Source organism: Sabethes cyaneus, chromosome 3 (assembly GCF_943734655.1).
Source record: "Sabethes cyaneus chromosome 3, idSabCyanKW18_F2, whole genome shotgun sequence".
Taxonomy (NCBI): Eukaryota; Metazoa; Arthropoda; class Insecta; order Diptera; family Culicidae; genus Sabethes; species Sabethes cyaneus.
In genome coordinates, this window is record NC_071355.1 from 82243731 (window position 1) to 82304678 (window position 60948).

General features: G+C 39.7%; 2 protein-coding genes across 2 annotated transcripts; both read left to right on the top strand.

Moving 5' to 3' along the window:
* The first annotated feature begins 30268 nt into the window (after positions 1-30268).
* On the top strand, positions 30269-47615 carry LOC128742790 (odorant receptor coreceptor). Its single transcript, XM_053839246.1, has 8 exons — positions 30269-30707; positions 30914-31074; positions 31339-31437; positions 31593-31710; positions 33019-33226; positions 46972-47176; positions 47348-47503; positions 47565-47615. Exons 1-8 carry the CDS (start codon positions 30269-30271, stop codon positions 47613-47615), a joined length of 1437 nt encoding a protein of 478 aa, XP_053695221.1.
* A 3913-nt stretch (positions 47616-51528) lies between these two features.
* LOC128739786 (odorant receptor coreceptor-like) lies at positions 51529-59018 on the top strand. Its single transcript, XM_053835288.1, has 4 exons — positions 51529-51884; positions 58375-58579; positions 58751-58906; positions 58968-59018. The coding sequence occupies exons 1-4, from the start codon at positions 51529-51531 to the stop codon at positions 59016-59018; spliced, it is 768 nt and encodes a 255-aa protein (XP_053691263.1).
* The last annotated feature ends 1930 nt before the right edge of the window (positions 59019-60948 follow it).

The window sequence follows — 60948 nt, forward strand, 5'->3', positions numbered from 1 at the left end:
CGATTATTAAGCACCGGTTGAAATAACGAACGAGACGATCACCATCTTCTGCGACGCGTTCGCCGATGCGCTTGAGGTCGACGCAACGGAACGATCAATCGGCTAGGTGGCGCGCGGGATGCGCTACACTATATAGGACTCGATGCAGCACGGAATCTAGGCGACCGAGGCTCGTTGGTGCACGTGGCGGCGAGCAAGACCCGCAGTTAGCACGTGGCGGCGGTGTACGGCAGAACCTCGTAATACGAATAGTGCAGCGAAGGTCTTACGAGCGGAAGTTTGGCCACACGGACGCGTGTGCGACAAGAAACGGCAGACCTAACATCGATAGAGTGAGAAATTAGAGTAAGCTATAAATCGCATGTCATCAGTACGTAAGATAAAGTAAACCACGTGATTAGGTCAGGTCAGAATATCCCGGGAAAAAACTGCATGTAAATACGAAAAGTCTTGCTATGTATCTCTGAACCGTGCCAACCCTGAGACTTTAATAGGCCTTTTGGTTTATCGAAGAGCATTGCTCACCTGGCTGACAAAACAGTCGGTAGCAAACGCCTCCATGACACGCTTGTCATTCTGGTCACTTATATAACATCCATTCTGACCGCATTTCTCCTTTCGTTCGATGCTCAGAGTTTCGTAGCAACGCTTAACCACACGACTCACAGTTGAGTGCACGATTCCGAGTTGTTTTCCAATGTCCCGATGAGATAGTTGAGGATTTTCCAGGTGCTTGCGCAAAATCAATTCGCGACGTTCCTTTTCGGGTCACGCCATTTTTTCCAATTTTCAAAAAACTGACAGCGATAAAAATAAAGTGTAAACAATACACTCTAAATTGCTGCTACCCAAATTTTCAAGAGAAAATACCCAATGGGTAATTTTCTACAGCGTTTCTTCCGTGGTGTAATTTGACGTGCGAAACCCTTTAGAAAATATCACGGCCAATCTGTATCATATGCGGATAGAGAAGAGAGCAGATTATTTTTATTATGAACTAGATGTACCACACGGTGGAGAGTTACCCTCTCAAGGAGATAATTCTGAAGGTAAACTAAGAATTACTACGAGCGATGCATACTCTGGAGTATAAGAAGAGCCCGAGGACTATTACTATAAAAGTGTCATCTATCCTGCTTGGAACCGTGGCTACTTTGGTCAAGCACTTATCCGTCGTAGTAACACAGACCTCGGTGGTGGTCAAGGAGGAGGTGGTGACTCAGATGGAGACGATGATGATAATCCTGATGATGGCGAAGGGGATGAATGTGGCGCACCCGATGTGGATACAGCTTTAAGAACAACTTGCGACCAAGTAGATGTAATAATACTGTCAATAAATATATTCGGGAATAAAACTGGGCTCTTCAGCGAGACGAGCTGATCTCGACATCCCCGGAAGACTATTCGCAGAAATTAGTAGTGACGTTGATATCACTTTTCATGTTGATTGACTACTTAATAATATATCAAAAGCATCTGACATTCACTCAATAGTTCTCAACCATATAATATTTAAACTGCCATTTAACTGTTTAACTACCTATTTGTTTAATAAATCGGATCTCTGCTTACACCAATGCAATGCAATCATTGTCAGCATCTAACTCGGCTACTTAATTCCCATTTTGTAATGAGTAAAAACTATTCAATACGACCAGGTTTTGAAGACACGGCGTAGATTCAGAACGAACCATTTTCTAGTATTAAATAAAATCAATGTTTTAAATTAAAACGACCTATACACCTTAGTAGACCGATGTCAAAAACATCCCATCAAGAAGACTGGCAACTCTGCCAAAAGTCGAACGACAGTAACAGCAATGCTATCTGCCGAACTAAAGTTGAACTTTCGCATACTAGTGTGTGTATATTAGAATATGGATGTACACAAACACGTATGCAATGCATTGCCACGCTCGCACACATCTTTTCCCACCAATACATGTACAGACAGCTTCAACTTTTGTCGGGAGGGGTGCGCTGTTGCTTCTGTTGCTCGTCATTTGTATGGGCGCTAGGAAGAGATGCCAGTCTTCTCGATGTAATGTTTTTGCCGATGTAGACCGATGCAAGAAACAAAGCATTTTTGGAGAAACAAGCTCCTCTTTATTTCGCAGCCGAACAATTTCAATTTTCAACTGACAATTTCAGGAGAACTGTTATCACAATTTTCCGTAAAAACTGCCTTTATGCGAAGACCCTATTACTAACAAGACTGGCATCTCTGTTATTTTTCCATATAAACTTCATGCGTCACCGTCAGTGACGCTGCTTTTAGCGAAGGTGGTAAATTTTGTATGAGTATTAGTAAGCGCTCCCAAATTCTGTATTGGTATTTGTTTTCGACTATGCTGGCATGGCGGTATAAATATTAGCGTTTACTCCCACAGATGTTGGCCGGCAGGGCGAGCTACCATCAGTGTCTTCTGAATATTGTCAGAGCTGCCGGTCTTCTTGCTACAGGAGTCTTCGCTTTATGTCTATTGGTTTGAAGTCTTGTCGGAATAAAATTACGTACGGGGTTTGATGTACAGACTATCGTGCATCTTTTTCCGTGAGGAATTGAATTCGGCTTGACGTAGTTCCACGATCCCTTTTACATCCATGAACTTTTCGTATCGCGTATTAGTGCAAATCTATGCAATTTTATTTCTGTTTTTTGCACTCTTTAGCAAATTTCTATCCTTGCTTCACGCAAACTTTTAGAGGTGGATCACGGATTGAGACGCATAAAAGTAATTCCACAGACTAACAGACGTAACACTGAAGCCTCATTCCATCGCCAATAGAAACGATCATTTCAAATTTTCACTTAAGCCAAGACTCAAACAACAGTAGCTTCGCGAGAACGCCGTTCGTTTGCGCTGGCGCTGTTATCAGATAACGTACAAGTAACTTTATAGCATTGCTCAATTTATAGCAACCTGCTCTGCGTAGCGCGAATACAACACTAGGGGATGCTAGTGTTTTTTCCAAGTTTTGAGGGTGTCATTGAAACGATGTTTTGTTAGAGAATTTGTTCGAAGTTTTACGCATGTTAGTCTGTGGTAATTCTCTAAATTATGTTAATGTAGGTACACTGTGTTTTTCACAAGTGATGAATTTTTTAATGTTAGAATTTTTCCATGAAATTTTTGTTAAAGTTTGGCCATGCGCTACTTAGCGTGAGAAAAATTATCTCGGCGGCGCGCTGACTTTAAATTATCGGTGGCAACGGGGTGTGCAAAATTTCTATCGGGTCTGATGTGAATATTTCTTTTAATATAATATCAAATTACCAGTATGCTAGTAGCATTCTACTGTGTGTACTGCTGGTTAGGTATATTGTCATTGTTACTTCGCTCGCATTTACTCATTGCACTAAAGGAAACGTAAGGTTGAAAGCATTTAGTGGCAGCGAAACAAATTTAAAGAAACACTTCTATCGCTTTATAGATTACTTAATGAACAGCTAATAATTCTTTACCTAATATTTGTTCGTGTTCGTATTTGAATTTTCGATTTAGAATATTTGGCGAATTTTTATCCACAATGCATTGCAAAGGTTGCACACTTGTTTAAAGTCGCATAAATACATACCTTAATGTTTACCCATTTTGAACAGCACATCATTGTAGTTTTCCTAACTGTTCTCTTGCACAACATGTTCTATTCATAGATGCAGGATTCGGTTTACGTCATAATTTTTAGTAAATGATTTCTCAACGTTCAAGTTTATAATACATAGAGTAAGTCAAATAATTTTAAATATATCCAACGTTTTGTTCATAGTACTAAGTATAGTATACAGCTTATGTTTATAAATAGGTTAGCAATCTAAACTCCCAATCGATATAGTGGGTATACTAGCATCTACAATCAACTGCATATTTCATCTAAAATGCATTTCAATGATTACTCTAGTTGAGTGGTCCTTGAAACGTCAATATGCAGCCTGTTATGTAGACTAACTGCAATGTTGTAAAAGCATTGCAGCCGTCATCGTGCTGGTATAGATTTCAAATTAAGCAAATGGATGGAGTCCATCGAATGCCGGATGTGCTCTCTCTCTACATGTAGTAACCCATTGGCCAGTATACCTTCAGTGCGGATTTTACCATTTTCTAAGTATCCTTTCCACTTTCAATTTCACCCCACCACTAACTTGTAGCAGAATATAATAATATATCTTCATTTCATCCAAAAGGCGGTACAAGAGAAACACACAAAACTGTAAACGAAAAACCCAGCATGATTGCATAACAGTCCGCCTATGTCTTTTCTCCTTCTAGTCCCGGCATGGCCAGCGGCATAACTCGAGCACACACTTTCCACCAACCTACGAAATCCGTTCTCATTTTATGTTCAGCGAACCGCCGAGCACTCCGGGTCGAACAACATCAAGCTAACTCCACCCCGCGCGGCACTGTTTTATCGTGCAGCACATATTCTTTGACAGTTTTCCGACGGCAGATATTAAAATCCAATATTGCAAATCGCTCAGGATGAGACGAGAAAAGACTAGCAACGAGCGGGAAAATTGAATTCGTCCCCTTTAACCCACTTGCTGTTCACGCCCAAAACCCCTTTTACACCGAGCGCACGGTTTCCACTGACAAGCACTTTATCTAACGCTTGGTTGCCCATTTTTCCTTCGAGACCCCAATAGCAGTTCTCCAAAGCCAACCACCACCTTTTTTTAGCACGTATATTTACTTCTCTAGCTATTTTCCCACGTCGGGGGTCTTGAAACATCTCACTCCGCAATATTATTCACACCAAAATAACCGATTCACAATCATTATTCCTGTGGGAATTTCCCGCTTTCCTCTCGCTGCCGCAGTACGTAGTGCACTTAAAGCATCAAGTCTAGTGAAATTTTCTTCGATTTGTTGTGACAGAAAAGAAACAATGATTTGAAGGTTGTAGATTGTACTCTTCCAATAAATGCTTTCGCAAAGCCAACGCCACCGCAGGGCCAGTCGAGCTAGCAGCAAGCGAACCAAACGCGAGAAAATCTCAACCTAAACTACTTTCAGCAAACGGTTGCAGCCGAAATCCGAAGTGCTTAGCGTCACGCAGCATCCCGTTCGTATCCGCTGCTACCGGGGAAGAACGGGAGCAGACTGGCCGGAAACGCGTCTCACCACCAGCAGCGGAGAGAATGTTCTGCTGTGAGATCCGGCTCATCGTTGCCAGTTTTGCTTTTTAATCAAGGAAAACGCGTGGCATCATTCTATCTGGAACTGAAAAATGGCGCTTTTATGTATAATTTGTCATACTTGATGTCAGATATCGGTAGGTGAACAAAAACATCATTGGATTTTTTATTATAACGGGAATTTATCCCAAGTAACAATTTGGGTTTTATTACACTCTTATGATGGCATTTAAGTCTAAAATTGGTCATGAAAACCGCCATAAGAGTACAATAAAACGCACATTGTTGCACTACTTAAAATTGAGTTTAAGCATATAAATTCGCTTGACCGCCAAACCCTGTAAAATCAACAGTCCTGTTACGGCATCGCAGCAAGGACAGGTTTTAGTAAATAATAATCCAATCATTAATAATTTAGTACGGATAGTATCGAGTTACGGCGAAGAACAAAAAAAGGTTTGACTGCATGTCGATAAACAAACAATATCAGTTCTTCTTATGAGGGAGTAAATGGTTTTGTACGAACGAATGAACGAGTTCGTTCTTCACGAAAAAACATATTTACTCCCTCAAAAAAAGTACAAAATAACTTGACCAGAATGATTCGATATCTAAATAATAATAATTTGTAATGTATTAGTTGCAGAAAAAATATCCAGCGAAGCTTCCCGTTGACCGTGTACGAGTTATCAGGCTCTTCATTTATCCTTTGCCATCAGAGTCTGTACAGCCAGCTTCTCCACATGTTTTGCCACGGATCATCAGTTTGTCCCGCTTCCAAAAACTTTTTAGGTCTTCTTCAAGTTCCGTGACAATGGTCGATTTTTTCTCAATTCAACGAAGCTCTGGTATGTTAGGACCTGGCTTGGCATACACTTTTCGCTTTGATTTTGCTCTTGTGATTACTGCTCCTCAGCCAAGCAGAATTTGAAAAAGTGGTATATGGGGCATTTGCAGAGCTAGTAATAATCTATAATATTGCTGAAGAAAGAGAAGTTTTATCTTTAGTCTTTACGACGCTGTATACGGCAGCAATGCCGTTGGTAGCAAAAAGAGCGCTCTTTTTGCTACCAAGAGGGTAGCAGCCTTATAGCGCCATAAATACAAAATGCACAGTAATGCTTACTTCAGCAATATTGTAGACAATAACAAATTCTGCAAACGCCCCATACATGAGCCCCATACGCTAAGATGCAGTAATCAAAAGAGTAAAATCGAAGCGAAAAGTGTATGCCAAGCCATACCAGAGCTCCGTTCAATTGAGAAAAATTTGTCAAGCGGAACTTGAAGAAGACCTAAAAAGTTTTTGGAAGCGAGGCAAACTGACGTTCTGTGGCAAAACATGTGGAGCAGTTGGCTGTACAGACTCTGATGGCATAGGATAAACGAAAAGCCTGGGCTTCAAATGGTGAGTTGACAACCTGGAAGGAGCGTCAAACACAGCTCTGGTCCTCACAAGCTCCCGCCTCACGAGTCATATGATACCAAATGCGGCGTAGCCTGGGCAATGTTGTCAATCTGACAATAGTGAAGTGAGGAGCTGCGACGCGAATACTGGCGCGGTAACCATAGCATGGCGGTAGAGGAAATGCTTCGTCAAATACGAGGGTCTGTTCACCAAGGGGGTGCGGCTCAAACAGCGTCGGTTCTGCATGTTAGGTGCGGCTGATTATTATACTCGTCCTCGTGCCAGCGGGGACTCTAAACAATGCTGTGCTCGATGGTCCTCCGGCGAGACAGGGGGTTAGGGGCAGGCCCAACAAGCCGCCCAGGAAAACAAAAAGTTACCAACAACGACAAGAAAATAGGGATCGGAGCAATCGGCGTCGACCTACGCGACGAAATAAGGACTACGATTGGAAACTCGGGACATTGAATTGCAAATCGTTAGCGTTAGGATAATCTATGATGAACTACATCCCTGGAACTTCGAAGTCGTAGCACTGCAGGAACTTTGCTGGACAGGACAGAAGGTATGGAAAAGCGAGCATTGAGCGGCTACTTGCTACCAGAGCTGTGGTACCACCAACGAGCTGGGAACCGGCTTTATAGTACTCGGAAAGATGCGCCAGCGTGTGATTGGTTGGCAACCTATCAACGCAACGATGTGCAAGTTGAGGATTACGGGCCGTTTCTTCAATTACAGTATCATCATTGTGCACTGCTCTCACGAAGGGAGACCCGATGACGAGAAGGAGGCGCTGACATGAACGCGCAGGTACGACGGGAAGCTCCATATAAACCGGTAATCGGGCCAAAAAGCCTGCATGCCGCAACGAACGACAACGGCCAACGATGCGGAAATTTTGCAGCTTTTCGCGGTATGTTAGTCCGAAGTACCTTCTTCCCTCGTAAAGATATCCACAAGGCCACCTGCAGATCAACAGACCAACGAATAGAAAACCAACTTGACCATACTCTAAACGACGGTAAATTCTTCTCTGATGTTATAAACGTTCGCACCTACCGCAGTGCGAATATAGATTCGGACCATTTCCTATCTGCAGTCTGCATGCGCTCAAAACTCTCGACGGTGTATAACGCGTCGAAGTCGTACGCCGCGACCCAACATCGAGCAGCTACGAGACACCGGTGTTGCCCAAGAATACGCGCGGCAGCTGAAAGCAGCGCTACCAACGGAAGAGCAACTTGGCGCAGCAACTCTTGAAGATGGTTGGAAAGGCAATAAGACCGCCATCGGTAGTACTGCTCTAGCGGCACTAGATACAATGAATCCGAACCGAAAAAACGATTGGTTCGACGGTGAATGCGAGCAATTAGTGCAGGAAAAGAATCAAGCATGTGCGAGAATGCTGCAACACCGTACGCGGGCAAATGTGGAGCAATATACAAGCACGGAACAAGCAAAACTCAGTCTTCCGGAGGAAAACGCGCTAACAGGAAGAACGAAATCGCGAGGCGATGGAAGAACTGTACCGTGCTAACGATAAACGAGAGTTCTACGAGAAGTAAAACCGTTCGCGCAAAGGCTATGTGCTGCAGACCGATATGTGTCGGGACTCAGACGGTAATCTTCTCACGAACGAACGTGAGGCGATCGAGAGGTGGGAGCAGTATTATGACGAGCACCTTAACAGCGATGTAGCTGAACATGAAGGTGACGATATGGCAATAGATCTTGAAGCACGTGCAGAAGACGACAGAATACCAGCCCCCGACCTCCAGGAGGTAGCAGAAGAGATCGGTCGACTGAAGAACAATAAAGCGGCTGGGGCTGATCAGCTACCCGGCGAGCTGCTGAAATACGGTGGTGACGCACTGGCTAGAGCGCTGTACTGGGTCATTGTCAAGGTTTGGGAGGAGGAGCTACTACCGGAGGAGTGGATGGAAGGCATCGTGTGTCCGATCTACAAAAAGGGCGACAAGTTGGATTGTTGCAATTACCGCGCAATCACACTCTTGAACGTCACCTACAAGGTACTCTCCCAACTTTTATGTCGTCGATTATCACCATTTGCAAAGGAGTTCGTGGGCAATATCACCACGGATCAGATTTTCGCGCTTCGGCAAGTGTTGCAGAAATGTCGCGAATACAACGTGCCCACGCATCATTTATTCATCGACTTCAAATCGGCGTATGACACGATCGATCGAGATCAGCTACGGCAGATTACGCACTACTACGGATTTCCGGATAAACTAACGCGATTGGTCAAGACGACGATGGATCGAGTAATGTGTGTTGTTCGAGTATCAGGGGCAGAGTCGAGTCTGTTTGAATCTCGAAGAGGGTTACGGCAAGGTGATGGGCTTTCATGTTTGCTGTTCAACATCGCTTTGGAGGGTGTGATAAGAAGAGCGGGGATAGACACGAGTGGCACGATATTCACGAAGTCCGTCCAGCTTCTTGGTTTCACTAACGACGTTGACATCATTACACGTATCTTTGAGAGGATGGCGGAAACGTACATCGGACTGAAAGCTGAAGCCAAACGGATTGGACTTGTCATTAATGTATCGAAAACAAAATACATCAAAGGAAGAGGTTCTAGAGAAGTGAATGCTGACCTCCCTCCCCGGATTCATTTAGACGGTGATGAAATCGAGGTGGTACAAGAGTTCATGTATCTGGGCTCACTGGTTACCGCAGACAACGACACCAGCAGAGAAATATGAAGATGCATTATGGCAGGAAATCGTGCCTACTTTGGACTCCGTAGGACGCTGCGGTCGAACAAAATTCGCCACCGCACGAAGTTAACAATCTAGAAGACGCTGATTAGACCGGTAGTCCTTTACGGTCATGAGGCATGGACTATGCTCCGAAAGGACTAACGCGCCCTTAGTGTTTTCGAACGAAAGGTGTTGCGCACCATCTACGGCGAAGTGCAGATGGAAGACGGAACGTGGAGGAGGCGAACGAACCATGAATTGCATCAGCTGCTTAGGGAACTACCCATCGCTCACACCGCAAAAATCGGTCGCCTGTTAGTTGCTTACTAAGCTCGCTAAGTAGCTAAACTAAGCAGCAAAAGCTTCATTACTTCACGCTCGATGAATCAGCATACTTAAATCAGAGAGTATCTACAGAAACGACGACTGGCTTTTATTTAATAGCACGTTATGTTCAGTGTGATTTTTCTCTGATAGTTATTCTTTAGCAGATTGTAGAAAATAATTTATTTGGGAACCCTCCCAGTGATACCCGCTCAAGCGCAACATTTCCCGTCGCGAGAAGATGCGAGTTCACGTGAGCACTTGAGAGCATGCTTCCTCCCGAACATGGCTACTCACTTGAGTCCCGATTGCTTTCCGAAAATAAAAACCGATTGTCAGTTTTGTGTACAAACAAAATGTGCGGTCAAACAGCTGGGAAACTGCGCTACAACCGACTGCGTCGGCTTCGGTTCGGATCACGTATCAACATCCTTAGCTGCCTGGACAGAGCATCGGGTGGACGCGTCGGTTCCAATAATGCTAAACCAGTCACCACCAGGACCGGTCTGCACGTCACGGATGGACATTAAATCACCCCGATGTACTGAGAAGCTGGTCCCTTTCGGAAAAAGCTCACTGAACTTGGAACGTGTAAAGCCGGGTGGGTTTGCTCTTTGCCATACGTGCACACAACTGTATAGGTATACTATGCTTCCATGCTTCGATTCCTCTAAAGACCGGAAAATAGAAATAATTCGTCAGTCCGACTGACTGCAAAGCGTGGGATGCGGGTGAAAGCACGAATGAATGTTTTTGATTTCTCTGCTTTCCATTCAGCGTTTTCCTTATGTCCGGATGTAGATGCTCATGAATAGAAATACTAGATAGATAGCGTTGTTGGTCTGCGTCTGCAACAGAAGGCAGCGGTTGGAGGCTGATATTCATAGCACAGTTGAAGTCGGTTTGCTAATTATGTGGCTGGCTGGCAAGACGGAAAATATAAGCCGTCAGTGAAGCGCACGGAATGACCGGCGAGTTTTCATCCCTCATTACGTTTCTATAGAATAAACATAACTTCTTGGCAGATATTTTATCAACGTCTAAGAAAATTTCACGCCATTGTTGTGCGAGAAAAAGGCAACAGAGTGAAATCTCCGAAAAATGGTTTTCTAGCTGTGCGTGACATCATTATTGTTTCGCAAACTGCTTTCTTGTGCAGACTTTGGTGCAGCTCAAATGACTAATTTAGTTTATTTCCATATCCAACTACATCAAACTATTAAGTAAATCCGAAACATGGAAAAGGTACTATTTTGACCGGCAGTTTCTGAAACTTTATATCAGGTCGTTGATCATGTACAGGGCTTAAGTACGGGTACGATATATGTTTTTCAGATCCATCTAATCCTAATTTTTGCTCCATAGTAACGGAAAATCCATTCAAAGAGTGCACGCAAAAGTTGGGCGAATAAATTCACATCCAAGTGTCATAAATTATCGACCGCAAAGTCCCAGTGTCAAGTGCAGGAAACAAAAAATAAGATAGAACGGATAACTTTCGCTGACAATTCATGCATAAGAGCCCGAAAACTTTTCTTTACTCTCAACGCTCGTATATCAACCGATTCAATGATTTGTGCGTGTGTTCCTTTTATGCTGAGAACTTAGTTTACGTGAGTTATGCAGCCTTGAAGGGCTGAAAGTTAACGAGGTCCTATGAAACTCAACGTTGATGGGAAATTTTATGTATGGCGTATTATACCTACAAAGAGGGAAATGGAATAAAATGCTACAATTGTTGAACATGGCAATAAAATTAAAAAAATGTTTTTTGATGAGTTTACTATAATAAAATAACGAGCCAAGGAAAATCTTCAAATAATTTCAAAAACAGAATTCAATTTGTCATTAACTGTTCCCATGTGTTAGGAACTGCACAGTGTGATAATTCTCCGTCGAATTCGCAAATGGAAAAAACTTCGCTAGAGCAACTAGGGTTTATTTCTAATTCCTGTCGTAGTAAGGAAAGCCACTATAATTTTCATCATTTCCTAGGTGGATTCAATGAATACTCCAAAAGTTCTGCTGCTGATTTGACTCAAACACACTTACCTTCCGATCCGTGCCCTTTGAATTCACTAAAAAGCGATTATTTAAACATTTTATTCAAATTGCGCAAGTGACTTTATATCTTAAATTCGGAGTACCGTTTTAAAATCCGTTCATCAAAAATTTTCATCGTCCGAACTAAAATCACAATAATGTTTAGGTACAAAACTAGCGCGCATGTACCTATTTGTGTAGGACGGCATGACAAATGTTATTCTGCAAATTGTCTGCAGGTCATGCAAGTTTTCCCGGCAGAATAACGACAATGAGTTGCGTGAATTTGCATTTTATGAATGACGGAAATTGAAACGATTAGTCGACATTTTTTTCTTCGTCGCACGAAAAAACGTAGGAAATTTGGCTGCTAGGGATTCTTTAATGAAAAATGGCATTTAAATAAATCTTAGCTCACTTTGATTGATCGCGTATGATAGTCAACAAACTACAATATTAGGGAACAACTAATTTTGCATTGTGTATCATAAAAATCGCTGATATTTTTAATAATTTGTGTTGGATAGGACGGGAATAGGCAATTACGACGAAGCAGCAACATACCCTACTTCGAGTCACACCTACATCCATCTGAGATCGCGAGCGAGCGCTGTAAAAGATGATTTATTATTCCACATCCGCTAATGCAGGATCCAGAGGGTAAACGCTAGTACACGTCAATCGTGTTTTACGTTACACACTTTGTGAATATGTATCATGAAGCATTAGTACTAACACGGAGTCAACGAGCATCGCTGTGACAACCTTCGATTTGCAGTATCACAATGTCGAACAAAATAAAATTTGTAGCTTCAGGGCCGCCAGCTGAGGTACAATAAGATGGCAGTTCAGAGTGTGCCCCGTTGAAAGCCAGCACAATGCCGAATGCAGTAGGGTACGAAAGGATATTTTCAGCAGGTTTCTAAATTCAGCCTATTTGCCTTTTGTTTCGCCAATAAAAATACTTTGTCGACATACAATTTTAATATATTGTAACTATTTTCTCAAGTCTGTAAGTAATTTACTATTTTTTATTCAAAGAACGTCAAAACCACCTGTTCTTCCACTAGAACTAGACCATAGGTCGAAGAAATAGAGGCAATCGCTTAATGGGCTGAAAGTACCCTCCCGTGCCCTACATAATTTCCGCAGCTTCCATTGGTAGTTCTCAAGCATTGAGTTTGTTTAATTGAAAATCCGTCACACGTCAGATCCGTGTAGATCCATAACTAGACATTACTGTTTCTATAATCATAACAGATAGTAGCTAGTGTTTTTATTGGAGAATTATTTATTCATAAGTAGTTTGAGTTTGAGTTTGAGATTTGAGCTATTGACAGGTGATAGATTGAAAGAAAATTGGTCTAGGAACGCAAGAAGCAAAATGAAATGATAATAGACGAACAGGAAATAACGATAAATTGGAATAATTGGAATACTACTGTACGTGAAACGTCATAATTTACACCATATCCGTATACAGAGGTCCTCCGAATGAGGTAATGGGTGGTGCTGCGATTTCTTAGTTGTTCATTAACCAAAACAAAAATTGATTTTTGATATATTGTTAGTGTCTGATATTAGCTAATCAACCAACAAAATTTGCTTAATGGACAAATGAGATACGATTCCGAGAAATTATTTTTCTCCGCACCAATATTTTTATCAGTACGAATCGGGTTATACCAACAAGTAAAGTAAAATTAAATTGAACGAAAGCTTTCTTCAATACATTATTAAGTGGAATAATAACGACGAGAGTGGACATAAAATAAAAGACACGGTAGAAAATTTTCACCCCAAGTATTGTGTCTTAACTGCAGTAAATAACGAAGTCCACCCGACGGGATGTAAATGAGCGGCAATATTAAAGATTTATAGCAGATGAGTTGGTGGGAAAATTTGGTTCGTTGTTGCCGCCAGCTAACAGCTGTTTCTCGGTCAATGTTTCGAAATTGTTGGTTTATGACAAGGACTCATACGGTGGCTCTAGGGTGAGTAGCGGTTTTTAAAATTGAACACTATAACGTATTCTGAAAGAACACGTATGTGCTTCAAGGACAAGTGTCCTCACACTTTTAACCATGACCGCAATGGGGCAGGGCATTGTCTCGGAACTAATCATCAATCGACTAGAAATTGTCTTTCGCGAAAGACGTGTACTACGGTGCTGAACAAAAGTGAGTCTATCGCATGATCGAATGTTTATTGTCAAGAAGTTTTACTTTGAAGTTTGAAGATTAATTAAAGTGAAATTTTAAAAATCAATTTTGGACAATAGACAAAATTTAAAATAAATAGATTCTAAACGAGTAATACTGCCATACATTTCTGTTACTTGTAGAAATAAATGGGAAAATTTCTCGTTTACTAATAAGTGGGAGAGAGAAAAATCTGATTGCGATCTGATTAAAATTGGAAAATTTAAAAATGAATGTGTCTCCAAGTGCTAACGCATTAAATTTGGGAAAAGAAGCAGTAGAATAAGTAGAATTTCTGTAGTGTTAAAGTTGCATACGCATGGAATTTAAATCGTATTGGCGTTTTAAGAACAATATTCATACTGACTGCATCCGAAAGCTAAGCGACCGTAGCTTTTTGAGTAAAGCTTAACAAGGATATTTCGCGAAGCTCACTAAGCAACACACGACCGTCCATTAGCTGGATACGATATTGTCAAGCAAAAGTCGTTCATCTGAATCGACTCCCAGTAAAGTGTGATTTGGTTCACATTCATTAAGACAAATAAACCGCTTTAGTAAAGTATAGAATAGTGGAAAAGTGTGTGTGTCTGTTTTTTTCGATTGGTGTATTGATGTGTTATTAGAATTTTTTGAATTTAAACCCTTGTTGTGATAGCACTATTAACGGAGTAAACCGAAACATTTTGTTATTGACATAGGATTACGTGTAACTGGAAATTACAAAGGTAAAATTAATATTAATATTAATCCAAACCAATGCATACAACTAGGAATAGTATTGCTGGAACAAATACCCAACATTCAGGATTATTATTTATAAAAATTTCAAAGCATATATTGGTGAGACCAGCGTTAATTTCCCGATAAAATGGATTGTTTCCTTTAAGTTCTTTTAAGACGCCCGCTACTAAAATTATTTTTATTTATCCACACTCAGAGTTTAGCAGACAGTGGAGCACAAAATTCTTTTAGCATAGAACCCCAATTTTGAATCCATTTGTTGTAGAAAGGGAGTTCCACATCAAATTGCATCACGGTGAAAACGCTGTAGAAAATTATCTAGGTGACCGATCCTGTTCAAACTTTCAGACAATAAAATATAACCCATTAGTAAGCTTTTGGCATGTTTATTTCATTCATTGAAGTTGAAACCATAGCCGTATGCTCGCTCATTACGTTCAATTTCACACACATGTTGTACAGAACCAAAATCTGGCTGCAGTTTTTTCTGTAGGGAACCCCACTTTTTCTTTATGTCTTCCTCAGTTTAGACCTCCTTGGGATGCTTACGTAATGCCTGCTTCATAATAGCCCAGTATTTTTTGATGGGCCTTGATTCCGGTGCGTTGGAGGGGTTCATGTCCTTGGGCGCGAAAGTGACTCCGTTGGCTTCGTACCACTCCCACGGTGTTCAAAGTACCGTTATTAAAATATAAAATATTGGGGCGAACCAACCACTGGTTGAAAGCCCCAATAAAAAAAGGAAAAAAGGCCATTTAAACGGCAAATGCCATGTGGTTTGTATTGCTATCCTACACTTTAGAGCCAATTTAAAAAAAAATCGTTCGACGAATTTTTGAATTACGCCCTTTCAAAATTTTAAAGGGCAGATTGCTCATATAAAGTAAATAAAAATCTTCAATTACAATACCAAAATGTCGATAAATCACAGCCGGTATTGATTTTTTATGCAACATATGCCCATTGGCGGCCATTTCAGGAGCTTTACGCTGTATTGGGAGTCTCAATTTGGGACTAACCGAAAATTTTGCTGATCATGTTGTCGCTATAGGAAATGGCCAGTATCGAACATGAACAATATATTATCATGCGACACTTCAAATTATGCCAGAATTTAAAAACTAGATCAATCGAAGTCAGATCAACTACCTAGCACCACATTGGTTATATCTGGACAAGTTCCGGGGACTTCCGGAAACACCGACTTGCCAAATTACATATACCTTGCTTTGAAAGTTTCTGCTTCCTTACTTCTTTCGGAACAACAAACTAGTGCTGGGTAATGAAGAACAGTAGCCCCGAAAACTGCCGGAAGTCCGCCATGACGTAAGTCGCATCATCCATGATGAGACAATGAGGCTTCGACAGCATCTGGGTGTACTGTTTCCGAGCCCATGCCTTTCCAACCGTATTTTACCATTCGTCACGATTTGGAACCTTCTGCACTTTGTACGTATGCAGTTCCTACTGATCCTTGGCTCTCTGAACGGAAGTCTTGGACGGATTCAACTTTTTGGCTTCATTCCTGACCGAAGCATTGGGATTCTGCTTAAACGCTTTTACGACACGCTTGTGATCCTGATCAAATGTATTCTAACCGTATTTCTCCTTCTGTACAATGCTCAGAGTTTCGTAGTAACGTTTAATCACTCGACTCACCGTTGACTGCACGACTCCGAGTTGTTTCCCGATGTCCCGATAAGAGAGTTAAGGATTTTTCAGGTACTTGCATAAAATCAATTCGCGTTGTTGCTTTTCCAGTGACGCCATTTTTTCCCATTTTCGAAAAACTGACAGTGATAAAAAATACAGTGTAAACAATACACTCTACGCTATTTCTACTCAAATTTTCAAGAGAAAATACCCAATTGGTAATTTTCTACAGCGTTTTTTCCGTGATGCTGTGGGACATCCTTTACAACACTCAGGGTGTCGATTATCTAGCGAAAATAAAATTCCCTGACTTTTCCAGGTTTTTCCAGGAGCAAAATATCTCGTTAATTTCTATTTTAAAAGTGTTTATTTATTTAAATTGGTTGTGTACTCTTCAATTTTGATTTCTTGATGAATACATTTTTCGTTTTTAGTTCAAATTCATCTTTTTATGCGAAAATTCTATGTGCAAAGTGATGATTAAGCAAAGCTACTTCGTTCTATTATTTAAAACCTGACGTTATGCTTTTATTCGATCCACTTGCTACTTCGGGTTTCTATCTCCGAGTCGAGTCGAGTTTCAAACAAATGACGGTCTGATCTTGGTTCAGTTTGATTCATCTTCGTTACAATACGACAATACGTTACAATGCGATTCCGGTCTGGCAATCCGGAATTATCTGAATGCAAAATTAGGCAGTTTCAAGTAATGGTCTTTTGCTAAATGAAACATAGAAATTTTGCTAAATTGGCCGCTAAGAAAATGGAGAAAATATGGTTCAAACAATAGTCCTGCATAGACTAAAAAATATGCGCTTGGCGTGTCAACATCCACCAACCTAGTATAGACTTTTCATATAATTTTCCATACAATTAATTGAATTTTTATGCACACCTTTTGAACTAAATATCCAATCAACATCGAAGAACTTTCAGACAGTAAATAATGAGCAATTAGGCTGTGAGCTCTTCCAGTTGAAACCTAAATCGGTCCAGCGTTGAGAAACGTTGAGAAACGTTGTTTGGTTAGGTGGGTCAGAGGTATATTCATGTTCATATTAAGTTCTAAATTTCGAAACTCTGAAATATACACACAGCAAATAGGATGCACATGAGTAAAAATAACGTGTTATATTTTATTTCATTTGGACACACGCGGAGGCATTGAACAAAAAGGTACCAGAGACTTGAAATAAACATTATCCTTGCAGTCTGCTGCTAAGCGCCGGTATATTTTCTTCCAGTGCCAAAAATCCCTGACATTAAATGACTAGTCCAATTTGATGTCTGTGTTAGGAAAGTGTGCCAGAAAAAATGACACAAATTTGTTGTCCCAACAGATCGCAAATTCTTTACTGCGAGACGATTAAACCTCGGCGAACTTGATATCTGTGTTGGAAAAATGTGCTACAGCTGTACTGTTCGGTTATAATACGACTCTGTATGAATACGCATGCTTGCTGTTTCATTAGAAGAGTAGTTAGAAAAGATGTGCTGTTGATAAAATTGGATTGAATTGGTAAAATCCCTTCAACGTGGGAAACCATGAATAATAAAAACAATCTTTAATTTCAGTAAGGTAGCAGGAAAGCAATAGTTTGTGTTCTTGATTTTGTTAAATTGTTTCGAAACGCACATAGAAATCACTCTGAAATCTTTTGAGAATTGAACGTACAGTCAACCAAAAAAGTATTCGGACAGCAGCGCATAAAATTTTCTTTTAGTAATTTTGCACAGTATTTTTGCAAAGAATGGTAACACATATTTTTTAAAACAATGTTTAATTAAAGCAAATTTATATGCACAACAAAAATTCGGGGAAAAGCTTTCCGTTTTGAAGATAGGGTGCATATAGTTTGAATTCCTCAAAAATGCAGCCAAAAAAGTATTCGGACAGTTAACTATTAGTTGAAACAAATGTCCTTTCTCGCTCATCTACTACCTCGTAGGACCATTTACATTCTTGATGACCTGTTTTAATCTGTTTGGGATAAAATTAACAATTTTTCAAATATCCCTCTATGAATTGCTGACTATTTTTTTACAAGAGCTCGGTTTAAGTTATTGTGATAAGAAATCGAATGATTTCTCATTTAGAAATGAGATTATCTAAAAAGATGTTCAAAAGGGTTCAAATCTAGACTGAATGCTGATGTTTCGGTAGCTCTAGGACAATTATATGGTGCCTACCGCTTACAATTATCGACAGTATGTTTAGATTCAATATCCCGGTACAATATGTATGTACCACACAATTACAATTTTGCTTTAATTTCACCTAAAATTATTCAGATAGTTGAGTTTACATTTAGTTCTATCCAAAAATATATATCTTTGGTGCCTCGGAGCTTTCCAAGCATCCCAACAAGGTATGACACTAACCGCATTGCTTGTTTACTTGCTGACGAGTGATTTTTCGCTTGTAACCCTTCTCTTTTAGTTATTCTTGCATAAGGGTTGTTGTTGTCATACCTTGTTGGGGTGCTTGGAAAGCTCCGAGGCACCAAAGATATATATTTTTGGATAGAACTAAATGTAAACTCAACTATCTGAATAATTTTAGGTGAAATTAAAGCAAAATTGTAATTGTGTGGTACATACATATTCTACCGGGATGTTGAATCTAAACATACTGTCGATAATTGTAAGCGGTAGGCACCATATAATTGTCCTAGAGCAACCGAAACATCAGCATTCAGTCTAGATTTAAACCCTTTTGAACATCTTTTTAGATAATCTCATTTCTAAATGAGAAATCATTTGATTTCTTATCACAATAACTTAAACCGAGCTCTTGTAAAAAAATGGTCAGCAAATCACAGAGGGATATTTGAAAAATTGTTAATTTTATCCCAAACAGATTAAAACAGGTCATCAAGAATGTAAATGGGCCTACGAGGTAGTAGATGAGCGAGAAAGGACATTTGTTTCAACTAATAGTTAACTGTCCGAATACTTTTTTGGCTGCATTTTTGAGGAATTCAAACTATATGCACCCTATCTTCAAAACGGAAAGCTTTTCCCCGAATTTTTGTTGTGCATATAAATATGCTTTAGTTAAACATTGTTTTAAAAAATATGTGTTACCATTCTTTGCAAAAATACTGTGCAAAATTTCTAAAAGAAAATTTTATGCGCTGCTGTCCGAATACTTTTTTGGTTGACTGTATGCAATGTTACTACTTTGATAAATGTTACATACAACGCATGTAGCATGAATGTTGCTTGTAGCATGTATACGTGAAGAATCGAATTATTACAAGCATGGATACATGCTACTATCACATCACTACAAAGAGACTTACGTAGTCCTGCGTCACCTGTCTTGTACACAACCCCTCTGATTTTTTTGAAAATAGTTTGAACTTTCTGTTATTATGTCAGATTGATTTTTATCAACCAACATATGGAGCGTCAGTTAACAATTATGCCAATTAAAAGATCATTTATTAACTAATGTTTTCCGCACAACAGAAGATCACACAGAAGTTCACATCACATGCATGAATATATCTCGTTTTCTACCTTGTTTTCATACAAGATTTCAGTTTCGAATATGTTCTTACCATTATCGTTACAATTGGTTTAGTGGGAAGGACGGTTCCTCTTTGTTACGAACTATTTTCTCGTTCAGGACTTCAATTTGGTCTAGCTTCAATGTTCAAATGATAACATTGTTTAAAGAGGATGGTCTTATACTTACACAAAATTGTCTACTTTCAGGACATCAACTTGGTCTAGGTTCGATCGGAACAAATAATTCGTTGTCTTTTGGGGCAGGGACACCTTGTCGCTTTATTCAAAGATCTCAATGTAGTTGATTTCGCAAGCATATAAACTTACCGTTGTGGACCTGGGAAGCAAAATCATGTTTTTACATGTAATTGCTCGATTTGTTTATTCTTGACAATGATTGATATTATGCTTATTTCAATAGTGATTTGAATTACTATTATATTTATCACAAATATTTCTGGTCGATTGCAAATACAGGGGTATTCCGATTATATCTACACCTGGTTTAATCTACACCTGATTTTAGGTACCCCCTATTTTGTCTACCATTTGAACCCGGCTTTATATACCTTTTTTTCAAATTGTTATTTCAACCATGCAGCATGAAAATTTGGAAGATTTCATGAATTTATGCAAACAGAGAATATTTCTTTGTATTTTATAGTTTATTAAATGGGATCTGTGGTATGTTATTATACACAGAATGGGTCCTTAACTTGGTTAAATTGAAGAGCGGCGATATTATTGGAGCTTCGTCCTCATTCATTAGCGGTTGTTCAACTGTAGATGCGATGCGTTGGCATAAAAAAAGTTTTTGTATTGAAAACATGCTTGTCAATGCTTGTCAAAGAGATGCAATGGGCAGGCAATGACGAAAAACTGGTCGTTCAAATTGCTGGAAAAAAGCGGAATCTCCGCAATAGAAATTTATGTTTAGTTTTTCGAGTATATATTTTTTATAAAAAAAGAACAAAATTGTGCCCTTTCCGAAAGTTAGTCTAGATTAATTTTGGAAAAACTAGGTATGAAAATCTGTTTATTTGCATGAACTCTACAAATTTCATTGAATTCTGAGAGGGTGCTGCCAACGCCATAGGCGAGATGACGTAAAATCCGTCACATACAAGTTGCGAACTACATAGCTGTTTTTATATTCGTGATACCTACTTATACTATGACGCTTCTTCTTTATGGATTTGCTTTATCTCTTTTTTGGTTTCTAGAAAAATTACGAAAAAATACCAAAACAAAACCTTGCCGGTTATCCAACATAAATGGTTTACGAATTTGTTCAACCGGAAACCACATACCTGGAACAAGACAATAGAATTTTTTTGGTGTTATCAGGATGAAAAACCTAAATAATAACGCCTTGATTGAAGTCGATTCTCGTCAGCTTGTAGAGAAACTGTTGCGAAGCAAATCCTGAAAGCTTCTGCAAAGTCAAATTGTGACAATGAGGCGTCAATAAACGTGCTAAGTCTAGTCGATTATGCTCGATGTGTCTCAGGAATTAATACCCATGATTTCATTCCTTATTAAAATTATGCTCCGCCGAAACGATTCGGCATCAACATCATTATGCATTTCGCAATGCAAAATCTATTGCCAAAGACATTCGAAGCTACCAGCTTGAGCTTGAAAATCACCCCTTTTCTTCAACAAATTTTATCTTTCACCGCTGAATCTAGTCCAATTTGATGTCTTGAAAGTGAAACGTCATAGAAAAGTTAGAGGCCATTCTTTCCTTCTGCCAGATTGCATCTATATTACTGCAAGAATTTGTTCGGAACTGTTGTCTTGTACGGAAACATGGCTGAAGGGATATTTGTGCATGTGACGTGACGTAGCAATTCTCAAAGTGAGGAAAATCAGCGACTGTTTTATCCGAGAATATTTTTTGAGCGTTTCATTTACTGCTTTGCATCAGTTCGTTAGTTAACTTGCAATTCGTTACATATTTCAATTATATTTCTGTCAAGTATGCAAAGAGCTGTCAAGTAGAGTGTCGAAAGGAACAAGTAAGATGTAGAGAACGTTAGCTGATTGTTATTTTAACGGCTGTCCACACGTTCATTGAAAGACAATTATACTTCAAACCAACCTATCACAATGAATGGCGCTATCATCAATTTCGTGGAAATTGACGAATGACGAGTCAGTGTTATTAATGATAACCCAGTACAGTTTCTTAGTTTTTTTGGTTTAACCGTAGTTGTATACAAGCTTCTTAGGTAAGCTAACTTCGTCAACTGCATACCACTTTCAAGCCAGTTACTTAAAGTTGGCTAGTGCTACAAGTCATGCAAAAATGGTCAAAATGCGAAATCATTGCCAATCATTAGAAGATGTGTAATTGTGACCTGATGGTTTAACTCTGAGTGGAACTACAAACTCTAAGAAACTGACAAAAACGATATTCAGAGTACAAACATTTAGAATACTAAAACTTTACCTCATTTAGCAAATATATGAACTGGTGTTTTTCGACTAATATATATGTATCTAGTGGTTGTGGTTTTGGTCAAAACCACAATTTAACAAATATATATAATTTTTTTTATGGTATTTATGCAACACAGTGAATTATAAATCTGCGTAACTACCTGAACATTTTAAAATTGTCAAGCATTGTCGAATTGTACCCGCATTCCTAGTTCCATGTGAACTCCTCGTTCGTTCCCCTAGGCACAGATCTCCATACCTTGAAGTCAGTAACGTTGGATTGAAGTAGAGGATGATGGATTATCTTTTCAAAACTACCAAAATAAGCATTTTGAGTACGGAATGTCGAACAAAATTCGAGAGTGCAGGTTTTGTTTTGATTAGCTTCACATTCAGCAGTCGATGGTATGTTCCACTACGACGCGCACTCTGATTCTTACAGTTTTTTTTCCTTCGCAGTAATGTTTTGACATATCTTACACCGTTGACTCGACAAATTTGAACATTTTCACGATTTTCAGACTATCCCCGGTTCTTGACGCGGATGTGAAAAATCAATTGGGCTCTTTCGTCTTCCATCTTGTAGAACTTTTTGAAGCTACACGTATTGGGAAAAAACTTTTAGCGCTAAAAGCTGGGTACTGTCAAAACAAACTTCTGTCTAAACTTTCAAGAACCGGCCTCTAGGCTCTAACTTATGTTTCCGGTTTCTTCCGGAGCTCTTCTACAGTGCTTTTATTAACACAAATCTGTTTACATATTCTAAAAAGAAAAATGCAATTAAATTAAGGCGGAACCGAAAGTGGCTAACGTTATTGTGTTAGTGCGACAAACACTGTACTGTACATCTCATGTGTTCGTTAAAAACCTAAACGTTTATTTGAATATTGCATTAGTATTGGTAATATATGTCAAATAGCGGAGCTTGCAAACATAAACAGCTGATCCGCAGCCAACCGCACTGACTAGAACATCCCAAAAAAGGGTTTGTTTTTTTTTTATCAAGGCATTCCGATTCAATCAAAATTAACAGCAGCAACTGAATAATGCGTAGGATCACTAGGATGTTTAATTAATCCGCTTGCATCGAATTGCGTTTTTGATTCCTGCATTTGCGTTTTGTTTGTTTATTTCACTCTAAGCTCATCGATGCGGCGAAAGTTGAAAGCTCTTTAAAAGCTCATTGAGGTGACGAAAGTTTGATACTGTGTTGCTGCTTTTTCCGAAATCGCTAGTTCAACGAAATATGTGCGTAACCAAATATCTATTAACTAATTCCAAATTACACATTGGTCGCTTTTATGAATACGTAATGATCGATATGTTCAGTTAAATTTATTTTCCATTAGCAATTATGTTTTGCTGAGCGTTTATTGATACACAGCAGATCGATAAATTGAATTACAAGTTTTAGGACATTATAACAGCGCTGGAAGCACTGATTACGTGGCGAAAGCGTGCTCTGCCAATACAGATGCATTTTTAAGGCGCAAAACAATACATGCTTCGAATGGTAGCCATTTATCCAGCCATCTTTGAGCCACTTTCGGTTTCCCCTTAAACGAAAGTTTTATTACATGCATTATTGAATAGCATAACAATGTAACGAAAGTGGCCATGGAATAAAAGACAAAGTAGGAAATTTACACGCCGGCCATGTACGTATTATGTCTTAGAAGCGGTAAATAAAGAAACTCTGCCAACAAATGGAAATGAGAAACGGAATTAAAGATTTATAACGGATGAGCTGGTGGGAAAATTGGCTCGTTTCCGCCGCCGGCTAACAGCTGTTTCTCGGTCAGTATTTTGAAATTGTTGGTTTATATGACAAGGACTCATCCGATGGTTCTAACGGAGTGTGGCGGTTTTTATAGCACGATAACGAATTCCGACAGGATTCATGTGTGCTTTGAGGACAACTGTCCTCACTCTCTTACGTTGACTTGACCACAGTACGGCAGGACATTGTTTCGAAGCTAATCATCAATTGACTAAAAATTGTTTTCCGGGAAAGACGTGTATTCTCATGCTGAGCAAAAGTTTGTCCATCGGCTGTAGAAACCAAAATTATCACTTACTTTCTCAGTTTGACTATTTGTTGAAGTGAAACTCAAACAGCACATTTCGAGCAATAAAAAACCTTGACAAGTGCAAAGAAAACCATTTCAAACGACATATTAAGGAAAAATTCAGTGTGCATTCATTTTCTTGTCAGTTATTGCCATCTGGCCACAGGACTCTTGTGGCAGAAGAAAAAAATCAAATCTTTTCAGTTGCAACATTTTCAACTGGAAACAAACGAGAGAAAAGTTAACATTCAGAAAGCATGAAAACCGGAAAATCTGTTTGCGGTGAAAATGATGTGTCTATAAGCATATCGTGCGGAAGTACTAAAGTTTGAAAGGAAAGGATATCTCGTGCTACGTCTACTCTATCAGGAAAGCATACATATTCTGGTTGTGCAAGTGTGTGGACATTGCAAAAAGGAAATCTCTGTTGCGTTGGTTCAGTGCTAAAGTTGCGGATGAAACTAGGATTGGCGTTCCTAGTATAATTTTTCACGGATAATATCTATTCTGGCTGGCATCGGATAGTTGAGCAGCTTGAGGCAAGGTTAGTGAATTAAGTTTTATTCGGATCGAGCAGGTTCAAATCAATGAAGCTATTATTAAAATAAAATAAAAATTCATTGTTTTTATCGAAACGGTTTGAACTTCCTGTTCGTTCATATAACCTGTATGCATATATAACCCAGATTGCGAAAATATGATGAATATGAGTAATTTCGGTAATTTCTTTGCTGTAGTTGTTACTCGACGTCATTAACGACCCGAGGTATACAAATTTATGCACCACTTCGAACTCGTCCCCGCCGACTACCACACTATGGCCTACACCAGCTCATTCGTGCTCGGTTTTCTCTGCTAACTGGTACTTGATTTTAGACGCATTCATCACTAATCCAATCTTCACGCTTAATATTAGCTGATTACCCGATCTCACTCGGGCCCTTGATCACTCAGTCACTTGTATATCTGTTTTTGTAACGAAAACTCTCATAATGAAAGAAAGTTCCTCTCACGTGGTCCCCCAATAACCACCATAACCAGCCACCCTATTTCGCCTTTCAGAAATAAAACAACTTGTATAACTGCTATCGTTCCAAATGCAAGAGTAACGCACTCCTTTACCGATTTGAACCTTTCTCTCCCCTTTTAAGAGACTGTCTCCCTCTTTTGTCAACCCCCCGGTGCTGATTCTTTTATACCAAAAAACATGTGTTTGACAAACAACGTTTAATGAAGAACAGTCCAGAAGTTCCGGAGCTATGGCGGAACATACATTCATACTCACGTTCCTCGTCCCCCTATATGTCGATTCCTTTCCAGTCAGGTCTCCCTTCTGTCACGTAGCTAATTATGCATCGATGGAAACGAAATATAGATTTATTTACCATATATTCCTCCTTGGTGAAACCCCCCTCTTTTCTCAAAGACAGTTGCACAACTGCAATCGGTTTAAATGCAAAAGAAATGCAACCCCTTTTACTTATGTATATATCCCCCCTTGTTAAGAATTCCCAGTGCTAATTCCCTAATGTAAAGAAACATGTGTGCCAAGTCTGACGAAGAACCGTACAGGCATTTCGGAGTTATGGCGTCCCCCCTGTTATTGCCCCCCCCTTTGTCAATCCCTTGAGTTCTTATGTCAAGGAATATGTATGACGAATTTGGTGAAGAACCGTCCAGGGATTTCGGAGTTATGAACCCCCCTTCTTATCAACCCCCCAGTGCAGATTCTCTTATATCAAGGAATATGTGTACCATGGCGTTTTGGAGTTTTGGTGGAACATACATACAAACATACATAAATACAAACATACTCACGCTCACTTTTATATAGGGTACGGGAGGGTATTTTCAGCAGGTTTCTAAATTCAACCTATTTTCCTTTTCTTTCGCTAATATAAATATTTTGCCAACATACAATTTTAATATTATATAACTATTTTCTCAAGGCAGTAAGTAATCTACTATTTTTTATTAAAAGAGCGTCAAAACTACCTGTACTTCCACTAGTACTAGGCCATAGACCGAACAAATAGAAGTAATCGCTTAATGGGCCAAAAATACCCTCCCGTGCCCTATATATAGATAATATAGATATCGTCATACGGCAATTACAATATCAACAGGAAGTTATTACTTGATGAAAAATACTAGCAATGTTTTACATTATTCAAACATTTATTTTGAGAATACGGTGAGATAAATGCACAAAATATATTACTATTTTCCAGAACTTGCTCAAACCCGCAAAAGTGCATTTCATGAAAGAGGTAAAAGTGCGTAGATAACTATATGCAGTTTTATGTACGTTATTTATGCGTATTACGGATCCTAGAAATAAAAGATATGCAGAAGACTGTGTGCTCTACAGATACTAGAAGAAGCAAAACAGCTGAAAGGAAAAAAGTCGGCTGCAAAAAGTTTCAGTCTGACAAAACCTGCAGTATACCAGAGATTAAATAGGGAACGGGACAATTGAAAATATTTTTGACGTGGGACTACGTCTTTGTTTACTATCTGGGACTGGGTAGCACTTTGTGAAAACGAAAATAGAAGTGTAACGTTGTAATGAAAGATTTCAAATGCTAATAACTACTAAACTACTGAACGAAACTGAACAATTTATATGTCGTTGGAAAGATAAAATGGCCAGCAATTTTATGGAGAGGGCGAGAATGCAATTTTATGGACGGCGTAAGATGGGGGGCTCCGATACAAATGAAACACAAATTTTCTCAAAACTCGAGAACTAATCAAGCAAATGGAACCAAATTAGGCATGCAGGGGTTTTAGAAGGTAGGATTTTTTCTATGGTGTACTGAGACCCCTTCTAAGAGGGGGGGGGGGGCTCCCATACAAATGAAATGCAAATTTCTTCATAAATCTACAACTAAGGAAGCAAATGGAACCAAACTTGGCAAGTGGGGGTTTCAGAAGGCAAGATTTTTTTTCTATGGTGAATTGAGACCCCTCCCCTCTTTAGGAGGGGGGCTCTCATATAAATATACAAATTACTTCATAATACGAGAACTAATCAATCAAAAGGAACCAAATTTGGAATGTGTGGATTTTTTCAGGCAAGATTTTTTTCTATGGTGTATTGAGACCTCCTCCCCTTCTAAGAGGGGGGGCTTCCATACAAATGAAATACAAATTTCTTCATAACTGTAGAACTAATCAAGCAAATGGAACCAAATTTGGCATGTAAGGATTCATGGAGGTATGAATTTATTTTATGATGGTTTGAGACCCCTCACCTCTGTAGTAGGAGGATAAGGACTCTCATACAAATAAAACAAATTTTTGCGTATGTGCCATATTTTTTTGCTATGTAACAAGCGATAAGCTGTGAAAGTAAACTAGTAAAACCTTCTCGGAGTAAAAGACAGTGAATCGAAGCTGTTAACTTTCATGCCACTTGCCATTCATGTCAAAAGAGAAGGACATTCGAATGGCACGTCATATTTGCGATGAACGTGCTTTGGCTTTAATGTTATTTGTAACCAATGGCCCTTTTAAAGGGCCGTTGTACTTATGAACCCCCGTCCACGTATTTTCAAAGCCACCATTGCATTCAATGAAGAATTGAATCTGAATATTTTGCTCTTCTCTTTTAAACAATGGCACTCATGGATTCTTATAAACATATAGTCCTACGTCACCCATTCGTACAACCCTTAGGGCTGTATACCTTGTAGTTTTGGTTTTGTCCGAAACTTATCGCAGATTGAAGATATAACGGTTTTGTTAGCCTCTACTACTGCGCTAGTTTCATGCATTCACACTTCGAACTTAAGCCCCGATAATCAAAACTCGCTATTTTTTGTTATCCATTATATTATGTGACATACATACTTGTATCATACAGATATATATTAATATGATTTTAGCGTGCCATGTCAAAGCTCGAATTACATTTGCATAGTAATCCGTTCAGCGCCTCTGCGGTTCAAAAGTACACGGGTACCAGCGAGCCACATGCCCTGGCAGGTGTTGTGGGTTCAAATCCGGTTATAATCTTAGATTACAGCTTGGTTCGACCCGTGCACCTTCTAGCATTGGACAAAAGGTAGGAGTCATAACGACTACTTGTTAAGCGTAGCTACTAATACCCCCTACTGCCTTTGCATCTTCATGTGAAGAAGGAAGCAGAGCTCGGCGCACTACGGTTCTAAAAGAGTAAAACTATATTCGAAGGTGACCACATCGGTCATCTTCGCGTACTTCGGGAGTTCAATCTGACACCCTTAGCAACTTCAGTCTCTGACTGCATGGAGGCCAGGCCCAATATGGACGTTCCATATGAGGTGATTGAAACAGATCACTCAATGTGGAATAGTGGAGGGCCCGATCTTCCATCTGGAACTACCTGCTTTTTTACAGATGGTTTAAAAATGGAGGCCTGCACAGGCTCCGGAGTCTACGGACCCAGTATCAGGGAAACTATTTCATTAGGAAAGTGGCCCACCGTTTTTCAAGCAGAAGTATATGCAATATATATATATATATATATATATATATATATATATATATATATATATATATATATATATATATATATATATATATATATATATATATATATATATATATATATATATATATCTGTGAAACAATATGCTTGAACTGAAAGTACAGGCTTGCGAAAATCACTGCTTAAAAACTACTTGGGTTGGGCTATTTTTAGACACAAATTGTGCCTCTTCCTCTACCTACTGTAGAAACCACCGCCCGAGAAGTTTAATATAACTTTGTGTTTACTGGCGGGACGACGACACTATGCAGGCCCTTGCGAGTCACACGGCACTGCGTGTGAACGCTGTTCGTCTGTCAGCGTGTTAGCCGCGATTCTCAGCGCGGGGTTTCGGGAGAAGGCCCCGTTACTGTGAAAATACACCAAACCTCGTGATTTTAGTCATGACCTTGAAATGCGGTCAGCAATATATTATATATTTTTTTGGATTATTTAGTTCTGAATCTTTTTAAAGCATTTGATAGATTAAAGACTTCCGTATGTTTTTGCTAAAGATAGCATATATTTTTTACTTGCAATAAAAACGTTATAGTGAAATTTAGAGACATAGAATTTTTGGACCAAAAATAAAGTGTCCCCGGTTATGAAACACTTCGAAAAATCCATAAATGAATATAAAAATAAAGAAGAAAATAAAGAAATACAAAATGAAAATAAAATATTACATTAATTTATTGACGGAAAACACCTTAAATGCAAAGTAATATATCAGTTTCTTAATTAAATCATCTAAACCTAAATTGTAAAAATGCAATGCAATGCAATGCAATGCATGTAAAAACAGGAAGTTCGAGATCTTAAATATGCGGATTTTGCTCTCATGTACCTGAAAAGTGTGTTGAAAATGTTTGTGATCATAAAAGTATTGAATAATCGTTTTTCTGAATTTTTATAACCGGAGAACTTCACTGTTTCACAACCGGGGCGAACATAAGTTTTGTAAAAATTTATATAATATTTTTGAGTAAATTATTTCACTTAAAATTTGTCTGTGTGAAGAAATAGAAGTTCGAAACCAAGGTTATATACATTTTACTGTTTTTTTCTGTTCTGCTTGGTTCACAAAAAAGTCCCTAAACATTCCAAAAAACTTTTTCCTACATGTTTTGTGAACACGTTTCCTACAAAACATTCTAAAAACTGTATGTTGATTGTTGTTTACTCAAAAGGTAGAGTACAATGAGAGACGAGACGTTGGTAGTAATGTGGTAGTGATAGTTTAATGAACACGTCAAAAACGAAGGATGTTCCTCAACTGGAGTCGTTTCACAACCGGGGACAAACCCCCACTATATTAATTCAAGGATGTAGTTTTATCTCTTTTGCCATTAACTGAAATCAAATTTCATTAAAGTAATCGATATTCAAAATAATAAAATTTCAGGTTCCAATTCCAAAAATACTCTCAAATAGTAATACCTGAGCATTAATTTACAAACGCCTTTTATTGTTTCCGTCATAGATGAATGTCCAGCCGACCAAATATGCGGGCCTGATCGCAGACCTGATGCCCAACATCCGTTTGATGCAGGGCTTCGGTCACTTTTTGTTTCGTTATGTTACCGGTCCGATATTAATTCGGAAGTTATACTCCTGGTGGAATCTGATAATGATTCTGCTACAGTTTTTCGCCATCGTCGGCAATCTGGTGCTGAATACGGATGACGTAAATGAACTGACCGCCAACACCATCACGACGCTGTTCTTTACCCATTCCGTGACGAAATTTATCTATTTTGCGGTCAATTCGGAAAACTTTTACCGAACACTGGGAGCGTGGAATCAGCCCAACGCCCATCCACTATTTGCCGAATCTGACGCCCGCTACCACTCGATTGCTTTGGCCAAGATGAGAAAGTTGCTCGTCATGGTAATGGCGACAACACTTCTCTCCGTCGTCGGTAAGTATCAAGGCTCCAAGGTAAAGCATCAGCTTTGGACCAAACTGAGTAAAATAATAATACTTCTGGTGCTAAATTAAGGGTGCTCACTCTGCATTACAAGCAGACTGAAATAATGCGACCGAATTTCCCTATGTAGGCTAAATTAATTACAGTTCTTCTTTTACTCTCGTCTTTTATGTTGACATCGAATTAATTATCTGCAGCCTGGATCACAATTACGTTCTTTGGCGACAGCGTAAAAAATGTACTCGACAAGGAAACTAACGAGACGTACACCGTGGAAATCCCTCGATTGCCGATTAAGGCCTGGTATCCGTGGAATGCGATGAGCGGCGTGCCGTACGTTTTTTCTTTCGTTTACCAGGCGAGTATTCTTCATTATAGGATAAACCGGTGGTGAAAAGTTTATCATAATAATATTTTATTTCACCGTCATTTTTAAATATATTTTTTTCAACGAATCAGGTTGTTCTTTTCTTAATTACATTTTTAACTATCCTTTATATTTTCCATTTGTTCGTAAATGTGTTTCTCATTTATGTTGAATTTTCGTTTCATCGCCAAATGAAATTTAAATTTATATTTAAACTATATTCATAAATTGTTTAATATCGACCCTTTCTGACAGGCCTATTTCCTGCTGTTCTCGATGTGCCAGGCCAACCTAGCCGATGTGCTGTTCTGTTCCTGGCTGCTTTTCGCCTGTGAACAACTGCAACATCTGAAGGTAATTGCTATTTGACTGCCACTGCCAGTGGGACCACGTTCGGTTCGCTTCACCGCAAACACAATAGGAAAAAGAAAATGATTTAAATCTTCATTATTCTTTGCTACGATGATGTACGGGTGATTCTCATACTGCCTGGCCTGTTCTTGTTTCAGGGTATTATGCGCCCGCTGATGGAGCTCTCAGCCTCGCTGGACACCTATCGACCTAACTCGGCTGCTCTATTCCGTGCCATTTCCGCCGGATCCAAGTCGGAACTGATCCTGAACGAAGGTAAGTGCTACGTTTAGTTGAACTCAATGGCCCGAAAGGAGGACTGTGCTTGTAATATGCTAAACGAAGTGAAGGACGGGTCAAAATAATGTAAAATATGTTCAGGTATAGTCGAGAAAAAACTTAATTAATTCAACTTTGTTGCCATCTGTTCAACTGCAGATGGAAATTTTTGTGTAAGTATAATTTCAATGAACTTATCAAGCTCTATTTCGCTGCCATAAAATAAAAACATTGAAAAGGTATTTTCTAAACAAAATAACATTATTTATTATATTTATAAGTCATCATCTTCTAACAAAATCTTTTAAAGTCAATTGCCGTGACCAGGGCTTAAAAAGGGATCGCAAGTTGAATGTGACTGCCGTGAATGCGAACTTTCCGCATTCAAACTCCGATTTTTGAACGATCATTTGACCGTTTTTTTAATCCAGTCAATTTGCCGCTTGCGCTGCTGCCGTCGTACAATTCATGCGGCATCTCAGCAAAAGCAAACAGTCGATCTCCCGTTTTGCTTTGCGCTTTGAGAATATAAACTGCAAACTGACTGGAAGCATACGGTGACGTATTTTTTCGTTTCTCTTTTTGTCTCCAAATCGGCTGCTCACAGTAATAGTTTGTCACCCGGACATCGGTCGGACGCAAGCAAAATATTCGTTTGTATTGGACGGAGTCCGACCGACTTCTTCCATGCACATGTAGTGGTTGTTTTTTTGTAGTATTGAATCATACGATTGTGCGGTTGCTTTTCGTTAGCGTGGTGATTGCCAGTCATTTGACTGTTTTGCAGTCATTCGCTGCTCCAAACGGTAAAGGCAACTTGATCGAAACGAAAATGTCAAAAAGCATTAGAACGCATTCATACTGTTGCGTGCATTCGGCGTTTGACTGAGCAAACTGCCAGTTGTGTTATGCATAGCATTCGTATTCCACCTCTAAACGGACGGTGTGAACTTGAATGCGCGTTGGTGTGACTGCGGTAGAAAAAAAGGATCGGTCGAAGCCCTGGCCGTGACAGTCAATCCGTTCCTATTTCGTAGTGAACAAATGGTTCAAGCTATTTTATAAGCGTGTTTCTATAAAATAAGTTATAATTGCATTGTATAGAACTATGCTCACCACTTAAAATTTTAAATAGTTGAGTGCAAGCGTTCAGCTGCGAGTAGAGTTTTGCCTTTGCTTTGGCCTTCACCACACCACTATTGATACTTACTAACAAACTACTTTCGTATGCAAGCACTACCGGGTCGATAGCACAAAATTATAATGCATCCCAAAACGAATTACCCTGCATGCTATAATTCACAGAGAAAGAGCCGGAAACTAAGGATTTCGATCTAAGCGGTATCTACAGCTCCAAGTCGGATTGGGGAGCACAGTTCCGTGCTCCGTCGACCTTGCAAACATTCGGTGAAAACGGAGTGAATGGGAATCCCAACGGACTTACCCGCAAACAGGAGATGATGGTCCGCAGTGCAATCAAATACTGGGTAGAGCGGCACAAGCACGTGGTCAGGTAAGTGATGATAACGGACGTTTACTTTATCAATTATGTATTTATTGTAGAAATACGGAAGAGATTCGTGCAATGCGGGTTCTACACTTTAAAGTTCTTATGATATTAGTATGTGCTTCATAACGTACGTAAAATAAGCTGAATAAGCGTTGAGCGCATTTTATATGCTACGACATATTTTGTTTCACTATCTAGCATAAAAAGAATATTTTTTTAATTTTGGATGTTTTCAAAAGCAGCATGTACTTTCGCGAAAACTGAAATATCAGACTTAAGGGAAATGTTCCCACTTTAGAAATCAACATGTATGGTTCTGTTTACCAATACCTAAATATGATTTGAGCACTTTGATTTCGCAACCGATGATAGCAAAAGCTTTTTTAGGATATTAAGCGAACGCACACTCTGCGCCCAGTGTATATGCAGCCATTCGAACACCTGTGCTTTATAGGTAGTACAAAATATTTGTTAGACTATCCCATGGGCGTTTACCTGAAGATACCATTTATTTCTGCTAATGTTTTGTGCAGGAGTTAGAGGAAAGTGGTACGGAATGCACCACTAAATTAAAACATCATTTCGCTGCAGAATATTTATTTCACGGTTTCTAAACATTTACAAGACTTTATGTTTTTTACGCATATTGCTGGTAAAATTTCATTTAAAAGCCCGATTTTATCCACCTGGTGGTGGAATCATTGTTATACCATAGTCGACACGTCTTTGCATAATTCAACTGTTAGTTAACGCTATGTTACGCGATGCTATGTTAAAGCATGTTAAAGTTAAAGTAAATTGTAAGCGGAAATATTAATCTTCAACATATGCATAGCCTATTAAGTTTATGTCCTGGTCTCAAAATATTGTTGAAAGGGTTGGCAAGAAAAAAATAATAACATCAAACCTTCAATAACTAAACAAAAGAGAGGAAACCAGCGTATATTTTTCCATATTGTTAAAAATTTAATACAGATATTTTGTACGGTACTTAAATTTTAGTTCAAACCGAACCATACTTCGATGTTTTTCGACCCAAGCACATAAAGTAAGGATCCTGGTAGAGATGAGGTCCCGACCACTTTTTTGCCTAAAACGCATATAGGCACTGTGCGACCGACATGTTTTAAGAAAACAAATCTCTGAAACTATTCACGTTTGAAACCACTTATTTCTTGACCAACCTTTTAGTCATGAATATCAGGCCATTCATTCCTTTGTTGATGCTTGTTCTCCAAAAATAACGTGTTCACCTTTGTATATTAAGGATGCAAACTGTTTCGTAAATTTCAAGTTTCGAACAGTTCAGTCACATCCTTCCTGCATGCATCCAATTCATGGTAAAGAACTGTATCTCTATGTTTTACGTTCCGAACTTCCAAAATTCGGTTACGTAATTGGACACTTTACCGAATAAAATGCCCAATTTGGAGCTCCTCAAGCGCCAATAGCTGATCTTCCGGAGTGTCTAATTTGTCGTGTTTCTATCTTTTTGTTCTTCAGCAGCATAGAGCCGGGGTGGCTCGTGTTGTTTCAAGCACTCGTCTCCAGTCAACTTGGTCTTGGGCCACTCGTCGCCAATTTCCTAGTCGCCTCAGAAGTCGCAAATCGCTTCCGACCTGGTCGAACCATCGTGCACGTTGGGCCCCCTGTTCCTGGTGCCGGTGGGGTTGTTGAAGAGGACTATTTTCGTCGCACTGTCATCCGGCATCCTTACGACGTGTCCGGCCCACCGTAGCCTGCTAACTTTCGCTAGATGTACGATGGGAGTCTCCCCAAGCAGTGCCTGTAGCTCGTGATTCATACACCTCCGCCACTCTCCGCTTTCAGTTTGTACTCTGCCAAACATCGTCCGCAGCAGTTTCCGCTCAAACACGGCAAGGGCGCGTATGTCCTCCGTAAGCAGCGTCACGGCTTCAAGTCCATAAAGAACTACCGGTAATGGCTTTATACATTGTTAGCTTCGTGCGGCGGCGTATGCTTCCTGATCGTAACGTTTTACGAAGAGCAAAGTAGGCCCGATTTCCCGCTTGAATGCGCCGCTGAATCTCCTTACTAGTGTTGTTGTCCGCGGTCACCAGCGATCCCAAATAAACGAACTCCTCTACCACTTCTAGTTCGTCGCCGTCAATGGTTACCGTCCGTGGGAGGCGCGCGTTTGTTTCCTTTGAGCCTCTTCCTTTCATGTGTTTGGTCTTCGACGCATTTATTTTTGGCCCAATTCTCCTAGACTCCGCTTTCAGTCTGGCGTAGATTGCCTCCTCCGTCGCCAAGTTCCTGGCAATGATATCGAAGTCATCTGCAAAGCCTAGAAGTTGGCTACTCTTGGTAGAAATCGTGCCTCTCGTTTCGATGCCCGCTCGTCGGATCACCCCCTCAAGAGCGATGTTGAACAGCATGCAGGATAAATCGTCACCTTGTCTCAACCCTCGCCGTGTCTCGAAGGGACTCGAGAGTGTCCCAGAGATGCGTACGAAACACATCACTCGATCCAATGTAGCTCTGATCAGTCGCGTCAGTTTGTCCGGATTACCGTATTCGTGTTGTATAATAGCTTATTGAACTATTTTACAGCTGATTCCTATGAAACAAGTGCTTGATAAGCTATTATACAACAAAAATGTTACTTGGGAAACCAAGCCTCAAACAACAGTCGCTGCGCAGTGCGAAGACTACACCAGGGGTGACATAGCCATTCTCGTTTTGAGTGATTTTGGTTCGTTTCATCACGAGAATCGCAATGTCACCTTAGGTGAAGCTAGTGTTTTTCCAAGTCTGAGGAGTGTCATTGAAACGATGTTTTGTTAGAAAGCTTTTTCGAAGTGTTACGTCTGTTAGTCTGTCCTAAAACAATTGAAACTACACACACCAAGTACGGGAAAACACATTAGGTAATTCTGAAACTCCCGTATTATCGAAAACTCCATTGTCAAATTTTGACAAGAGTTTCTGAAAAAAGTTTAAAGAATATGCCGTAATTCGGCGTACTTTTTTCAAAAACAAAAATATTTTGTTTACATAGCTCGGAAATTTGCTTAACCGAGACTTCGTTCTGCATTTAAGGGTATAGGGTCTTTTCTAATTCCCGTCGTAATAAGCATTGGCGTAGCTAGGTAATTCCCCTAGAGGGGGCCTAGGGGGTGCCTTCCAAAAAAAATTTCATTATGATCCAGTTACGCCGGCTGTCACCGATAGCACAGGGTTTTGTAGGGAAATACCAAACGGGCTTCATGAGAGCCCGCGCAATTACAGACCAGATGTTTACCATCCGACAGATCTTGCAGAAATATAGGGAGTACAACGTGCCCATGCACCACATCTTTATTAATTTCAAAGCAGCATACGATGCACTCGATCGAGATCGATCGATCGACCGTGCACGAACACGGTTTTCCGGATAAACTGGGGCTAATGATCAGAGCTATATTGGATCGAGGGATGTATTTCGTGTGTAACTCGGGGACACTTTTAAATTCTTCTTGCATACTATTCAATATCGCTCTTGAGGGGGTGGTCCGACGAAAGCGAAGTCTAGGAGGATTGGGTTAAACATAAGTGCCTCGAAGCCCAAATACATGAAAGAAAGAGGCTCAATAAATCAAACACGTGCCTCACACGGACGGTAACTGTTCACAGCGACGCTTGCCGGAAGCGGAAGGCACTGCGGATAATATTTGGCGGAGTACAAACTGAAAGCGGAGGGTGTCAGAGACGAATGAATCACGAGCTACAGAAACTATTAGGAGAGATTCCCATTGTCTTCTGGCGAAAGTCAGTAGGCTACCGTGGGCCGGGCATGTCGTAAAGATACCGGACGGCAGTGCGACGAAAACAACTCTTTTCAACAGCTGCACCAGCACCAAGAACAGGGAGGCTTAACGTGCGAAGATAGCTTCGGTTTTTAAATTACAATGGGGAAAAATTCTGGAGGGGGCCTGCATAATTCTGGAGGGGGTCTGGTACCCCAGGCACCCCCTCTAGCTACGCCAATGGTAATAAGTAAAGCCGTTCTAATTTTCAACATTTGTTGGATGGATTTAATGAATACTCCAAAAGTTCTTGTGCTGATTTGACTAAAACACACTTACCTTCCGATCCGTGAACTTTGAAATCACTGAAAAGCGACTATTAAAGCATATTATTGAAATTACGCAACTGACTTTATTGCTTATAAAATTCGTCGTACCGTTTTAAAATCCGTCCATCAAAATTTTTCATCGTCCTAATTAAAAATCGCAATAATGTTATTCTACAAAATTTCTGCAGGTCAGGCAAGTTTTCCTGGCTGTAGAATAACGACAATGCCTTGCGTGAATTATTTTCATTTATGAATGACGGAAATTAAAACGATTGGTCGACATTGTCTTCTTCGTCGCAGGGAAAAACGTAGGAAATTTGACTGGTAGGATTTCTTTAATGATAAAAAGCATTTAATTAGATCTCAGCTCACTTTGATTGATCATGTATGATAGACAACAAAGTAAATTTTTAGGGAATAACTAGTTTTGCATTGTGTGTCATAAAAATGCTGATATTTTTAATAATTTGTGTTGGATAGGACGGGAATAGGCAATTACGACGATATAGCAACATACCCTAGATAAATTATACTTCAACTAAAATCGTTAAAAAATTATTGTAAATTTTAGTGTGCTGGACATGATTGTTGCTTCGTCGAGTCTTTCCTCGGCGAATACCAAACTGGTTTTCGTGAGGGTCGCTCCATGACAGATCAGATGTTTACCCTGAGTCAGTTACTAGACAACTTACAGATACCTAATCTGTTTGTGGACTTTAAGACGGCGTACGATTCAGTCAAACGAAATGAACAGTGGCAGATAATGCTAGAACATGGTTTGCTGACAAAACTAGTTACGACAAAACTAGTTCGTGCGACCATGGGTCCAAATCATGCGTTAGAATAGCGGGTGAGACCTCAGCCGCTTTCGTGACTTTGGATGGACTGAAGCACTCTCACACCTGTTATTCAACGACGCCTTGGAAGTAGCAATACGAAGAGAAAACGAGGAAAGGAATGAAACTATCATCACGAAATCCCACATGTTACTTGGCTTTGCGGATGACGTCGATATAATCGGAATCAAACGTAGAGTAGTGGAAGAGGCCTTCAGGCCTTTTAAAAGGGAAGCGGTGAGATTGTGGCTTACCATTAACACCGCCAAAACAAAGTACATGTACATGATTGCTGGCAGGGAACGTGGGAGACCAAGTGGTGTTGGTGCCGAGGTGGAGTTAGATGGGGAACGATATGAAGTAGTGGAGGATTTTTTATACCTTGGTACACTCGTGACATGTGACAACGATGTAAGCTGCGAAGTAAAACGACGAATTGCAGCCGCGAATTGGGTTTTCTACGGCTAACGTAGTCAGCTGAAGCTCCGTAGTTTGCAAATTTGCACAAAACTAACGCTCTACAGAACACTAATCCTCCCGGTGGCCCTCTACGGACATGAATCATGGACGCTAAAGGAAGCTGATCGTCGAGAGCTTTGGGTTTATGAGCGTAAAATCCTGCGATCCAAACTTGGTGGCAAAACGGAAAATGGAGTGTGGCGCATGAATCACGAGATGTACCAAGTATACAAATGTGCTGGTATAGTGAAAGTAGTACAGTTTGGCAGGCTGCGGTGGGCTGAGCACGTGGCCAGAATGCCTGACGAAAGAGTAGCCAAAATTATTTTCAGCAGAGATCAGGTAAAGGCCTTAGACTCCGAGGCAGGCCCCGCACCCGATCGTCGCAGACGATGCACGTTCAGCTGGTGTTCGTGGGGATTTGAGAACAGCTGCCCAGAACCGTCAGTACTGGAGGACCATAATTCGTTCGGCGCAGGATCGTTGCCACTTAAGTAAGTAAAGTAAAGTAAAGCACACGATTGCTCATAACTTTCAACCGCGAAACGCTGTGTCTCAACAGGGGCTTCGAATCCACAAGCACCAGTGCAAAACGAAATATTTCGACAGAATTCTTTTCGTTAAAGCACTTCGAGCAGAGATTGGTCCGTAACGCAGATGGGTTGACGGAAAGGCTAGTGAGAGTCTGTGACACAGCCGTGCCTTAGAAATGTGAACCCTGGAAGTTCGAGCTAGATGTCTCAGAGCAAGAAGAGGTGCACATCGAGCAAGATCTGAATCGGACAGGGAGGAGCGTAGAGAAGTCTACAGGGCGGCTGGGGACACGCTGAAACAGGAGATCAAGCGGTGCAAACTCTAGCTGTTTCAAGGAGCTGTGCCGAGATACTGATGTCATCTAATGGGGAGACGCATACCGCACCACCATAGGAAAGTTGTAATGTCCGTCGATACCCGCTGAAGCATGTCCAAACAAACTTCAGGGGACCGTCGAGAGACTCTTTCCGCAGCATGCCCCAACCATTTAGCCCCGACACCCTATCCTGAGCAAGAGAATGGCAACGAGGAACTTGTGGTAGTCGCAAAACGATTGAAGGCAAGAAAAGCACCCAGGATGGACAGATGGAAGGCACAAAAGCTTGTATTTCTACTTCAACCAGGTAAACCACCGGATGATCCTGCTTCGTATAGGCCTATATGTTTGTTGGATACTCCTGGAAAGAATCATTCTCAACAAATTGACGACATACACGGGAAGCGAACACGGATTTTCGAATAAACAAATAGTTTTCTGAAAAGGAAAGTTCACGATAGATGCAATCCGGACAGTAATCGAGGGAGCCGAGAAAACATTGATGCAGAAGCGGCGGGGAGATCGATACTGTGCCGTGATAACTATAGCCGTCACATTCACAAACACATTCAATAATGCCAGTTTGGGAAGCAATCGCCCTTGCGTTGCACAAAATGAGGGTCCCCAAATATCTGTACAGAATTCTGAGAAGCTATTTTCAGAATCGTGTGCTGGTCTAGAATATGTCAATTGGGCAAAAGTCCATTAGAATCACATCAGGAGTTTCTCAAGGCTCGATTCTTGCTCCAACGCTTTGGAATGGAATGTACAACGGTGTGTTAAAGCTGCCTAAAAGTTTTGAGATTGTCGGTTTCGCGGTCGAGGTAGTACTAACAGTCACATGTAAGTCGCTGGATGAGGTGGAAATGCTGGCGACCGATGCCATAGTCATTATATCAAACGGGATGCATGAAGTGAAACTCCTGTTAGCTCACCACAAGACGGAAGTACTAGAGATTGTTAACCGTAAAGCAGTGAAGCAGGCACAAATCACAATCGAAGATCATGTCATAATCTCGCAACGGAGAAATATCTGGGAGTGATGTGAGACAACCTGCTGAGCTTCAATAGCCACGTTGACTACGCATTAGCTAGGGTAATGCGGAATAATTCTTTACGAAGGAGTAGTAGAAGACGTCTTTTGACCAGTGTATCCTCGCCGATTCTGAGGTATGGCAGTCCCGCTTGGATTGCAACATTAAATACTAAACAAAATCAAGCGAAGCTGAAGGGTATTTTTATAATCATGGTCATGCAGGTCGCAAGTGCGTACAGGTGTACCATCTCGCCGGTGGCAATATGCGTTATCGCCGGTATGATTCCCATCGCATCGGTGTCATTTTGATGGATTATAGCGAGTGTTACAGGTAGAAGGAAACCAGAGGCATAAGGAAACTGGTGCAAGTGGAGCCAGTTGCAGTGGGAAACGGCGATGAACGGTAGATAGACCCATAGACTAATATCTAATCTCTTGACGTAGGTGAACAGAAAGCACGGAGAAGTTAACTTCCATCTGACGCAGTTTCTGTCTGGTCACGGCTATTTTAGACAGTATCTACACCGGTTCGGAAACCGCTCTTTCCGAAATGTAGAAACGTGGATGAAACGCCAGAGCATGTAGTGTTCGACTGTTCTAGATTTGAGGCAATGCGAAGAGAGATGCTACTCTTAACCCTGAGAGTATTGTCGTCAAATTTTGACGGATCACTAACGCAAATGGAGAAACGAGCAGCGATCAAATATCGGCGAATTGGACACAACGCAAGAAACTGAATGGGTCGATTCGTGTATCGCGAGAAGCTACCCGTTCTGCAAATCGGTTGTCAACGCTGATCATAACGCCTACTCCTTAATTGTTTTAGTAGAATCATTTAAAAATCTCTCTGCCAAGTTAACACTTTGAGGAAAGGATCTGTAGAGGACAGTGGTTGGAGAATTCACGAACAAATGAACATTTGAATCGATGAACGTCCCTCATGAACATAGGGTAGGACTGTCTAGAACGCACCGTGGGGGTAGAATGACCCATGCTATTAATTGCTTAAAAACGCGGAAACTATTTGGTAACATTATGAATGCGCATTTTATTTTGGTGTAAAACACGCTAATTCATAATTATGTAGCATGTAAAAGCATCAAACATAGCCACATCCAATAAAATCAAGCGATTATCCGCGATCTCATTCCGCATGTAAGAAATCACGGTTTTCTCTTAAGCTTTTACCACTAGTCGGTATGCGAATTTCATAATAAATACAGTCTATTTAATTGATATACTGTCAAACTCGATGATTCATCATAAAAACGGCATTAACTATGCATATTTTTCACATATATTGCAAAAAACTTCAAAATACAAAACAGGGGCAGAATGCATCACAGCGGGGTCGAACATTTATAAAATATTTTTAATTTGCAGTACATCTTTTGTTTCGGATTATTTATTAAAAATGTAGCAATAATATGTATTGTATAGGACTTAGAATTTGCCTTAAACCTAATTGTACATTGTTTAACTTATTATATTTTATCACACATCAGTTGCAGAAAAGTAGATGATTAAATTTTATTGCCAATTATGTTGAGATATGAACCCATTATGTCCCAGCAAACAAGCGTTTGCAACAAACGCTATAACGAACGCTTTCGCCATTTCGGCAGCCTAGTTTTAGGAGTTTATCCAACACGTGATTGAATGGTAAATTTTTTGGTTGCGTTTAACGCCTAGCTGGGCAAACTTGGAACGTTTTGTCCAAGGGTTTTGGCGTTCTGCCTCACATAATGATTTTGACTCTTGCCAAAAATCGTCAAAAATAACAAAAATACTGGTTTTTGGAAATTTCACCAGGAGTAAGTGTAAAAAAGATCCCAAAGTCTTCTAGAAGTTGAAAAACGTAGAACAAACACGCCGTTGCTCTGCAAAATGATGTTTTGCTTAAGCGGTGCATTCTGCACCACCTTACCCTACACTATTCGCTTCTGCTGCCGTTGATGCATTTATCGGCAATTGACTTTATCACGAGTATAGCTCATCATGAACATAGCAAGTTCGTTCAAGAATTGAATGTTGAACATTGAACGCGGCCGATTTAATGGATATAATATACCCGGGAATACCAGAAAGTGTGATAATAATATTAACGAGAATAGAGAATAGTTTAAAGTAGTACTAGTGGCTTTTGAAACAACAGAATGTTTTATTTCTTTTGCGTCGTATACGACATTCGTATCACAGAGAACAGACAATTATGTTCATATAAAATATCACGCAAACGGTGTGTAAGCTTTTAAACAAGACAGTAGCGACATCTCTCTTAACGCCCAGACACAACGCATACGGATTTTACTGCGTTGCGGATATTTGACAGAAAACCCATGGAAAAACTGTCAAATTGCCGCAACGTAGTAAAATCCGTATGCATTGTGTCTAGGCCTTTAGGGTGCGCCAGTTGTCCGACATCCGCGTTGCCAAATTTATTATATATTCTTGTCATTTTCTGCATATTCGAAATACTGGCAACTCTAATGTTAGTTACTGTAGCAACCTAGCAACGGTTGTAGCAACGAATCGATTTTGTTTATGTTATTTGTTGAACACGGCTAAACATAGAAAACAGAAACCAAATTGCAGTTCAATTTTTCCTTTATTTTGATAAGAATGGCTAATAGGCATCGTATTTAGTGTTTTCCGCATTGGATTGTACCATTTCATCGTTACACGCAGCATGACCCCACCGCGGTGGTACTAGAAGTGAACTTTTCATCTTTGAGCACCAGAAAACTTTTACCACTTCATTGAAGGCCGCCGGTGGTGGAACGTTTGGCTTTGATTCATTGATCTCGGAGATGGCGGCCGCTAAAATCGCGGCCTGTATGCCAATGGATCGTTCATTGTTCAAATTCGTAATCAAAATCCAGGATTTAAATTGAATTAGTCAAATATTGCTATTTTTGATAAATATTTACCTTTATTTTAGTGCGATGGATTGAGTAAACAATACGTCAGTTGCTGTAGCAACTATATTAAATGTTTTGGTGAAAATCCGACGAAAGCTTTGATATGAATTGACAGACATTATCAAGCAAAGCCCATTCTGTTAGTGGAGTGAGCGCCACGTAACGGCAGCATTACCACATACTTTCAAAATGGCCGCTGAGCTTTTACACACGTTGTGGGTTCAAGATGAATGTCTGTTCTCTGTGATTCGTATATTCAGCGATGCTATGAAGCGTGAATGTATGCGGCTTATTCGACGTGGCGAATTGAACCATTCATTTTGGTCAATACTCGTGATAACAGTGCTTACCGAAGCTTGGTGTTTATATGAAATTTCCGAATTCTCCAACCTCTGCCCGTACATGTTGGGGTTCGTATATCACTGTACTACGCTCTGGATGTGCCAATAATTAACCTTAACGAATAACTTTTAAACATTGCTTCATCTTCTATATGATAGCAAACATGCAAGTTAACTTTTATGACCGCACACAATGCATCAATAATGAATATTCAATTTGCCTCGTTAGTAAAATTGTATACAACCGCAGAAATAGGGTAAGGAACGAATTAAGCAGTGTCACCTATTTTAATCAGTTGAAAATAAATGAGCCGAAAATGCACTTTTTTATTCATATTTTCAAAATCTTTTGATAGGAACATCTTCACAAATCACTTAACCATAGATTTAATTCACACAAACATAATTTACTGGGTTTCCGACAAGTAATATGATGAACTAAAAATTGTTGTCCAAAAACGTACATTTTTCAGCTGCTGAAGGCAATCGCCACCTCGCTACTAACGAATCCATAACATTTTCAGCACTGATTACAAGCACTCTAAAAGTCAAGCACTCAATTGTCACATACCATATTATTCACTATCCTTTTTGCCTTTCTACTATATGAATATATAGTATAAAGGTATAGGAATCACTCGAAAAACCGAAAATCGAAAGAAAGCCTAGTGGGACGAATGTCATATACCATTCGACTCAGTTTCGAAAACTGAGAACTTTCTGTGTGTGTGTGTGTGTATGTGTGTGTGTGTGTGTGTGTGTGGAACGCTTTTGATTGAGCCAGCATTTCTCGGAGATGGCTGGACCGATTTTAATGATCTTAGTGTCAAATGGAAGGTCTAGGTGTCCCATTGTTCGCTATTTAATTTCATACTGATCGGACTTTTAGTTCAAAAGTTATGTATAAAAATATGAAAAATATGGGACTTCATTATCTCATAGGTCCCTTAACCGATTTGAATAAAATTGATTGCATATGAAAGGGGAGTCTTTTAAAACCTTAACTCCGAGATTTCATGACGAATGGGCTTGTGGTTTGAATGTTACATGAAGAAATGTGAAAAAAATGTATTTAAAACTGCTTTTTGTTGCATATAAGCATTAATTCATTAGGAAACATCCTACAATTTATTATCATTTGAAAGTTACTGTTGAGATCTATAAAACGAGACAAAGTTACTGAAAATCGGACGATTGATTCAAAAGTTATTCAAACTTTAACACTTCAGCGCCGTATATTAAACCGTTAAAATGTATAAAATCGAAATAAATTAATCAAGGGTCGATTGTATTCAATGTATGTGTTATGTATGTGTATGTATGTATGCATGCGTGTATGTATGTATGTATGTATGTATGCATGAATGTATGTATGTATGTATGTATGTATGTATGCGTGTATGTGTATATGCGATTTTCAATTTTAAAATTTGCATAGAAATACAAGAAGAGTGAGGAACATTTCAATTGTCATTTTCTTTACTTGGTGTTACTCGCAATCGGACGAGCAAAGCAAAAAGCGAAGAAAAGTATTTGATTTAATCATATAGGTATAGTGGTGTATAGTATTTAAAATACTAATGAGTTGATTTTCCCAAATAAATTTATACCAATTTCAAACAAATTTTGCTCATCAATAGATGCTTTTCCAATCAATAGATGCTAGAGCTTAGAAATTTTATATGAAAAAGAGGAAGAAATACTATTAATTCTGTACAATTTGTTTTCGCTAGTGACACTTTAAAAGATAATATGTCATATGTCATGTATCATATTTTAAAACATAAATTAATATGGGTCCACTCATATCAGGAAAAATAACAAGCGCCGAAAATTATGTCGGTCATATGGCCATCCTCAAGCATGTTTATTGCGCTGCTTTTGTTTCTTTGATCTCACCGCTATTTATCTAACCGCTAACATTTTAGCTAGCGAGTAGCACGTTCGCTAGGTTTTAAATGTGCTAACGCTTCTATTACCTTCCGAACTTATCGGAAGCTAATGAAAGCGCTAACAGATTTGAAACCTAGCGAACGCACTATTTGCTGGCTAAAAGGTTAGCAGCTAGCTGATTAGCGGTACCCACCTCTGAGGAACGGATATTTAAAAATATAGTCAAGTTAATTATAGATGTTCCTAGGAAATTAAAAAATATTTATTGCGGCAGTAGAAAGGCTAGGTCACACCGCTAGGTGGATTAATTCGGGTTTTTCTATTATCTAAGGCTTTGTCACTAGCCAAAAGTTCTATTATTTTATAACAAAACTGAAAATAAATTCTGAATTGACGGAACCTGTTCACCAGTAGCAGCAGCTGCAGCATAACTGATGAACTATCGTGTTGCCAAGACACTGTTTCGGTTCTGGAAATAAGAATTATAGGTTTGAAATTAACTGAAACCTCCAACGTGGTTCAATACTTTAAAGAGAAATGTATGTTCATAATTAATTTTTCTTTATTAAAAACAACAGAAAAGACAGCTTTTTCAATAACTTTCGAAGATTTTCTCAGTGATTTAATAAAGCAACGATGTCTTTCAATGTTATTTGCTTTGACAACACTGTTCTGAGTCGGACCGTGTGTACTGCTATGTTTATCTCTTTTGTTCTCACACCATCCTTATGAACAGTAAGTGAGACGTCAAACTCGCAGTTTCCCATAAGAACACTACAGAATAAAAAAGACGACGAATACCGTTTGCCGAACGGTGCGGTGAGTGTATGCCCCGATAAACAATTTAGACAGATGGCATTTCACGCATCTATTCCGATTACGCATCAGATGCCGATTAGTAGGTCGCGGATAGGAACGCGAACTTACTGATTAGGGGGAAAAGTTCGAGGGATTTTTTACGGGGACGTAAAAAAATTCAGATTTCAGGATTGCTTAAAAAAGCACCTTGAGGGTGAAAATATGTTCGGTCTGATCAAAATTAGTTCCACCGCTCCAACTTTTAAAGCGGAAAATCAAAAGTTTAGCTCAACAATAGTGTCTTCCAATGGTAACAGCTTGAAGAACTAAAGATAGCAAGAAAAATGGTATGCTGATATCCCCCACTTAGTCAACCCATCGCTTGTAATAAGGTAAAACAATCAGTGACCCGCTTAGACTGCTTAAAACCGGTGCTTTACCCTAATATTAGTTTGCGAAAACATTGAAACATTTATAGTGCCACACTAATTCACTGCGGATTCTGAGTTATCCAAAATTTTGCTTCCTCTATACAGACTCGTTTCGGCCATTGGCGATACATACGGAGCGGCTCTTCTGCTGCACATGTTAACCTCGACCATCAAGCTGACTCTGCTGGCCTATCAGGCGACGAAAATCGATGGACTCAACGTGTACGGACTGACCGTTATCGGCTATTTGGTGTACGCCCTCGCTCAGGTGTTCCTGTTTTGCATCTTCGGCAATCGACTGATTGAAGAGGTAATCTAATGAATCCGTCGTCGGTCGTTTATTTGGGATTTGATTCACATCTAACAGACTGCAGCCTAACTCTTTCATCTGTGGATTGTGGTTCAGAATATGTCATATTTTTAGCCAACCACTAGAATGCATCGAGTTTGCACATGAATATTCAATTTATCTCGTTCGCAGAGTTCATCAGTGATGGAGGCCGCCTACTCATGCCATTGGTACGACGGTTCAGAAGAAGCCAAAACATTCGTGCAGATCGTTTGTCAACAGTGCCAGAAAGCGATGACCATTTCGGGGGCTAAGTTTTTCACCGTTTCATTAGATCTATTCGCTTCGGTAGGATTAGTTGCTACGGAGAAATCAGGTTCTTATGATTAACAATATCGTGTACTTTCAGGTTCTAGGAGCAGTTGTCACCTATTTCATGGTGTTGGTGCAGCTGAAGTAAGCGCCCTAAATGCTTACGATAGTTTATTAATGTGACCTTTAATGCAAATTTAACGGCAATACATGACACAACATTGGACTTGCTCTACAAGATCATCTTCTCTTTATGAACAAACTAGACAGTAGAATTTTGTTGAATAGTAGTTATATAGTGCTAGTCAAATTAATGTTAATAAAATTCAATTCTATGACAAAGAGTACAATTTTTAGAGCGAAATGCCGTAGAGCCTGCTGAGAATAAAATATTTTGTAACAACATATGTGCAACATTTATTGAAAATGAAGTTTAAATATAAAATGACATTACAACAACTTCTTTTCAGTACCTTTAAGGGACAGGTTTTCTATTGTTTCGTTTCTTTACATTCTTCACTTAGACAAAAAAAATCAGAATTGTATCGTTTCGCTACGTTTTTTCCCAGCTTTATAGTGTCTTTCATTGTTTTTTGTTCTAAGGCATTGAATTAGTTAGTTTTGACCAATTTTAATCAATCACAAATGACTTTCTTGGTTTACTTTGCAAACAGTGCTACTGAAATACTTTTTCATTGAAGAAATACTTGATATGAGCCAATGGCTATGCCATGACAACTCATGTTAGGGCAATTGGTAAAACCTGAATCCGAAAAGCAGTACAGTTTTCATCAATGAACCTCACGCAGTAATCAATTAGGTTTGTATAACAACCTTGGGAACACCTCAGAGATGGAATCACATTCGCATGGAAATGTTCCATCTCATACCACATAGAATATGTAATATAAAGTGTTGTGGTTTGGGGTCAGTAGTGAATCAAACTCGTAAGGATTACACACCTGTGTAGGGAGGGACGGAAGGATCTAATCACAAACGAGCGGGAAGTGGTCGACAGGTGGAAGCAGTTCTTCGATGAGCATTTCAATGGCGATATAATAGAAGAAGACGCAACGGAAGTTAACCTAGGAGTCCCTAGAAACGATAACAAAATATTTTCGTGGTTTCCAGGACGCCAAACGATACACCAGAACGCGAACAGCTATGGCATATAATGCACGAATACGACTTTGCGGACAAACTGACACTTGACTTGACTAAAACTTGACTAAAACACACTTACCTTCCGATCCGTGAACTTTGAAATCACTGAAAAGCGACTATTAAAGCATATTATTGAAATTACGCAACTGACTTTATTGCTTATAAAATTCGTCGTACCGTTTTAAAATCCGTCCATCAAAATTTTTCATCGTCCTAATTAAAAATCGCAATAATGTTATTCTACAAAATTTCTGCAGGTCAGGCAAGTTTTCCTGGCTGTAGAATAACGACAATGCCTTGCGTGAATTATTTTCATTTATGAATGACGGAAATTAAAACGATTGGTCGACATTGTCTTCTTCGTCGCAGGGAAAAACGTAGGAAATTTGACTGGTAGGATTTCTTTAATGATAAAAAGCATTTAATTAGATCTCAGCTCACTTTGATTGATCATGTATGATAGACAACAAAGTAAATTTTTAGGGAATAACTAGTTTTGCATTGTGTGTCATAAAAATGCTGATATTTTTAATAATTTGTGTTGGATAGGACGGGAATAGGCAATTACGACGATATAGCAACATACCCTAGATAAATTATACTTCAACTAAAATCGTTAAAAAATTATTGTAAATTTTAGTGTGCTGGACATGATTGTTGCTTCGTCGAGTCTTTCCTCGGCGAATACCAAACTGGTTTTCGTGAGGGTCGCTCCATGACAGATCAGATGTTTACCCTGAGTCAGTTACTAGACAACTTACAGATACCTAATCTGTTTGTGGACTTTAAGACGGCGTACGATTCAGTCAAACGAAATGAACAGTGGCAGATAATGCTAGAACATGGTTTGCTGACAAAACTAGTTACGACAAAACTAGTTCGTGCGACCATGGGTCCAAATCATGCGTTAGAATAGCGGGTGAGACCTCAGCCGCTTTCGTGACTTTGGATGGACTGAAGCACTCTCACACCTGTTATTCAACGACGCCTTGGAAGTAGCAATACGAAGAGAAAACGAGGAAAGGAATGAAACTATCATCACGAAATCCCACATGTTACTTGGCTTTGCGGATGACGTCGATATAATCGGAATCAAACGTAGAGTAGTGGAAGAGGCCTTCAGGCCTTTTAAAAGGGAAGCGGTGAGATTGTGGCTTACCATTAACACCGCCAAAACAAAGTACATGTACATGATTGCTGGCAGGGAACGTGGGAGACCAAGTGGTGTTGGTGCCGAGGTGGAGTTAGATGGGGAACGATATGAAGTAGTGGAGGATTTTTTATACCTTGGTACACTCGTGACATGTGACAACGATGTAAGCTGCGAAGTAAAACGACGAATTGCAGCCGCGAATTGGGTTTTCTACGGCTAACGTAGTCAGCTGAAGCTCCGTAGTTTGCAAATTTGCACAAAACTAACGCTCTACAGAACACTAATCCTCCCGGTGGCCCTCTACGGACATGAATCATGGACGCTAAAGGAAGCTGATCGTCGAGAGCTTTGGGTTTATGAGCGTAAAATCCTGCGATCCAAACTTGGTGGCAAAACGGAAAATGGAGTGTGGCGCATGAATCACGAGATGTACCAAGTATACAAATGTGCTGGTATAGTGAAAGTAGTACAGTTTGGCAGGCTGCGGTGGGCTGAGCACGTGGCCAGAATGCCTGACGAAAGAGTAGCCAAAATTATTTTCAGCAGAGATCAGGTAAAGGCCTTAGACTCCGAGGCAGGCCCCGCACCCGATCGTCGCAGACGATGCACGTTCAGCTGGTGTTCGTGGGGATTTGAGAACAGCTGCCCAGAACCGTCAGTACTGGAGGACCATAATTCGTTCGGCGCAGGATCGTTGCCACTTAAGTAAGTAAAGTAAAGTAAAGCACACGATTGCTCATAACTTTCAACCGCGAAACGCTGTGTCTCAACAGGGGCTTCGAATCCACAAGCACCAGTGCAAAACGAAATATTTCGACAGAATTCTTTTCGTTAAAGCACTTCGAGCAGAGATTGGTCCGTAACGCAGATGGGTTGACGGAAAGGCTAGTGAGAGTCTGTGACACAGCCGTGCCTTAGAAATGTGAACCCTGGAAGTTCGAGCTAGATGTCTCAGAGCAAGAAGAGGTGCACATCGAGCAAGATCTGAATCGGACAGGGAGGAGCGTAGAGAAGTCTACAGGGCGGCTGGGGACACGCTGAAACAGGAGATCAAGCGGTGCAAACTCTAGCTGTTTCAAGGAGCTGTGCCGAGATACTGATGTCATCTAATGGGGAGACGCATACCGCACCACCATAGGAAAGTTGTAATGTCCGTCGATACCCGCTGAAGCATGTCCAAACAAACTTCAGGGGACCGTCGAGAGACTCTTTCCGCAGCATGCCCCAACCATTTAGCCCCGACACCCTATCCTGAGCAAGAGAATGGCAACGAGGAACTTGTGGTAGTCGCAAAACGATTGAAGGCAAGAAAAGCACCCAGGATGGACAGATGGAAGGCACAAAAGCTTGTATTTCTACTTCAACCAGGTAAACCACCGGATGATCCTGCTTCGTATAGGCCTATATGTTTGTTGGATACTCCTGGAAAGAATCATTCTCAACAAATTGACGACATACACGGGAAGCGAACACGGATTTTCGAATAAACAAATAGTTTTCTGAAAAGGAAAGTTCACGATAGATGCAATCCGGACAGTAATCGAGGGAGCCGAGAAAACATTGATGCAGAAGCGGCGGGGAGATCGATACTGTGCCGTGATAACTATAGCCGTCACATTCACAAACACATTCAATAATGCCAGTTTGGGAAGCAATCGCCCTTGCGTTGCACAAAATGAGGGTCCCCAAATATCTGTACAGAATTCTGAGAAGCTATTTTCAGAATCGTGTGCTGGTCTAGAATATGTCAATTGGGCAAAAGTCCATTAGAATCACATCAGGAGTTTCTCAAGGCTCGATTCTTGCTCCAACGCTTTGGAATGGAATGTACAACGGTGTGTTAAAGCTGCCTAAAAGTTTTGAGATTGTCGGTTTCGCGGTCGAGGTAGTACTAACAGTCACATGTAAGTCGCTGGATGAGGTGGAAATGCTGGCGACCGATGCCATAGTCATTATATCAAACGGGATGCATGAAGTGAAACTTCTGTTAGCTCACCACAAGACGGAAGTACTAGAGATTGTTAACCGTAAAGCAGTGAAGCAGGCACAAATCACAATCGAAGATCATGTCATAATCTCGCAACGGAGAAATATCTGGGAGTGATGTGAGACAACCTGCTGAGCTTCAATAGCCACGTTGACTACGCATTAGCTAGGGTAATGCGGAATAATTCTTTACGAAGGAGTAGTAGAAGACGTCTTTTGACCAGTGTATCCTCGCCGATTCTGAGGTATGGCAGTCCCGCTTGGATTGCAACATTAAATACTAAACAAAATCAAGCGAAGCTGAAGGGTATTTTTATAATCATGGTCATGCAGGTCGCAAGTGCGTACAGGTGTACCATCTCGCCGGTGGCAATATGCGTTATCGCCGGTATGATTCCCATCGCATCGGTGTCATTTTGATGGATTATAGCGAGTGTTACAGGTAGAAGGAAACCAGAGGCATAAGGAAACTGGTGCAAGTGGAGCCAGTTGCAGTGGGAAACGGCGATGAACGGTAGATAGACCCATAGACTAATATCTAATCTCTTGACGTAGGTGAACAGAAAGCACGGAGAAGTTAACTTCCATCTGACGCAGTTTCTGTCTGGTCACGGCTATTTTAGACAGTATCTACACCGGTTCGGAAACCGCTCTTTCCGAAATGTAGAAACGTGGATGAAACGCCAGAGCATGTAGTGTTCGACTGTTCTAGATTTGAGGCAATGCGAAGAGAGATGCTACTCTTAACCCTGAGAGTATTGTCGTCAAATTTTGACGGATCACTAACGCAAATGGAGAAACGAGCAGCGATCAAATATCGGCGAATTGGACACAACGCAAGAAACTGAATGGGTCGATTCGTGTATCGCGAGAAGCTACCCGTTCTGCAAATCGGTTGTCAACGCTGATCATAACGCCTACTCCTTAATTGTTTTAGTAGAATCATTTAAAAATCTCTCTGCCAAGTTAACACTTTGAGGAAAGGATCTGTAGAGGACAGTGGTTGGAGAATTCACGAACAAATGAACATTTGAATCGATGAACGTCCCTCATGAACATAGGGTAGGACTGTCTAGAACGCACCGTGGGGGTAGAATGACCCATGCTATTAATTGCTTAAAAACGCGGAAACTATTTGGTAACATTATGAATGCGCATTTTATTTTGGTGTAAAACACGCTAATTCATAATTATGTAGCATGTAAAAGCATCAAACATAGCCACATCCAATAAAATCAAGCGATTATCCGCGATCTCATTCCGCATGTAAGAAATCACGGTTTTCTCTTAAGCTTTTACCACTAGTCGGTATGCGAATTTCATAATAAATACAGTCTATTTAATTGATATACTGTCAAACTCGATGATTCATCATAAAAACGGCATTAACTATGCATATTTTTCACATATATTGCAAAAAACTTCAAAATACAAAACAGGGGCAGAATGCATCACAGCGGGGTCGAACATTTATAAAATATTTTTAATTTGCAGTACATCTTTTGTTTCGGATTATTTATTAAAAATGTAGCAATAATATGTATTGTATAGGACTTAGAATTTGCCTTAAACCTAATTGTACATTGTTTAACTTATTATATTTTATCACACATCAGTTGCAGAAAAGTAGATGATTAAATTTTATTGCCAATTATGTTGAGATATGAACCCATTATGTCCCAGCAAACAAGCGTTTGCAACAAACGCTATAACGAACGCTTTCGCCATTTCGGCAGCCTAGTTTTAGGAGTTTATCCAACACGTGATTGAATGGTAAATTTTTTGGTTGCGTTTAACGCCTAGCTGGGCAAACTTGGAACGTTTTGTCCAAGGGTTTTGGCGTTCTGCCTCACATAATGATTTTGACTCTTGCCAAAAATCGTCAAAAATAACAAAAATACTGGTTTTTGGAAATTTCACCAGGAGTAAGTGTAAAAAAGATCCCAAAGTCTTCTAGAAGTTGAAAAACGTAGAACAAACACGCCGTTGCTCTGCAAAATGATGTTTTGCTTAAGCGGTGCATTCTGCACCACCTTACCCTACACTATTCGCTTCTGCTGCCGTTGATGCATTTATCGGCAATTGACTTTATCACGAGTATAGCTCATCATGAACATAGCAAGTTCGTTCAAGAATTGAATGTTGAACATTGAACGCGGCCGATTTAATGGATATAATATACCCGGGAATACCAGAAAGTGTGATAATAATATTAACGAGAATAGAGAATAGTTTAAAGTAGTACTAGTGGCTTTTGAAACAACAGAATGTTTTATTTCTTTTGCGTCGTATACGACATTCGTATCACAGAGAACAGACAATTATGTTCATATAAAATATCACGCAAACGGTGTGTAAGCTTTTAAACAAGACAGTAGCGACATCTCTCTTAACGCCCAGACACAACGCATACGGATTTTACTGCGTTGCGGATATTTGACAGAAAACCCATGGAAAAACTGTCAAATTGCCGCAACGTAGTAAAATCCGTATGCATTGTGTCTAGGCCTTTAGGGTGCGCCAGTTGTCCGACATCCGCGTTGCCAAATTTATTATATATTCTTGTCATTTTCTGCATATTCGAAATACTGGCAACTCTAATGTTAGTTACTGTAGCAACCTAGCAACGGTTGTAGCAACGAATCGATTTTGTTTATGTTATTTGTTGAACACGGCTAAACATAGAAAACAGAAACCAAATTGCAGTTCAATTTTTCCTTTATTTTGATAAGAATGGCTAATAGGCATCGTATTTAGTGTTTTCCGCATTGGATTGTACCATTTCATCGTTACACGCAGCATGACCCCACCGCGGTGGTACTAGAAGTGAACTTTTCATCTTTGAGCACCAGAAAACTTTTACCACTTCATTGAAGGCCGCCGGTGGTGGAACGTTTGGCTTTGATTCATTGATCTCGGAGATGGCGGCCGCTAAAATCGCGGCCTGTATGCCAATGGATCGTTCATTGTTCAAATTCGTAATCAAAATCCAGGATTTAAATTGAATTAGTCAAATATTGCTATTTTTGATAAATATTTACCTTTATTTTAGTGCGATGGATTGAGTAAACAATACGTCAGTTGCTGTAGCAACTATATTAAATGTTTTGGTGAAAATCCGACGAAAGCTTTGATATGAATTGACAGACATTATCAAGCAAAGCCCATTCTGTTAGTGGAGTGAGCGCCACGTAACGGCAGCATTACCACATACTTTCAAAATGGCCGCTGAGCTTTTACACACGTTGTGGGTTCAAGATGAATGTCTGTTCTCTGTGATTCGTATATTCAGCGATGCTATGAAGCGTGAATGTATGCGGCTTATTCGACGTGGCGAATTGAACCATTCATTTTGGTCAATACTCGTGATAACAGTGCTTACCGAAGCTTGGTGTTTATATGAAATTTCCGAATTCTCCAACCTCTGCCCGTACATGTTGGGGTTCGTATATCACTGTACTACGCTCTGGATGTGCCAATAATTAACCTTAACGAATAACTTTTAAACATTGCTTCATCTTCTATATGATAGCAAACATGCAAGTTAACTTTTATGACCGCACACAATGCATCAATAATGAATATTCAATTTGCCTCGTTAGTAAAATTGTATACAACCGCAGAAATAGGGTAAGGAACGAATTAAGCAGTGTCACCTATTTTAATCAGTTGAAAATAAATGAGCCGAAAATGCACTTTTTTATTCATATTTTCAAAATCTTTTGATAGGAACATCTTCACAAATCACTTAACCATAGATTTAATTCACACAAACATAATTTACTGGGTTTCCGACAAGTAATATGATGAACTAAAAATTGTTGTCCAAAAACGTACATTTTTCAGCTGCTGAAGGCAATCGCCACCTCGCTACTAACGAATCCATAACATTTTCAGCACTGATTACAAGCACTCTAAAAGTCAAGCACTCAATTGTCACATACCATATTATTCACTATCCTTTTTGCCTTTCTACTATATGAATATATAGTATAAAGGTATAGGAATCACTCGAAAAACCGAAAATCGAAAGAAAGCCTAGTGGGACGAATGTCATATACCATTCGACTCAGTTTCGAAAACTGAGAACTTTCTGTGTGTGTGTGTGTGTATGTGTGTGTGTGTGTGTGTGTGTGGAACGCTTTTGATTGAGCCAGCATTTCTCGGAGATGGCTGGACCGATTTTAATGATCTTAGTGTCAAATGGAAGGTCTAGGTGTCCCATTGTTCGCTATTTAATTTCATACTGATCGGACTTTTAGTTCAAAAGTTATGTATAAAAATATGAAAAATATGGGACTTCATTATCTCATAGGTCCCTTAACCGATTTGAATAAAATTGATTGCATATGAAAGGGGAGTCTTTTAAAACCTTAACTCCGAGATTTCATGACGAATGGGCTTGTGGTTTGAATGTTACATGAAGAAATGTGAAAAAAATGTATTTAAAACTGCTTTTTGTTGCATATAAGCATTAATTCATTAGGAAACATCCTACAATTTATTATCATTTGAAAGTTACTGTTGAGATCTATAAAACGAGACAAAGTTACTGAAAATCGGACGATTGATTCAAAAGTTATTCAAACTTTAACACTTCAGCGCCGTATATTAAACCGTTAAAATGTATAAAATCGAAATAAATTAATCAAGGGTCGATTGTATTCAATGTATGTGTTATGTATGTGTATGTATGTATGCATGCGTGTATGTATGTATGTATGTATGTATGCATGAATGTATGTATGTATGTATGTATGTATGTATGTATGCGTGTATGTGTATATGCGATTTTCAATTTTAAAATTTGCATAGAAATACAAGAAGAGTGAGGAACATTTCAATTGTCATTTTCTTTACTTGGTGTTACTCGCAATCGGACGAGCAAAGCAAAAAGCGAAGAAAAGTATTTGATTTAATCATATAGGTATAGTGGTGTATAGTATTTAAAATACTAATGAGTTGATTTTCCCAAATAAATTTATACCAATTTCAAACAAATTTTGCTCATCAATAGATGCTTTTCCAATCAATAGATGCTAGAGCTTAGAAATTTTATATGAAAAAGAGGAAGAAATACTATTAATTCTGTACAATTTGTTTTCGCTAGTGACACTTTAAAAGATAATATGTCATATGTCATGTATCATATTTTAAAACATAAATTAATATGGGTCCACTCATATCAGGAAAAATAACAAGCGCCGAAAATTATGTCGGTCATATGGCCATCCTCAAGCATGTTTATTGCGCTGCTTTTGTTTCTTTGATCTCACCGCTATTTATCTAACCGCTAACATTTTAGCTAGCGAGTAGCACGTTCGCTAGGTTTTAAATGTGCTAACGCTTCTATTACCTTCCGAACTTATCGGAAGCTAATGAAAGCGCTAACAGATTTGAAACCTAGCGAACGCACTATTTGCTGGCTAAAAGGTTAGCAGCTAGCTGATTAGCGGTACCCACCTCTGAGGAACGGATATTTAAAAATATAGTCAAGTTAATTATAGATGTTCCTAGGAAATTAAAAAATATTTATTGCGGCAGTAGAAAGGCTAGGTCACACCGCTAGGTGGATTAATTCGGGTTTTTCTATTATCTAAGGCTTTGTCACTAGCCAAAAGTTCTATTATTTTATAACAAAACTGAAAATAAATTCTGAATTGACGGAACCTGTTCACCAGTAGCAGCAGCTGCAGCATAACTGATGAACTATCGTGTTGCCAAGACACTGTTTCGGTTCTGGAAATAAGAATTATAGGTTTGAAATTAACTGAAACCTCCAACGTGGTTCAATACTTTAAAGAGAAATGTATGTTCATAATTAATTTTTCTTTATTAAAAACAACAGAAAAGACAGCTTTTTCAATAACTTTCGAAGATTTTCTCAGTGATTTAATAAAGCAACGATGTCTTTCAATGTTATTTGCTTTGACAACACTGTTCTGAGTCGGACCGTGTGTACTGCTATGTTTATCTCTTTTGTTCTCACACCATCCTTATGAACAGTAAGTGAGACGTCAAACTCGCAGTTTCCCATAAGAACACTACAGAATAAAAAAGACGACGAATACCGTTTGCCGAACGGTGCGGTGAGTGTATGCCCCGATAAACAATTTAGACAGATGGCATTTCACGCATCTATTCCGATTACGCATCAGATGCCGATTAGTAGGTCGCGGATAGGAACGCGAACTTACTGATTAGGGGGAAAAGTTCGAGGGATTTTTTACGGGGACGTAAAAAAATTCAGATTTCAGGATTGCTTAAAAAAGCACCTTGAGGGTGAAAATATGTTCGGTCTGATCAAAATTAGTTCCACCGCTCCAACTTTTAAAGCGGAAAATCAAAAGTTTAGCTCAACAATAGTGTCTTCCAATGGTAACAGCTTGAAGAACTAAAGATAGCAAGAAAAATGGTATGCTGATATCCCCCACTTAGTCAACCCATCGCTTGTAATAAGGTAAAACAATCAGTGACCCGCTTAGACTGCTTAAAACCGGTGCTTTACCCTAATATTAGTTTGCGAAAACATTGAAACATTTATAGTGCCACACTAATTCACTGCGGATTCTGAGTTATCCAAAATTTTGCTTCCTCTATACAGACTCGTTTCGGCCATTGGCGATACATACGGAGCGGCTCTTCTGCTGCACATGTTAACCTCGACCATCAAGCTGACTCTGCTGGCCTATCAGGCGACGAAAATCGATGGACTCAACGTGTACGGACTGACCGTTATCGGCTATTTGGTGTACGCCCTCGCTCAGGTGTTCCTGTTTTGCATCTTCGGCAATCGACTGATTGAAGAGGTAATCTAATGAATCCGTCGTCGGTCGTTTATTTGGGATTTGATTCACATCTAACAGACTGCAGCCTAACTCTTTCATCTGTGGATTGTGGTTCAGAATATGTCATATTTTTAGCCAACCACTAGAATGCATCGAGTTTGCACATGAATATTCAATTTATCTCGTTCGCAGAGTTCATCAGTGATGGAGGCCGCCTACTCATGCCATTGGTACGACGGTTCAGAAGAAGCCAAAACATTCGTGCAGATCGTTTGTCAACAGTGCCAGAAAGCGATGACCATTTCGGGGGCTAAGTTTTTCACCGTTTCATTAGATCTATTCGCTTCGGTAGGATTAGTTGCTACGGAGAAATCAGGTTCTTATGATTAACAATATCGTGTACTTTCAGGTTCTAGGAGCAGTTGTCACCTATTTCATGGTGTTGGTGCAGCTGAAGTAAGCGCCCTAAATGCTTACGATAGTTTATTAATGTGACCTTTAATGCAAATTTAACGGCAATACATGACACAACATTGGACTTGCTCTACAAGATCATCTTCTCTTTATGAACAAACTAGACAGTAGAATTTTGTTGAATAGTAGTTATATAGTGCTAGTCAAATTAATGTTAATAAAATTCAATTCTATGACAAAGAGTACAATTTTTAGAGCGAAATGCCGTAGAGCCTGCTGAGAATAAAATATTTTGTAACAACATATGTGCAACATTTATTGAAAATGAAGTTTAAATATAAAATGACATTACAACAACTTCTTTTCAGTACCTTTAAGGGACAGGTTTTCTATTGTTTCGTTTCTTTACATTCTTCACTTAGACAAAAAAAATCAGAATTGTATCGTTTCGCTACGTTTTTTCCCAGCTTTATAGTGTCTTTCATTGTTTTTTGTTCTAAGGCATTGAATTAGTTAGTTTTGACCAATTTTAATCAATCACAAATGACTTTCTTGGTTTACTTTGCAAACAGTGCTACTGAAATACTTTTTCATTGAAGAAATACTTGATATGAGCCAATGGCTATGCCATGACAACTCATGTTAGGGCAATTGGTAAAACCTGAATCCGAAAAGCAGTACAGTTTTCATCAATGAACCTCACGCAGTAATCAATTAGGTTTGTATAACAACCTTGGGAACACCTCAGAGATGGAATCACATTCGCATGGAAATGTTCCATCTCATACCACATAGAATATGTAATATAAAGTGTTGTGGTTTGGGGTCAGTAGTGAATCAAACTCGTAAGGATTACACACCTGTGTAGGGAGGGACGGAAGGATCTAATCACAAACGAGCGGGAAGTGGTCGACAGGTGGAAGCAGTTCTTCGATGAGCATTTCAATGGCGATATAATAGAAGAAGACGCAACGGAAGTTAACCTAGGAGTCCCTAGAAACGATAACAAAATATTTTCGTGGTTTCCAGGACGCCAAACGATACACCAGAACGCGAACAGCTATGGCATATAATGCACGAATACGACTTTGCGGACAAACTGACACGGCTAATCACAGCTTTCGAATCGCGCAGAGGGTTGCGGCAAGGGGATTGACTGTGCTGTATGTTATTAAATGTCGCTATTAAAGGTGTGTTCCGGCGAGCGGCTATCGAAACGAGAGGAAAGATCTTCAGCAAGAGTAGCCAACTTCTAGCCCTTGCAGACGACCTCGACATCTTTACTAGAAACCTTGGGACGGGAAAATCTACGCTAGACTAAAAAGGGAGACTAGGAAAATTGGGTTACAAATCAGTGCGTTGAAAGCCAAATATATGGCAGGAAAAGTCTTCGAAGAAAACAACGTTTGCCTCCAAGGACAGTGGCTATTGACGGCGATGAATTGGAAGTGGTAAGATCGTATATTTGGGATCTCTGGTCACCGCCGACAATAATACAAGTAAGGAGATCCAACGACGCACTCAAACTGGAAATCGAGCGTACTTTTCCCTCCGCAAGACACTTCGACCAAGGAGCGTACGCCGCCGCACAGAACTGACGATCTACAAAACGCCAATCAGACCAGTAGTCCTCTACGAACTTGAGACAGTACCTTTGCTTACGGAAGACATACGTGCACTTACCGTGGTTGAAATTGAAAGGTACCGTCGATTCGGGCGAAATTGATCAGTCGGGTGAAATTGATCAGCTTGGACTAACGAGTAAAAAACTCTTTATTCTACGTTTATACTGATTCATAAAGCTGAATATGCACCCATCCATATAAAGATTGAGTTACAGGTCAAAGTCACTTGGCTTTCAGCAAGATTGATCTTGTAAATGGCTTGATTTTTTAAAATTTACTATTTTGATCGAATCGCAATTTTCAACATGCCCGATAAAACTCCTTGCTGTTAACACAAATTTCGTTGCAGAA

What these genes read in the sequence shown, in the direction of transcription:
- LOC128739786 (XM_053835288.1), top strand. Translation starts at nt 51,529, where the DNA reads ATGTCAATTGGGCAAAAGTCCATTAGAATCACATCAGGAGTTTCTCAA. An exon ending in CAACGGAGAAATATCTGGGA is followed by an intron (nt 51,885 to 58,374) that starts GTGATGTGAGAC and finishes TCCTCTATACAG; the next exon opens with ACTCGTTTCGGCCATTGGCG. An exon ending in CATTAGATCTATTCGCTTCG is followed by an intron (nt 58,907 to 58,967) that starts GTAGGATTAGTT and finishes GTGTACTTTCAG; the next exon opens with GTTCTAGGAGCAGTTGTCAC.
- LOC128742790 (XM_053839246.1), top strand. Translation starts at nt 30,269, where the DNA reads ATGAATGTCCAGCCGACCAAATATGCGGGCCTGATCGCAGACCTGATG. An exon ending in TTTTTTCTTTCGTTTACCAG is followed by an intron (nt 31,075 to 31,338) that starts GCGAGTATTCTT and finishes CCTTTCTGACAG; the next exon opens with GCCTATTTCCTGCTGTTCTC. An exon ending in AACAACTGCAACATCTGAAG is followed by an intron (nt 31,438 to 31,592) that starts GTAATTGCTATT and finishes TTCTTGTTTCAG; the next exon opens with GGTATTATGCGCCCGCTGAT.